The sequence below is a fragment of the Leptosomus discolor genome, chromosome 4, assembly GCF_034619465.1.
Source record: "Leptosomus discolor isolate bLepDis1 chromosome 4, bLepDis1.hap2, whole genome shotgun sequence".
NCBI lineage: Eukaryota > Metazoa > Chordata > Aves > Leptosomiformes > Leptosomidae > Leptosomus > Leptosomus discolor.
Window position 1 is genome coordinate 73,432,197 of NC_141394.1, and position 72,089 is coordinate 73,504,285.

At 38.6% G+C, this 72,089-nt stretch overlaps 1 protein-coding gene across 3 annotated transcripts; it reads right to left on the reverse strand.

Annotated features, from left to right (window-relative positions):
- Window positions 1-4,165: 4,165 nt before the first annotated feature.
- FAM193A (family with sequence similarity 193 member A) lies at window positions 4,166-50,655 on the reverse strand. Of its 3 annotated transcripts, none has more exons than XM_009950902.2 (20): window positions 50,554-50,655; window positions 48,004-48,170; window positions 47,570-47,737; window positions 43,665-43,899; window positions 40,240-40,364; window positions 35,686-35,830; window positions 30,786-30,863; window positions 29,080-29,192; window positions 28,685-28,927; window positions 26,566-26,719; window positions 26,288-26,467; window positions 23,163-23,414; window positions 20,191-20,389; window positions 18,620-18,892; window positions 17,994-18,276; window positions 15,539-15,725; window positions 13,441-13,671; window positions 10,717-11,560; window positions 7,771-7,852; window positions 4,166-5,022 (listed from the first exon to the last, which is right to left on the reverse strand). In XM_009950902.2, the coding sequence occupies exons 1-20, from the start codon at window positions 50,638-50,640 to the stop codon at window positions 4,929-4,931; spliced, it is 4,140 nt and encodes a 1,379-aa protein (XP_009949204.2). In that variant the 5' UTR covers window positions 50,641-50,655; the 3' UTR covers window positions 4,166-4,928. The 3 variants fall into 3 exon arrangements, with proteins under 3 accessions (XP_009949204.2, XP_009949203.2, XP_086321048.1); XM_009950901.2 differs by having other exon boundaries at window positions 50,551-50,655; XM_086464922.1 differs by lacking the exons at window positions 30,786-30,863; window positions 48,004-48,170; window positions 50,554-50,655 and having other exon boundaries at window positions 47,570-47,623.
- Between the last annotated feature and the right edge of the window lie 21,434 nt (window positions 50,656-72,089).

Sequence of the window (72,089 nt, forward strand, 5' to 3'; positions counted from 1 at the left end):
AGAGGTGAGTCTCTGGGCGATTTCTAGAAAGAACTGTCCAGTAGTTCCCTCTTGACCATTGCATCCATGCAGATCTGTGGATTGCTGTTCTGCAACATAGACATACTGGAAGGAAAATTTAAGTTAAACAAACATTCAGACTACACACAGTCTGCTCTCCTGGCATCTCTGCCTAAAGAGCAGCTAATGACAATAAAACTACATATTTCTGATCAAATAATATCTGGTGAAGCAGCAATGTTAAAGGTTATGTCCCTGTGACTGAAGTGTGAAAACATGTTTCAAGCCATCCTAAAATGAGACATTCAAACTAGTAGAAGGCTTAAAAAAAAATCACTGAGAAAAACATATTAAAGAAAAAAACCCACAATCAATATATACCTTCTCCCCTTTGGTTTTGTGTCTTCTACAGAGATAGAACTTGGACACCATCCATTTTAAAACACCATTCATTTTAAAACACCATTTGTACGTCTCATCTTTACAAGCAAACCAGCAAAAACGCAAGAGTACAGTTAGACATAGGTTTACCTGGCATGTTTTTCAACAGCTTATGTCAATCCAGAGTGTGTCAGTAGGTAGTTTCTTCCACATATCTAAGCACTAAGCTGGGAGAGGCCCAACTGCACAGCTAAAAGCAGCAGCAAAGCTGAGACTAAACACACAGACCTGTGAAGGACAGAAATGAGACCCAAAGTTATTGTTACTCCTTTGTTCAGTGCAGAGAACAGAAGAGAAGAGAAAAACATCCTCCTTTCAACAGCAGTTCACTTACATCAGCTGCCTGCAGCAGCAGTACAAGATACAACATTTTTATGATTATTTAACATTTTCAGTTAATGACGAATGGGGTAACAGAAGACAGACAACTTGTTGGCAATTAGCAAGGCATTTAAAATTTAGAAAACTGGAATATTTTTTTTTTTTTAAAAAGTTCTTTCTGGCGGATAGGAAGAGGGAGGGAAACATCCTGAATCAACACTTCTGCGACCATTTCAGAGAACCCCCTACCAAAGATTTCAGTCTTCAGATTTCCTGGAGTTTTAAATACTGAAAAAGAGCCAAAGACAACAAAGATCCTACACATCGAATCTTGCTCAGATGTATGTAACAACATAGCAAGCAGAGGTTTGGGTTTTTTTTTTTTTTTAGAATAGCTTCTACAATTACAAATTGCAGACCTTCACTTGTATTGGGAGATGCGTGAAATTGTGAATATTAATGTAAACATTTACTCCAGTAACCATTAATTTCTCCATCATGATACCACAGGATCCACACTAAAGTAAGGTAAGCTAATCTTTCACCAAATCAGAAAGCAACCTGCAAAGCCTTTTTGAGCAGCAGCAAGCACACCAAACACCTACGCGCTCAAGAGTCATTATGTGAAATAATTTTTAACACCTCAATCTTCTTCTCGGGCTATGGCGAGATCAGTGTTGCCAGTATGCTGAACCTCAGCTACAGTTTTAAGCACCAATGATGCCACACCAAAAAAGCATGCTGAAGGCTTCTGAACTCTCAGTTACGTTACCTCGGAGAGAAGCAATAGCGAATGCCAAGCAGAGATGAAACATCCTAGTGTAAAAGCAGTCTTAAGAGCATCCAGTACCAATGCTGTTTGAGATACAAACATTTTGTGCAATCATACCCTTTTCCATTAAGGAAATGCCTGAAAAAGTACCACAACTCTCAGATTCAGCAGCACTGATATCAGCAGACAGGCCTAAAATAGATATGCCACCAGTCAACTCCAGAGCTTAGACACTCATCTTTCATGCAGGTCAAGATGAGTAAGGGATAGGGGGACAAGTTACAGTACTGTCAGAGTAGCCCAATCTCAAATGTTGACTTTTTCCCCCTTCCAACCATCATGAAGAACACAAATTTACTCAGTCATGTATTACTTACAGAGACCTCCTCTATTCAAAGTTACCTGTGAACGTATTTTATCTGGATTGAATCTGAACTACACAAATACCACTGTAGAACATTTGTGCTTCCAATGGGAGGTTATAGTGTTGCACCTGAACAGACTTCACATAGCTACTTACTTAGGCATTAAGAAACATGCTCATATTTCAGCAAATCCTTAATAAAACCATTTAATGAACGGAGTAACAGTAACTAACTCATCTGCCCAAGGCCACAAAAGTGATAGAATTGAAGCCAGTACTTTCTAATCTCCTCGTTGCCAGACTGGTCCAAGCTTACCTTCATTTAATTATGAATTTAGAAAAAAATATGACTTGCCTTTAAGTTCTCATCAAGGCACAACAACAGCAGAGTCATGGAGATTCATTCTTCATGCTTTCTATGTACTGCACGGAATCATGTCAGTCGTACTAATATACCATGATGGAGCACGAGACAAGTATCTTTGAAGGCTGTTACAAATACATACATATATCCCTCAAATGCAAAAGGACTTCTTCTGTTGTCTTAACCCAGGATTTCAAAATTACATCACATTCACGTATCACTGTTTGAACAGCTTTGTTAGTAGACAATAAAGCTGACTTTCTTCCCCATTTACTAGTAAAAACAAATGCTATGAAATGCGTTTTCCAGTACTACTAGAAATCTCAGTACTTTCAAAGCATTCCTACTCTAGAGAAGCTGGTATCCACACCAATATTTGCCCATATGACATTGACTTTCCATCCCATGCCTCAATTTGTTGAGATCACCGACATAAAATTACTAGCGATGACATACGCTGCCACCTTGTGTTACAGTGTAGAACTGAAAAAGCCTGAAAAGTTGGATTTCACACAAATATCCAGCTTCAGCTGCTTCAACAACTTTTTCTTTTTTCCCCACAGCCACTGTCCCACACGAGAACTTTCTCCACTTTTACATAGCTCATATCTAACTCGAGCTGCAGCAGAGGCAAGCCTCCATAATCCCAGGAAACAAAGTTCATTCTTCTCTACTGATGCAGATATTTTCAGCAGCACATAGTTTTGCAGAGACAGTTGGTGCCACGTGGCATAGATACTACCTTTAAGGTTTGAGATACTATTCCTCCAGCACAAGCAAATAAATAGATATGCTATAACACTGCACTGGCAAAAAATGTAAGGGTAAGCTATATTTAATCCCTTCCATAACCTGAAACTGAAGAAGAGTAACAGAAGTTGTCCCCTTTACGTCCCTGGACTATCCTTTGAGAACAGGTATTGTGTCATTCCCTCCTCTACTAGAGGAGACTGAGGGCTCCTTTACCTGCAATGGCTCGGTACAAGCTGAACAACTATATTCTGCACCAGCAGCACACACTGGGACAGGAGTTCCAGGACCAATAAGAGGGATATGAAGCTGTAGACATCTCAGTGGTCTGTAGCCAGCCCAATCCTCCTGCTACATCTGGGCCTCACAGCGGACATGGAAGCAATCATCCATTAAACCTTCTAAAGTCCAAAGCTAAGTGTAATTACGCAAAACAGTCTCAAGCCCAGTGGGTGTATCACAAAAAAATATGTGTTAACAAGCCGAAGCAAGAAAGACGTGGAATGGTTCTGGAAAAGGACATTAGTGGGCTTTGAAGCTATACTGTCCTTTTAAACACGTGCTGAGTGGAAGTCCCATTTTCTTCAAAAAAAAGACGACTTAATTTGGGTAAGCACAGTCACCTGGAAGCAGTGTTGTCTCTAATCTGAACAAATAGCACCGTATCAGAAAAACTAAGTGCAATATCTTTACACAGATCAAAATCCTAAATTATCAGTTTTCTTCCAGACTGGGCAATACTATACAACCTGTAAAACATCACTATATTGTTAACTATTTATATGATAGTAGCAATGAACCTACCTACTTTATTTCTGCACTGACGTTAAACTGGAAATTTTTGTATTACCTTGTTTCTCACAAATTATCTACTGAAGTAGAACCATTACAGTAATTCACAGAATTCACAAACTTAATTCCAGTATTCAGCAGGAGTCTTCCCCGCTCTAGCAGATAGCATTTTTTTCCCCATTAGGTGAGCTGGCAAACAAGGAATATTATAAAGTTAAGTAGCACTCAGTGACCGATTTTGACACAAGATGAAATTCAGTTTAGAACACCATTATTTTTTTGGTAGGTTTCTTTCTTCCCTTTCCCCACCCAAGCAGAAAAAAGCAAGACACAAGTCTTCTGCCATACTAATGTATTCCATCTTTCAAAAAGAAAGACATGATTTTAATATTACTTAACAATATGTTAAAAAAGTAGCCAGTTAGGCTTCAGTGTTAATACAATTATACACTCTATAACAGATTTGATAGTGTGAGTACTGTTCTTTTTTTAAATTTTCTCATTCTGCAAGTATTCTTACACAAGCTGGCTACAAGTCAGAAAAAAAAAATCAAAACACAAATAGCGTAACTTGTACACTCTTAAACAGTAGATTGTGAAAGAACTGAGGAAATACTTGTCCCATAAGAGCCTCTTTTTCATGAAGTCACGTCAGGAGAATTCTGGAGCAGATGAAAGCACAACTGACTAGGTCCATTCCTTTGTCAGGAGTCAGAATGACAAAACATAGCTAGATGCAGAAGTGACAGGAGCCACTGCAGATGATGCAAACTAGTATTTTGGCCTCCACCCAAGCCTAAGCAATTTAAAGTCTTTGAGGCCAAGGCATTCAGAAGGAGATGGAAAAGAGCTATTGTTCCAACTCCAACGGCATACAGCTACAATCAAGTAAGTCTCACTCACAGACTACAAGCACACAAGCTAACAAATTCAGGTAGAAAGTGGCAATTTTTCAGTCCGCAAGAATTATCAGGCCAAAGGGTTCAGTGCAGATCCACACAGCACTGGGGACAAGGCAAGGCAGCACTGGCTCAAGACCAGATAAGCTCTCAGCACAGCAGGACAGATAAGTGGAGTTGTCGTTCATTGATTCCTGCAGGGTTCCCTCCCCATATTGTGTCATTTCAATGTGCAGCAAAGGTGGTTTTTTTCAAGCTAAAATTGGACCAGTTGATGGAAAGTCTCTGCCTTGTCTGTCTGGCAGAATCCAAGCAAAATCTGAAAAGAAAAATGTGGTAAAGTGAAACCAATACACTTAAAATCAAACCACAGGTGTTATTCTCTTCAAGAGCAGCTCTCATTCAGAAAGACAAAACCTCTTAAAAACATCATAACCCCCCCCCCCCAAATAAATCACTTGTCGATCACTCAAATACATCACAAACGATGTATTAAACACCATTGCATTATCAAGAGCAAGTGAATAAAGCAGCAGAGAATACCCTCTATTTAGCAGCACAGAAGCTAGGTGAATGTTAAGTAGAAACAGAGATGACATTGCTGTATTTACCAAAAACCTTGTAACAGTAAGAATGAGTAGTAGGTAATGGGTAAAGCAGAAGCACCAATGGCACGGGACACTGCTGCTTCTCTGCTGAATACAGCAAAGTTATGTTTGAGACAAAGACCTAGGGAAAGGAGGTTTGTTTATAATACAGACAAGTAGCCCACATGCCTGGAAAAAGCACCTTTAGGACAAAAATCCACTTATTTTCACTGACCGGAGTTTACGGGTGAACTTTTGAAAAAGGTTGCAATGTGTAGGCATTTCAGTGACAGTTAATTAATGCTGAAGAACTTCACTGAGGCAACGTGTAGCTTAAGCTAAAGGCTGCATGACAGCACCAAGGTAGTGCATACCCCTGTCTGGAAGGCGATGCAGCTTAACTGAAAACCAAAAAAGGGAAGCAGACAGAGCGAAATAGGAAAGGTGCAGTGGAAGGTTAGAACACCTAGACTTATTTTGTTCTTTCTATGCTGAAGTTAGAAGTAGCTTGCAAAATGAATTCTAAAGTCAAGGTGTAATTAAAAGTATTAATCTATTATGCCACTACAAAGCAAGAAGAAAAGATGAAGAATTAACAAGCTGTGAGTAAAAAGCATGAATTCAGGAGGCCTGTGCAGCTCATTGCCATGGAGAGTTACTGAAACAGGCAACGTTGCTAGCCTTCTAAGTATTATGTCGGAACTTAGCAAGGGATAGAAAACATGTATTAAAGGTGCTTTCATGACATTGAAGAGCTGTTTTTCTCCCCTAGAACAGCATCTATAGGGGCTTTTCAGACATCTTTTCTAAACAGGTATACATTAAAAAAATTGAACAGTTCCTAACAGATAACAGTAAAGGAGTAGATTACACCAATTATTGAATTAATTACAAAACAGTACAGTTAGAAGTGTTAATTCTTCATTTGGAATCATGTTTGACAAGTTTTTCTCCAAACTTCATCTGCGCTTCTACAAATCTAAGACGCTGCTTCATTCATCCTATTGAAAGCAGAGAATTGGTGAAAAGAACTTCTCTGTTTTCTTGTTACAGATACTCCAAACTTGAATGAAGCCAAGAATATTCCATGAAACCCAGAACAAAGGCTTATGCTATACCAACACTAGCACTAATACATGCCACATTTCACCTATAAAACCTACACTTCAGTTCAAAAAAAATCCTTTAATTGGCACCACTCAAAAAATTAATTTTTAAGACTAGAGAGTATGTGCTTCTGAAAATTTCATCATCCAGTACATTGCAACTTCATAATAATCAGACATATGCATTTTGTATAGTACTTATAAGCAGAGAAGTACTTATAACACAGAGAAGCAGTTGCATTCCGTCCTTTGCAAGACCCAGATAGACATTACATCCCAGGCACATGGAATATGAAAATGATATAAATTTAGAAAAGAACTTGAAATCCATACTGAAAACCCTTTCTTAAAAAAACCCCACCCTCTAAACAAATGGCTTCAGTTGTTTTGTGAAATATTACTGTTGATTCCTAAATTATTCAACTGCGGGAAACTGATTTATTTGTAACATCTCAGATCTGGCTATCATGATAAAAGGCTTACTAGATGTATCCATGGGAAACTAGCACACCCAACCACCATTAAAGAATACAAATTTGAATAGATTTCAGTATTATGGAAGAAAATGTGCTACATTATTTAAAGATGAGCTGTCTGCTCATATTTGAGGAAACTGAAGGTAACTAATGTGATGCATAAATCCCAAAAGCAACCAAAATGCACAGAAGAGTTTCACAAGCATAGGTTCATATTATTCTTTTACTGTCACTGCACTAGTGCAGGCATCCCCTCTCTATGGTTGGCATAAGCCAATATAATATCCCAGTTATACCATGTCTACTTCTTGTACAGTATAAAACTCCAATCTAACAGCTCCTATAAATAAGGAAGAAAACATAATGAACAAACATTTTTGAAGCATCTGTTCTGAAATTTAAAATGTAAAGTTTTATTTGTTCAACACTTAACACCTAACATAGCATTTTTTGTATTTTGTTTTAAAATCACTATTCAGTATTTGGTCTGTGTGGATAATAAAAGAAATACTCATGTAAACTTTGCTTATAGAAAAAAAAATGGTAACCGAGGACATTCTGAAAGCCATGATGAGAACCTGGGGGACACATAGATGATTCTGGCACTTATTTCTGTATTTGTGCTCCTCAGCTATGATCTGTGCCCATAGCTCTCCAGCTTTGGTGACTGTTCTAGTATTCAGAATGTCAGCTGTAACAGAATTTGCTATGTTACAACACAGGCTTTTCTGCTAGGAATTAGTTATTAAGTTGCGGGTTGGTTTGGGTTTTTTTATTTGTTTGGGTTTTTTTTTTGTTGTGGGTTTTTTTTTTAGTTTTTGTGGGGGGTTTTGTTTTTTAAACACAGCACATGGGAAGAAGCACAACAGCTTTATGCGTAGGGATTACAGCACTTCACCTTTTAAAATACTCCACTTCTCGCTCTGTTTCATCCATTTCCACGCTGTCTAGATCAATGTCTTTGGGTAGAAACACATCATCTACAAAGGAAAAAAGGATGACACTATGTTAGATTCCTTGGGGAGCAGGGAAGGAGAGAGGAAGAAGATTGAAGAAGCTGCATTAAAGATGTTTTTGGAGAACTGCCTGAACTTTGTACACTACTCATTATTCGTGTTTAGGCTGAATTAATACAAACTTGTAATTAAAAAGACACTTCTTAAATCCCCTATATTAGTACCTCTGCTCAGCCTTTAAGGAGTTACACTGATAACAAGGAAGAGATGAATCAACAGTAAATTTACTGATCGTACAGGTTACAGAAGATGCCTTAGATCTGAAATACACATGAGAAAGGTTCATTGAGCCCTAGAATTTGACCAGATAGCTAATGAATAGCGTTCAACTGTCTGAAATTTGTTAGCCTTATTACTAAAAAGGCAGCTTGAGAAAAATTTTTGAAAAATGGTATTTATAAAGAAGATTGCTTCAAGAATTCTTGGTTTCTAGAGCCACCATACTCCCTCTGGGGCATGATCATCAGGCTGTGTCTGCAAGAGTCTGTCATGCTATCTACAATTAGGGATTTTTCTTTTTTAAAAAGATTTTTTAACATATTTAATGTAGCCTGAATTTAGGCCTTGGCTACAGCAACGAAGTCTTTAAAGCCTGTTGGTATATTGTAGTGTCTCTGTACGGTTGTCTTTCCTACTTCAAAAAAAAAACGCTTCAGAAAGTGTAAAATTTTTTAGAAAGCATTTTGAGCATTTTCCTCTTGAAGGCTCTTTTCTTACTACATATATACTTCAATCTTATTTCTGAAGCAGCTTCAGAACACATTCCAAAAAGGGAGAGACAAAGAAACTAACCAAAAACACCTAGTACACGTCAGGATTCTTTAGAATCCTTGAAATTACGAGAAGAAACGACTCTTTTCTAAACGTATTCCTGGTAGCTTAGAAGTTGCACATCTTTGCCACGCAATTTACTTCTGAAAAACTAGAAAGCCCAATGAACATAGGGCTTCCCTATACCCCTAGTTTTCTTCAGCCTCTTCATAACAAGGAGTTAAAATACTCTGCCAGAATAAATTTAGAGATCACATCAAAAGCAATAACGTTCACTGCTTTAACATTTCATTTTGAAACTCAGTTAAAAAAACCCCTAACTTTGTTACCCTCATTTCATTTTCTTTCAACTACCCTAGTTCTAATTCTTTCTTCCTTATTTCAATTTTTGTGCTTTTGCTAATTTGGTACATCAGCCCTATGCCTTTAAGAAATTGCAACTAAACAAAAATTTGTATATTACAGAGTCTTTCTTTTAGTTCTGCAGTCAGAACACACATAACAGTGATCCAGTCCCAACTCTTCAGAGAGCAGCACAACTATCCGTAAGTTCAGAAACATGTCCCTATGTTTTTTCACATTTAAACATTTGTTTTCAGAAATTGTAACTATACTTGATGTAAGCAGCAGAAAACAATGGCGAGGGGCAGAGAGCAGGAAAAAATGCAGGAAGCTACCTGCATTCTCCTACAGTAAACACCCTCCACCACCACCACCATTCCTTTCAATAATTTCTCCCTTAAATGTCTCCGGTCTTCTCTTTCTGCTCCTAATTCTAGAGTTTTGTCTTGCTTCAATGACTGGAGTACACACTGCTTGGTAAATTAAAACAACACCCAAGCACACCACAACACAGTATGCACAAGCACTACAGTATCAGAGAAAAGGGTTCAAGGCTCTATTGCGGCTCGTTTGACATGGAATGGAAACACTGAACACAAGAAGAGTTAAAAAGACAGACTGGTGGGCTGACTCAACGCAACCATGAAACCACAAAAAAAAAGGTGGGCTCTAAACCTAGTACTTGCAACAACCAGGAATTCGGGTTATATTTCTGTAACAAAACTTAATAAACACAAGTATTCTGAAACACTGGCTGAGACTGACAAAGGACTAAGGTCTCACATCTCCATGTGCTTATCAGACACAACAGCAACATTAAGTCATCCTGTTGAACAGACATTTAGTTTATGCACCATTACCACTCAGCTACCGGGTGATCCCAGGGGAATGACCGGGTGCTCTGAGGAGATAGATGTCCGTACTGCAAAACTGCCATCCCAACTGGCAGTCCCAGCAGGGACCAAGCACTTACAGGAATAAACTAGTGAAGAAAATTATGCAATTGCAACATGTTCGAGTCATCTCAATCTTCTGTGGTTTTACTATTTCTATCAGATAAATAATTAAAAAACCCCTCTGTTTACTAGCAGAAATTTAAAATTAATGTGGAAAAAACACTCAATATTATAAACTAATTAACATCCCACTAAATTTTCACTCTGGTAAATAAAAAATAGAAAATCAGGTTTTGTATTTACTTACCTGTTAATGTAATTAATACATAAAAGAAATTATTTCCACTGAGGAAATGCATATTTATGCATGACTGATCATTCTTTAGCTGCAAAATCCCCTTATTTTCCTTGCTCAAAGAGTAAGATCAACTTTAGACTATGCTCTTAATGCTGTATGAGAAACAACCTTGCTTTTAATGAAGTTCAAAATGGATTTCAGCATACTATTGAATTACTTCAAATATTTATTTTAAGCAAGATAGGCTTTACAGCAGAGGCTGGCTTTCTCAACTGACAAAATCCCCATACAAAACCAGGAGCATATGCTAGTTTATTCATTCTTTAAAGCATCCTACACCTCTTTACTGAAACTATATGCATTTCCTAATTGTCATAATTAAAATGCCTTGAGTTTTCCTGACACGAGTTTTTCAGTTTTTCTCATTTACATCACAAGAATTACTGAAGATTTCAAACTTCTGGACTTAAATGGTAACAATATAAATCAATCCAAGTTATTCAACTTTCATATATACTTACCAATTGAATTGTTGACTTTGTCCCCTTTTTTCTTCTTGTTTTTCTTGTTCTTGCCTTTTGGTTGAGGAGAATCTGCAAGTATTAGCTTATTATTTTGTTGCTGTTCACTTGGTGAAGGGGATTCACTCGTTACAGGTGCTTTCTCTTCCTTTACGTGGTTCAACTGTTTTTTATTGTTATTGTTTAATTTCTTCTCCTCTTTTTTAGGTTCTGCAAGTGGTGGGAGTTCTGCTGCTTTTGCTTTGGATTCTATTTGGTTTCTGGTTTTAGTCTGAATCTCAGCTGCTTTGGGGGATTCAACAGGCTTTTTCACTTGATCAGCACACGGTTTGTTTATCTGCTTTAGTTTCTGTTTGCTGTTTCCTTCTTTATGTTGATGCATAATATCAAGCAGAAAAGAGAGGGGCTCATGCTGCTTTACACTCCCCTCTTTCTGATACAGCAGCTTTGAGTCTCTAGTGTTTACAGGATTGGATAGTTCACAGCCTGTCTCTGAAACCGGCCTCTGTTCTGTATGATTCACGTGTCTTGACAGGGAACTGGAGGAGGTTTCTATCTTTTCTGATTGCTCAAGTGTACCATTCTGAATGTCTTCGGGTGTGTTTGGGACAGATTCCTTCACTGCCTGACAGTTTCGAGTAAGCATGTCCACCTTCTGACAGTCTTTACTCGTCCGTTCTTTCTTCTTTTTCTTTACAGCCCGCAACTGCTGAAGTTCTTGAAGCCGCTGTAATTCTTGTTTAAGCCTCTCTTCCTCTTCTTCCTCGCGGCGCCTCTGTTCCTCAAGCAACTGGTGATGCTCCCTCTCCCTGGCTTCTGCTTCAAGTCGAGCTTTTTCTTCAAGCTACAAAATAACACCAGATTTATTGAAAGTGGAAATATATATTTCAGAAATCAGAGTTTTAGGGATTATTACTATTTTCCTCTATGAATGTTATGAATCCTAGGATGCTAACATATGAACATACTTAATCCAGAGGTCCATGCAGCAAGCAAATGACTACTCACACAAAAGCTGTCCTTAAGTTACATTAAAATCCTTTCTATTTTTCTATGTTTCTGTAACGTATTTAACTGTTGTTAATATCAACTGTCAATTTTCTCTTTGCTACTGCTAAGCCTAACTCCATATCAAAGTCTTCTACAACCCCAAAAACCTGCTGGAAACAAAACATTCACCTTCATTCTCAACCTGCGTGTATTACTTAATGTAACTCAAGTTTGTGGCATGTTGCATCATTTACCTGTTCTGTTGCTATGGCAGCAGAGTTGCTCTGTTTCAGTGTTCGTGAGCATTAGGAAGAGCAATCATTAAAAACATTTTGCAGCAAAACGCTAAGCACATTAAAGTTACATTAGAAGTTGTCAAAAATAATGAGGATGGTAAAGTTTCCTGTCAGCTATAAGTTCATTAACCTTGCCAAACAAAGACACAAAGGATTTTTTCCAGCCATTACTGCAAATATCTAAAACTTCGCTGCGCAGCACTGATCTTGCATCACGAGCAAACTAAAAGAAAGATGTACGCTAAGAACAATCATGTCCCTTAATTTTCTTGCACATTTAAAAATGCCTGTATAGGATTAATTTTTCACAGTTAAAGAAGTCATGCAAAAAAACCTACGAGTCTCTTCTACTTCTTACGCTCAAACTCCATTGCAAGAGCAGAGTGACTTTTGCATTGTGAATTTTGCAAAGTGAATTTTATTTATAAATAACTCACTAAGCCCTCAAGTCGCTGAATAGTACTACAACATGAACATAAAGAGTACAACTTGTGAACATCAGGTCTTCGAAACCCATGGACACATTTAAAGAATGAAGAATTAGTGCCAGCAAGAAAATCCATAAGTGAGAAATATTTACAGTACAGTCACACAATGCGCTTACCAGAATTCAAAAAACATTCAACCACCAATCTCATTGCACCTTGAACTTTATACCTCAGGGTGATACTTGCAGTAAGAAAATCCAATTTCCTACTTGTTCAACTTCCCAAAAAAAAAAAAAAAAAATCTATTTCCTCTATTAACTTAGCAAATAGTTTTAAAAAAATAATTTCACTGTTACACATTGGAGTTTTTAGAAATGTTTTTGCCAAACTCCATTTGAAAGAAACCAGTAATTTTTTGTTCCCTGTCCCCTTCTCTGCAGCTTGCCACTTCACTCTGGCTTGGGATAGCCCCTCGTGTCATCACGTGGCACACCACTTAACCTCTTTCAATCAGGACAGCAAGGTGCACAGTGCAGTTGTTCTAAAAATACCAAACCTCGACTTCTCCTCTCTAATGAAAGCACTGACCTTATGTTTCCTGGCTTCCTACAGAGCTACTTTATCATAACCATTATCCTAATACAAAAACCCACGTAGTTTTCTAACTTCTCCCACTTTAAATTGTCAATTCTACAAAACAATCAAATCCTAACATTTCTGACACTTAGAAATAGCTTTCTAAAGTGTGGGAAATTCCAATATAAAGGTGACTTGCAATAAAACACATGACAATGACATGGTGAGCAATCTTCCCAGTCTACTACGTAACTCCTCAGGCAGCATCGGAATAGGTAAGCTAGCTGTGTATATACAAGGAGGGAGTGTACCACAAACTACACAGAAACTACAATTAAACCATTATTATAAAGTCAGTGTTCAGTGGTATACTTACAGAGAGTGCACAGAATCAAAAACATGAGGTATAGGATAAACATACTTTTAGGTCTTACCTTTCTTTGCTTATGTCTGGCTCGTTTGGCTGCCCGAGAACTGCTTACTGGTTTGGTTTCAGAGCTGTTTATAAATTGTAGCAAGTCTTCCACTTTTCGATGGTCTACAACACTTTCCCTTTCAGAGATCTGATCTGGTTTCTTGGGCTGTTCCTCTTTCCTTTTTGTTAGACGTAAACGGAGCTTTTCCCGCATCTCTGCATAATTTCTACTGGTTGGTGCAGCTGGAGGCTGAAGGACAGGAGACAAAAATTTGATGGCTAAACGTAAAAATTTCACAGACTTAATACTTTTGAGATATTGAAATTTTAGAGGCCTTCAAACAACCTGGAAGGTCCAAACTTGAATAACAAACTCCTTTTTGCTTGTATGTGTACCTAAAGGTGTATTTAACAGGCAGCAGACCTGTCAGACTTGGTGCTAGCTTGTGAACTGTATTTTCCAACTGAAAGGATGACCAATCTTGTGAAGGAATGTACAAGTGAGAAGACAAAGAAACACCTTTAAAAGCAGGAAAAGAGATTTCCATGTTCCCTTGTGATTGGTATACCACATTTGAAAATTTAAAAGGAGCAGACATTTGCTGCTGTTTCCATTTTCTATGAAGTCTGTTTCAGAGTTTGGGCTACATGGGGTTCTGGGCTGTAACTGTGAAGGCTTGATTACCCTGTACCGAAGCGTGCCAGCATACCCTCCAGCAGAGTCGCATCAATAACTTGTTAACACTGCTGCAAGCAGAATCCTTGCATCACGTTTCATATCTGTATTCCCATCCACTGCTCCTGCCTCTCAGCTCCTCATTCCTCCTCCCCTCCTGCTGCCTTACCCCCTCCCCTCCTGCACCAGATCTGGTGCCCATCTGTTTGGAGCTACACCAGTTCAACTCATTAAACCAGCAAAACAAAGCTTATTAGCTTAAAAATCCTGTAGCGTTCTGCCACTTCAGCAAAATGAGTAACTTACTGTGCAATCAGATGACTATCAAAGACAGATCAATCATGGACATGGTGGGAATAGGCAAACAGGATCCCTTCCCTGCCCCTTTCAGCCACAGGGCAGGGGCTTCAACTCATTTCAAGCAGTAAGATGAAACTGCATCCAGTCAAATACATGGCCAATAAACTGAGCTTCTACTTCGAATGGAAAAAAAATGCCAGAGACTCAAATTCTACTATTTAACTGACTATTAAAACAGACTACACACAGATTTAAAAATGAGGCCAGCCGGAAAATGAATTTTAATTCAAGAGAAGTTTAAAGTGGCAACAGCTTTTCGCATTTCATTTCTGCAAATGCGAAGATATGATCACAAGAGTTAATGTCATATCAGTAGCACATCTAGTGAATTAAAGAAGCTCCAAACAAAGTGTTAAGTATTAAAATAAAGAACATAAGGGAAAAGATTTTCTGTAACCTCCACGGTTTAGAACTTCATTTCTTCAAAACACCCTTTAAATACAAACAGAAGTCAGTGCCTATCAAAATGCACCAGTAAAGAAAATGGTTTGCAATATCAGAAACAGGAAAAACGCAGTTTGGGTTTTCCTTTGATAAAAGTGTAATTTAAACTTACACTGCTTAAGTTCTAGGTAAGAATAGTTTGGGTTTTCCCTTTTTTTTTTAAAAAAAAATCAAGTTAAAGTGAACACTTTTGAGGATTGCTGTTTTTACAGATGGGAGAATGACTCAAATTGCCATTAACCTTTTAAGAAATAGCATATATTAAGCATCCTTTTACCCAAACTCATTGCATTATTTATAAATTACACAGATGAGTGCATGAATTTTGTAAAGTTATTTAAATGGTTCAATCTCCATTTGTAGTTTCAGTCAAACATGGTACCTATTATCCAAGTCAGTTGCTTCCTAAATCTTTTAGTCATTTTCATTGCTCTTGAATTACTTTCAACTAGAAAAGTTTGTTTCAATTCTTCACTTCAAAGAGGAAAATTACTTTCTAACCATGCTCCTTTTACTACTTCTCTTGAGTGAGCTCCAATGCCACCCCCTTAGTTGCAGACTGATAAATCACATGCAATCAACAATGAGCAAGTGACAAAAAAAGCAAATAAAAACAATTTAAAATCCACCAACTTACTCCTCCGTGGCCGAAGAACTCACAGTAACAGCAGTCACAGTATTTTCCTTCCTTCTGATTTGTGGATGTTGAGGTACTGGAGCTATGTTCTGAACAGCTGTCTTCATCTTGGCTCTCCTCTCCATCATACTGTTGATGATCATATGTGTTACTGTTCTCACAGCGATGGCCCTCACAATCAGGATCACTGTGTTAAATTAAAAAAAAAAGGTTATAAAAACTCTAGATTATAATAAATACGGTGTTGGAAAAAAATCATATGCAGTTATAGGTACATCTACCAGGAACAATGACTCTCACACTGGGATATCAGCCACCAGCGAGGCATTGAATCCTAAAGCCTTCATCCAGTAGCTTGCCAATGGAGATGCTCAAAACAGAGCAGCAAGATAAGATGATACATGGGAAACTGATTTATAAAAATTCATTTAGTGACTCACTGAATAAGCAGCTTAGAGAATACGTTTTGGAACTGTTCTTCCTGCCTTTAAACAGGTAAAATAGTTTCAGAAATAGTGATTCTAGCTTTTTAAAAGGGAATGGTTTTGAAACTGCAGCCAATCTCATCACTTGTGGTCTGAAGAAAGCTGTGCAGTTGCAAAGTACTGAACGTATTTCTAAAATCCCCTGGGTTTAGATAGATTTTCAAGCTCTTGACTACAATAACAAAATTAAAGTTCAGCTAAACCCAAAATGCTCCCATTGCCCTGTTTGCACCTTTATTTTCAACGGGAAATACTAGCATGCCTCTCCAATACGCAGGCACATAGCAGTTTATTCCCTCCAGAGCTCTGGACAGCTGTGCACCCAACATATCTACTGTCCAGTTCTTGTAAAATCAACATGATCTGACTTCAAGAGTATTTTAAAAAAATCCACTTGTCTATCATTAGTATTTCCTCACTCTTATGTTAGAAAGGTGAAAGCAGGCCATAATCTGTCCTATCTGGAAAATACACGTATATGTGAAACTTCTTTCTAACGTTCCTTCCTGACCCCGCCCCCTGCCTGGCCCTGCAAGTTTTTCAAGGATTAGTGACCAGGGCAGAATGAAAAATTGTTCAACTTTAGTATCCTAGTCAGGGAAAAAGCATGCAAAACTGTTGTACTTAACAGGAGATTCTGCTAATAAGTGCAAACATCCCGACTAGTCAGTCTGGGCAGCCCTCGTATCACTGTTTCTTGCCTGTTGAGAGTCAGTTACAGCGCCCAGCAGCACGGTGGGATAGCATGTGCTAGGGGTAACAGATACAATTCCATAGAAATCAAGGCTTCATTAGCTCTGTTGCTCAGTCACTAGATTGAAAGGCTAGAGCATGAAGCATTTTTTCCCATTTCAGCACATCTGATTCATGTAGACTGCAATAACTGTTTCTGGGTTCTCTCCCAGTTCATCCCTTACTAATTAAAATTACTTCATGTTAGCACCTGGAGATGATGATAAAAGTTGGATTTCTGTTGCATTAAACATCCTGTATTAAATTCTCTCCCTGCACTAGGTAAGGAAGTTTCTTTACAAAATCACCATAATTTCTTGAGCATGAAAGAACAGTTACTTATTTTGTGATATCATCAATAAAACCAGTGGAAAACAGAAATAAGGGACATATTCAGTAGCACTTCAGGTATGAAGTTATCTAACTGCCTAAATCCCACATCATCTTCCAAAAACTACTGCAGTAGCCAGGAGACTACATTCATAGCAAACATGACCACAGCCCTACAGGTCACAGAGTACTTAGAGCAATGACCCAACAGCCTTTGTTACGCCTGCATCTCCAGACATATCAAAGAGTTAGCACCATCATCAATCTGCCACAATACATAATGCTACCAGAAGACATCTCCACCAAACTCCTCCCAACCTCCAAGACCTTTGAAAACCTTTGGAAATCAGAACATCCTTCCACACTACAACCACTGTCTAAATGGTGGGTGGCACCGATACCCAAGAAATCTTAAGTGTAGTCAGGAAAATGCGTTACTGCATGGCAGGTTTCAAAACCGTGTATGACCTTTTTATAGTTTGAGCTAAATCTGCCTACAAACTCAGGTTTTCACAACTTTCCCGTCCTGCTTGCCACACAATGCTAAAATGACAGGAAACAGATACATTATACAACAGGTTTGTGTCTCAGCCGCAGCAATCGCTACTAGCAATAACAGAGTAAGAAAGAATAGAACTTGACTTTTTTACCCCAGATAATATTCCTAGAAGTAGGCGAACATTTATTTTTAAGCCTCTAAACTCAGTAACTAGATTCTGCAACGGAAATCTTATTTTTAAAGTCTCACACCAAGATACGTACTAAGTATCTGAACTCGGTCCCATTTGTTGAGTGTACAGACAGCTCTTCTTTCACACTACAACCATTGGCAAAGGAGAAGAGGTATCTGTACTTTAACTCCCCTTCTTATTGTAAAAAAAGAATGACAACAATAACAACAAACTTACCTGCAGACACTTGGTGGGGCACTTACAGAGCTGTCTGTGGTTGAAGTAGGAGGTGCAACTGTGGTAGGACAAAGACCTGAATGAGGATCCACAAATCCAGGGGCTGTTGCAGCAGTTTTGGGAAAAGAAGGAGCAGCAAGATTTGGAAGATGTGGTGTAGAGGCTGGAGACAGTGCAGCAGGAGACAGGGAAGGAAGGGATGCTAAACTAGTAGGACTATTTCGTGGTGCAACTGGTGCAGAATGTCTATGGTCCTCTTTATTAATATTGTGGAACACTTCACCTAAATTTGGGAAAAAAGAAACCACTTAAAATTAAAAAGAATTAACAAGTCTCCGTTAACTACCCAAACAAGTACACAGAGTGCTAGATGTCCTCAGCTTCTGTAAAAATCAGCAGTATTTCAACACCTTTCTATTAGCAGTTCCAAACCCTAACATCAACGTCTTTTACAAAGTTCTTTAATCCAGGAGCACAGAGTCTGTAATTCAAGAGTAAGAAGAGCAGCAAATAACAAAAACCCTCAAGATACATAATATTACTAAAATAAACACATACGAATCTTTATGGTTAGCTAAATGTACTGAGGTCAGTTACTGAGCTGTATGTGAATTACAAATCCTTACCTATTGATGAAGGTCTCTTCGATGATACTTTGAACTGGTTGCTGCTTGACTGCACCGTAGTTGCTGTGCAGGAGACAGAAGAAGTGGCAGAAGAGGTTGCCATGACAACTTTATTAGCTTCCATAAAGGCATCCTGGAAATTGTACAGACATTTCTTCTTTGCAGCATTTTTTTTCTCTTTGCTGTCAGTAACTGCTGTTGCTTCATTGCTAGATGTAGTAGGAAGCGCTTCAGGTCTTATTTCTGAGAGTGCTGGTGCTAATATATCACTCCCTTCAATTGAAACACACAGAGTAATTAAAAATCACAGAATCCTGGAATTATCTTCATGGCATTTAGAATTCAATAATTTAGATACAGACAGGCAAGGATACATTATTAACGTTAGCTTGGTAGGATAAGCGAAGGGATCCTTCTTTCCCCTCCCTCCCCAAATAATACAGCTGTAACAAAAAGCACTAAGTAGTCTTGGAGCAGAAGTCACAAACCATAAAGTTACAGTTCTTATTTTAAGAATACTGTTAAGTGTATACTAGTAGCAATATAGCAAATTGCTATAGTAGCAAGTCGCAAAGGTGCTACAGATACCTTTATTCATTTATAATTTAAAAATTAAAACTGGACACCATATGACACGCTAATTACATAAGCTGCAATATCTGAAGTCCAGCTTAGCCATGCAACAATTATAAGCAGGAACAACATATCCTTCTATCATAAATCTTATCTCTACTTATCGGAAAATCCAGCTAACTACAGTTACACCTTTGTGATAGACCTTCCATACAAGCTTGCCACTAACCATCTGTTTGAACAGCTACCCACAACTATGTTTGTAAATGGATGAGCTATCCTACTGGGGAAGTTTTCTGAGTGTTTTTAAAGCCTTTCCTTTTAAATATCACTGTAGTAGCCTGACACAAGTTAGCAGCAGATCAGTCTGAAAAAAGCTAACACACAAAACTAAGCTTCCTTTTTCATACAAATCAAATAAAATAAAAAAGGCATTTTAATATTTGCTGTGATGTGAATGGAAAGATCTCTCTGCTGTTATTTCTCTTCTACTCTCTTTTACTTTAACCATCAGTATTTCCAAAATCTTCCTGGTTTGTATTAATCTTTTGCTTGATTTATGCCTCTTTTTGAATGACAATGCACTTAGCTCTGTGCATTATAAGAAGTAGGATCTCGTACCATGTTACCAGTGCTCTTACAACCTTCCAGAAAAAGAACAGGCTGTTGTGGCAGAACACCAAAAGTTACTTAAGTTTCCTCTTAATTCCCATTTCTTTGCAACCCAAAACTTGTGAAGACAACACCACCTCTACCATGACCATAGGTGAAAAATAGAGTGCCTTTTTGCCTTTAGCATCCTCTCCCAAATACATAAGAATGTATTTTTCAATTTTCAGCCCCACTAGACTAGAAGTGGCAGCAAGTCTCTGCCAGAATCCTGTCTTATTAAACCAAGATGATGAAACCTACCATTCCTGGAAAAAAAGAAGTGCTACACTCCATTTCAAAACACATGGCTTTTAATTAGTCAGTGTGAAGTAGTAACAAACCCTCACCAGGAATTGTATCAGGCAAAAATGAAGCAGGATTCCAGTTCTTGTCATTCATCATCTCTGATCCCCAAAGACTTATAAATTTAGAGCTATTCCAATCTGGAGTGCTCCCAAAACAGCTTGGATAAATATGATCTTGGAGAGATGCATTGAATACTTGATGCTTGTTTGTATGATTCTGAACTGGAGCTGGTGGTAATGCCTACAAAAATAAAGAGTATTTTCCTCATTAATATTCTGTTTGCTTACACAGTCACTCCAACAGCAATATTCAAATCATAGTGTTTCAATTGTGAAAGGCTTTATAATAAGCAAAATAAACATTATTTCCCAGAATGATAAAAAGACTGGTTTGTTGATTTTTAATGCAGATAATATATCACACAGACTATATGTATATGCATATATTTTATCATCCCAAACATTACTTCTAGATTCAGCTAACTGATGAATAAAAAAAAAAGCATTCTCCAAGAATACTTGGGTTAATATACATTGGTAGGCCTTTATTTTTAATTAGAAACAGTATTTGTACGAACATAGAACTTGTTAGGAATTATTACCTTTCAAAGCCCAAGCTGCCAAAACCAATCCTCTGTGACATGATAATCATTAGCACGTAAGACAATTGTGATAAAGGGATTACAGACACTTCAGTATTGAAAATAAGCACAGTAGAACAAGAAATAAACCACTTACTACCTGAAAACATAATTTTCAAGTTGATGATATTCTTTTGCTTTTTTCATCTGCAAGTATTAACAAGTCCCTGATTTAAAACTTAACAGGCAAGGAATATACCCTTTTATTTTAAGAACCAACTGGGGAAAAAAGTGAACACACCCTTTTTCTTGTGTTAGAGACAAGTTGTTCTAGCTCACCCCATTTCTTCTAGCTGAAATTGTTTATTCACATTCTAAAATGTAACTTTCTCCCAGAGACCTTGCGCAATGCAAGTATTATATTCAATTACTGTCACCTTTAAAAAAGACAAGGAAAAGTGAGTTTGTTCTATCTTTGTACTAGATTTGATGCAATGAAAAGCTACACAGAAGTAGACATATATACTAAAAATATCAGCTGAGTCCAATGACACTTCAGACATGAAAGTCTAAACGCTTATGGCCAAGCAAGCTACTTATATACCCAGTCTCCTTTTTCTATACAAAAGGATTTTCATTATCTGACTAATGGTGAAGGTGGAAGGGGCTGGAATACCCTGCATTAAAGAAAACTCATACATATGGGTACAAAGAAACTTCACAGGACAGAACAGCCTATCCACAACCAACCAAGCCTGATCCAACAGGGCTTATTAGCTCACTCAGTACCAGCTCTGCTGAATTCAGCTGTCTCTTCAAAGGCAAAAGCTCCCTAAAGCTTCACCTTCCACATACGTCTTTCCAGCTCCAGCACAACATAAATACACAGAGCCCAGCTGGTTCAGGTGCTGTGCCAGAGCTAATAGATCTGGCCTGCATTACAAAGCCACTCAGCACTGCAGCCTGCTACTCTGTATGGGGCTTCCGCTGCAGCCTTGACAGCGCTCTGCAGATGTTCCACTACAAGGCCTTCTGAAAGGAAAGACAGCAGAGATCATTGAATGGTTTGGGTTGGAAGGGACATTAAAGATCATCCAGTTCTTCCACCAGACCAGGTTGCTCCAAGCCCCATCCAACCTGGCCTTGAACACTGCCAGGGAGGGGGCAGCCACAGCTTCTCTGGGCAACCTGTGCCAGTGTCTCACCACCCTCACAGGAAAGAATTTCTTCCTAAGATGTGATCTAAATGGTTTCAGCTTAAAACCATTACCCCTCGTCCTATCTCTACACTCCACGATCAACAGTCCCTCCCCACCTTTCCTGTAGCCCCCTTTAAGCACTGGAAGGCCGCTATAAGGTCTCCCCTGATCCTTCTCTTCTCCAGGCTGAACAACCCCAACCCTCTCAGCCTGTCCTCATAGGGGAGGTGCTCCAGCCCCCTCATCATCTCATCAGGGATGGGAGCTTGAGTAGACTGCTATAAGGGACGTAGAAAGAGCTTTGGAAGGATGGCAGAAGGTGGGGTACAATTAGGGGTTTCAGCAGAATGGCAGTGTACTGTTGAGAAACGGCGGGCCCGCACACTGCAGTTATGGAACTGGCGCACTGCAACAGAAATAAGGAAGGGAAACTGATAAAACAGCAAAAAACAAAGGAGATGTTAAGGACTCTAAGAGGAAGTAACAGTTCTCTTGGTGAACTAATCTACTCTTCTTATAACCACAGGATCACTGGACCAGACTAAAGGGAGATGACATGAATATGTACCTAATGACAAACACTTTGCCCCTTTCAGCAGCACCCACCATTCAACTGATTCAAATAGTAGGCGAAACAACACCACATTAATAGTAATTCTTTCGACTCACACTTCTGAAAAGCTGTCAGCTGGTCCCAATCCTTGTTCCACATCTTTCTCTTAATACTTACCAGATTAGAATTTTGCAGAACCCGCAAAAAAGCCAGTTCTCTCAAAGCACAAAGAAACTTACAAATAGACTCCTATGCCTCAATTTTTTTTAAAAAAAGATTAAAATCACTAACATTTTAAACTAGAAACCTCAGTATATTATTGCCAAAAATGGAATATGGATTTTTGACCTTCAATATATATGAAGACTTAATCGGTTCTATTACACTGACTAAAGTCCCATCACTGTTTCCACCATTCAAGACTCATTTCACACATGCTTCCTAATCACAGCTAAGAAAATCATTAATCTTCCTGACAAAATCTACCCTTAAGCCCTGCTGTATGACAGTTCTGAATCTGTCCTAATCCCCACCCCTCACTACTCCCTCCAAAAGGGCTACTATAGACCACAACTTAAAGCAACTTTCATGGTTTCATTGACATTCAGTCATGCTGGTTTATACAGGTGTACAGTACTTGTCCCCCGATGAGAATGCATTCACTTCCTTTGTCAGGCCTACCTTATTGTGTGTGAAGGGAGAAGCTGTATACAAGGTGGGATGGATAAGTGGACGAGGCAGATGAGGAATTGTATGCAATGGTATATGTCCATGGATGTGAGGATAAAGATGAAGTGCAGGATGTGCAGGTTTTTCAGGATTCATAAACTGGTGGCCAGCAGGCAGGCGTCCAGTTGCAAGTGCAGAGGCTGTTAGACCTGAGGCTTCTTGTTTGCAAACGTGACATTCACAAGCATTTGGACCTTGGTCAGCCTGTAAGAAAAAAAGAACCAAAACATTTCAATCTACTCAGACAGTAAAATCAGCTATTTCCCTCACCCTTTTTTTCTTGCTCATCATCAATATTATTTTATTTGCATAGATCAATTAGTATTTTCAGAGCACCCACAGAATTCTTTCATCCAATACCAATGGAAAAACCTTGTAGCGAAGTAAAAGCACTAGTGGAGGATCTTCATCTTAGTTAAGAAAATAATGCCCTAAAAATCGACAGCATTTCATAGTATACAGACATTTAATGTCAACTGTCAGTGACAACAAGGAAGATCCTGACACAAATACTCAAGAACAGACAGGAAAAGGAACCTTGACAGCCTTTGATTATTACTAGACAACTAATTATCCCATTATTTAAAAAAAAAAAATCAAATTGGACTATTATTTTCCACAATTTTCCCAGCATATGGAAAAACAGTATGTGTGGAAAGTAGTAACAGGTGTTGATTAGCTGATAAAGCTGGAAGTAGTCCTGAGCTGCATTAGTCAGAGCACTGCCAGCATGTCAAGGGAAGTGATCTTTCCACTCTGCTGAGACACACCTGGAGTGCTGGGTCCAGTTCTAGGCTCCCCAGCACAAGACACATGGACATACTGCAGTGAGTCCAGTGAAGGACCACAAAGCTAGTTTAGGCCTTGGAGCATCCCAGTCCTCTCAGTGGAATCCCATGAAAGGACAAGAGGAAATGGGCAGAGACTGAAATACAGGACTCAAAGCGTATGTTTGCGAGAGTGGCTGAACACCGGAGTTACCCACGGCAGTTCTAAAGCCTCCCTCCTTGGCGATACTCAAAACTGAACTGGACACAGTTCTGACCAACTTTCTCCAGATGTCCTTGCTTTGAGAAGGAGGCCTGAACTAGACTATCTGCAGATGTCCCTTCCAAACTCAACTATTCTGTGATTATGTGAAGCAGACATTTCTCATTAAATATTTCATAATTGCATCAACCATGAGAAATCCATGCCTTATCAGAACCTTTTACTGATCTCAAGCTATCTGTTGTCTCAAAAGGATTCAAGACTTGGGAAGAAAAGCAGCCCAAGAAAGAGCAGCTCCATTTCCCTCTCTCAGCTGAGTACTTTCTCTGTCATCTGACATTTTGCTGGAAGATAATTTTCCCAGAAGCAACACCAGGAATGCTTCCCAATTGCTATTTTTCCCAGCAGTGTGGCAGTACACATTTTTCCAAAAAGCAACATTAGCTAACTTAGCTTTCTAGAAAATAATTGACAAGTGGTATTCTTCTTAAATATGCCTTCCTTTCAGAAACAAGTAAAACTCTCCATAATCACTTAAAAGCCCTTGACACGAGGTATATTTTAACAACCAAAGATTTCATAAACAAAATACGACTGAATTATAATTAGGTGTATAAGGAAGAAAAAATAAATTTATTAAAAAAATAGCATTAAAGAAACCAATACTAATCTACTAACAAATGAAAATGCAAAAAAAGATGTCAAACAGTATGATGAGATTAAAAATGCAATTCTGACAAACCTTTGGGTATGAGCATGAAACCAAAGAGAAATAAAGATACTGAATAAATGAGCAATCCCAACAGATAACGCCAAAAACTCTCAAATGCACACGACATGTACCAGTGAAATCAATCACTTGAATGCAGTGTTACAAGGTAGATACTCAGCTCCGATCAGAAAATCAGGCTAAAAAAAGAGATAAAATCAGTAAGAGCTCCTCAGAATAATTCTGAGAAAATTCTTTTTCCTCAAAGAAAACAAAACGCAGAAAGGTTAAAATCTGCCTTTTTATCTTGCATTTTAGTTTCCTTCCCTAAGGCAAGCAGACTTATATAATCTCATTTGGTGTTCCACAACAAATGCTGAATCTGTTAACCAGTTTCAAACTAGTTTGACAGAGGTCTCAGCCCATGTAAGTCTACACCATTGGTCAGCCATACACAGAAAAAAATTCTCACCACACTTGCTTGAAAGAAAAGTAGCTTAATACTCTTCAACACATGAGAAAAAACTTCCAGTGGAAGGCCTTGCAAACATCCTAACCACAGGGGAACATCCAATGGGTGTTCCCACCTCACTCTTATCTAAGCTCTCAAAGGTGCCCCCCCCGATGTGGATTCTTTTGTACAACAAGCAATAAAAGCAACTGGTATGTTTTCTCTCAAAGCAGCGAGCCCGTGTTGTAGCTGCAGGGTAACCCAGATTAAAAGCCACACAGTCACAAAGACAAGTCCATCGAATGCTTTGCTGCTCAGCTGTTAAACCAACCACCACCACCTGCTGAGCAGATACACTACGCATGGTTCTCTGGGTCGTTTCATGGCCTTACAGTAAAGAGCTTAATAATCTTGAACCATTAAAAAAAAAAAAACTAACACCAAGACCCATGCCATAACTCATGCAATGGATTTAACTATGCAAGGTTGAAACAGGCAAAGCCAAAGTTAGTCCTCAGATATAATATTAACAAGGGCTCGTTATCTAAGTACTTGCATCATTCCCCCCCGCCTCAACTAATTTCAAACAACTTAACGTTAATATTTTATCAAAGACCAAGCTCAAACTTGCAAGCAGAAATGCTTCTTAGTTTCTGCTTCTCATTCATACAGGCAGCAATACACTTTTTCCCCTTTTACTAAAGCCACCTTCAATGTAACTAACATATTTCAGGTTTTGACTAAAGGAAGATAATAGTCATGACAATATACAATCAGCTGAAATGTAATTTAGATATCACGCCTACCTACTGATAAATTAATATATTAGAAGTTAAATATTTAATTGAAGATGTAAATGTATTATCATTCAAGCAGACAGATTCCAAAAATTGGTTTACTAAAAGGGTTGCTTCTAGATTACTATACCTGCTGACTGGGGTAAGAAGGTGGTGGACTATCCATTTTTGCTTCATCTTTCCTTAATGCCCTTTTTCCTAGAGACATTTCCTCCTTTTGAGTCCCTGGTGGTTCACCACTGCTCTCCCCATCTGCTTCTTCATCATCTGCCTCTGAGGAACTGCTGCTAGTACTGCTCACCTGAGGAGACTGGACAACATTAACTCATTAACACAGGGGTGAAGGGCAGGCCTTTCTCCAGGGAGCACATCCAACTGCCAGAAAAAGATACACTGTAAATGCTGTACCTCATCCTTCAACGCCATGTTTTCACCTCCGCCGTTTAGCTCACTGTGAATTCCATTCATGTTGGCTACCACCTCTGCATCGTCATAATTATTCAGTGGGTAGATATCAGCAAATTTTGCTGATAATGGTGCAACATCTTCATCATCGCTACCACTGAGAGGAAAAGACGCTTATATAAATCACAGTGCTCGGTAACCTCACTTACTGTGAAATCAAGTAGAACACCAAAAAGAAATGAAGTTGAGGGCATCCCTTGTGCAAATGTTCCAATTAGGAGTCAAAAGATTCCCTTGCAAGTTGTTTAACTGAACTTATTCTTTCAAGCAAGTAAAATCAAGCAACCTGCCACGTAATCCTACTGAACGCGGCAGTGGCATGTCTAAACGACAGACTGGATCGAAAATAAGATTCTCTGCTACTTTTGTGCAAAATATTTTTCCACCACTGTTTTGTGATGAAGAATCTATGAAATTCATGACTACAGGATATGGAGGACCTTTAATTTTATGAAAAAAACCTTATGCCAATGACTTCCTTTACAGGAATTGTGAAGTGGAAAAAAAGCACAACATAAACTTCAAGTTTTTCCATACATTATATGTCAGTAAGTAGGGAACACTGAATACATCACAGTAACTCTTAAATTTTGCAACAGCAATTAGTTCCTAGACAACACCACATCTACGTGCTTTTCAGAAGCCGCTCTAAAATACTTAATGGAAATTTTTTCCATACAGACAGCTAGTAAAAGAACGTGCACATTTAATTACCCGCTCCAGGGAAGCGTTGCACAGATTGGTTAGCTCGTGTTTCTACAGCAATCCAGAGCTCTTAAAAGAGCTCTTAAACTGTGCACTTCATCTTTTTGCATTCCATGAGATACTGTGCCAAAATTTAATTACATGATGGCACTATTAGGGGTATTTCAAATGTTCAATGAGGAAATAAAACACAGCAGATACTATGAGACATAAAATGGCCCTTCCCCAAGAAGCAGTGGTACTTCCCTAAAAATAGACTTCTCACAGTAAATAATACTTGGATTCACTGAACTAGCTGCTGAAGAAACAAATTGAACAGTTTTGGACATTTCAGCACCAAAACTAACTACAGTTTACAAAAATTGCAAACCACACATTTAAGAATATGCAGCTAAACTTCTCACCACATAATCTGTTTTCAAGCACTCCCCAAATGGGTTCAGAAACTAAAGTCCTGTTATGGAAGATTAAACCATTGAAGGCAGTAGATACAAAGGTAAAGGTTTAGGTTTAAAGGAAATGGAACTTAGTGAAGTGATATTCATCAGAAACATCCCACACATCTGCACTTTCCTTGTTCATCACACCACATCAACACAGAACGCTCACGCCAATTTCCTGGACTGACAACAGGTATTTAATTAGTGTTCCCACCAATATTGGAAGTCAGGTTTTTTAAAATATTCCTTCAGAATATCACATGACAGAGGAGACTGCTCCTTAGCTGTCCCCTAACCACACACAGAAGCCAGCCGACCAAGCAGTTTTAACCCCTCAGGATTATGGAAGGGGCAGAAGTCTACCCTTAGACTAATGCCTCAAATCTGACAGTTACTGTGATCTGAATAAAAGAAAGAGGGTGGCAGATACTTCTGATAGGGGCAGTAATTTTTTATGCAAGACTAGATAACACAACTTCAATAACCCTAAAAGCCTCCTAATGAACAGTTTTTTTGGAACCAAACTGATTCATATGAAATGACCATCCCTCAAAGAAAAGATCATCAGTTCCCTCTCTCAGTCTAAGAAAAAGTGACATTTCAAAGTGATGCTCTAACGTAGATCAGTATCTGATGTCCTTGTAATCTCAAAGCTGGAAAGTACATACTACACACACTTCTAGCAACACTGTTAAATCAAGGTCTACAGAAATTAAAGACCTTCACAGGATTTGATTTTTTTTTAAATTTATGTTTGCACAACATACAGCACTGGAGTTGTGGTCTGCTGAGTACAGTACCATTAATAAATAATTTTCTGAGGCAAAACTAGCAATACGTAATGATAGTCAGCCAATGCAACTTGCCTGCTTAAGTTCAATTCACTACAAAATTTGAAAACAGAAAAAAGAACTTACAAAGTTGGTGCAGAACCATTATCTGCGAGGATCAATCTGGGATGTTGCTGAATTGTAATAGGGGAGCTGGAACCTGATCCTGAACTTGCTGAAGACATACTGGGTGGGCGGATCTCAGATAGATAATCCGGAGCAGAATCAATTTGTAGTGGTAACTGGTTAATGTGGATATCATCCGTTATAGGAGAATCCATGATGCCACATGTTAAAATGTGTGAAAGGCTGCAGTCATCACAAGTACATCTGTTCAAGAATTAAGATTACAAATATTTATGACCTTGTGTAAGTAGCATTCATTTGAAGTAACCACACTTTGTTTCACTAATGTACTTGCTTTTTCCTCAAAGAAAAAATTATTGATTTATTATGATTTCATATTAAAAACATCAGCTTACCTCCTTCTATAATTACAGTTGGGACAGTCAGGCATGCTCAAACGCGATGACAGCATGTGTCTCATTGTGTCGGTGAAGTTGTTCTCCCCAGCTAGTGCCTTCTTGTTATTAAGCTGAAGTAAATTACAAAGGCAGTGTTTTAGTAGTGCAAGTCGTTCCATTAACAATTCAATGGCACATCATGATTAATAAATTACATAATCAAAAACGGTTCTTTGGGCAAAATATTTTAAAAGCAGAGTAATTCAGAATAATTTCATGAAAGTGGTGTTTTGATCATGATTGAAAAAAGGAAGAAGTTCAAAGTTATGAACAACAAACATTTGGCATTGAAACTCTCCAAAGAAAGTATGTTTCTACTATGAAACAGTGAAGTGGCCAAGTCCATCTCCTTGATTCATTTGTATGTGCATCTTGCTTGGTATTTCTGCTGACACACTCTGAACTTGAGCAGTTCTTGTCTTGTTTCATAGCACGCACAAAAGGACACTGCTGACAACTGAAGAGAGAATGCAAACTCATCCTTAGCTTGCAAAAAAGAATTAGGACTAATTCTGCAGCCACAATGAGGTAGATTCAAGGAATGAAGTAGCTGCCCGAAACAGGACTTGACTGCATCAGTGAAAAAACACAGTCCAAAACCTCCACATAGCAGAGGCCTAATCCTGAAAGCACCTAATTTCATTAGATACCTACGAACCTTAGGTTAAACAAGGATGTGCCTAAGCTTCCATTTCTATGGATGCCCAGATCTGATCCTTACCTAAGCAGCCACAGGCTTACAGCTCACTTAAGCCCAATTAGGATCAAGGAAAAAAGAGGATTCTTCTTCAAGTCCTCTGAGGAGCCCTGTATACCACATGTTCTAAAGACATGGTTAACACAGGCTTATGTTCCTTATAGGAAAAAGTACTTACTGATGACTGCTTTGAGACATTGCCAATTTAAGCTTAAGTTTAAGTTTATTAAAATGTACTTTCATACTCTCTCTTTCTTTGGCTCATGACTAGCATTTCTTTCTGCACAGTGGTACAGGATCGGAGAGGGTCCCCATCCAGTCTTGACTCTTGTACTCTTGTGGAAAGCACGATAGATAATTGGAACACTTCCAAATTACAGAAGAGAGTACTGACTTAACCAACAGATAATTTTATAATATAGGAACTACTACTGGCCCCTCTCTGGCTACAGGTTAAAAAAGGCAGACAGTTCTGCTCAGCCTTTTCCCCACAAAACAGATGTAAGAGTGATCTTGAGAGTCATTAACAGATGCAATCATCTGCCCTGCTACCATGGCTCTTGCTCCCCAGCTCTGCACACACAAGGGAATTTGTTAAACTCTTGAACGCAACATTCCCAATCACGTACATCAAGGCAGCTCCACGCTCAATGTATTGGCTGTTTTGGATCCCACTCTAAGGCATCAAAAGTTGCCCTTTTATTGTATAAAGAATTTTTACACCTGGTATTTAATCCTAAATCTATGGTGCTTACGTTTTTACTTGTTGTAACTGACATTATATACTATCACATACTCTTCTTGGATCTTGCTTTTCTGTACTTTAGCTGATGAAATCGCATGCCTGGCAGAGTTGCAGAATTAGATCACATAGAACTAGTACAATATACTACACTCATAAGTTTGCATCTTACAAATGTACATGAAGCATTAGTATAACTTAGTATGGTATAAAAAAAAATCCTACCTGCTCTTCAATAAAACGCCTCTGTTTAAAAAATTCCCAGTCTTCCTTTAGCATGCGTTGTTTTGTTTTCATTGCCATCTAAAACAGAATTTAAGGAAAACTCATTGTTTTAATCATAGAAAACCTACACTGTTGTCAGTTGGTCTATCAGTTTCACTAAACCTAGCTTGCTTATTTTGAAAGTACTTACATAGTCAATATGAAGTGTGGTTTTTTTGCTAATAATTTAATTTGAGTCACCTAAACATAAGATTTTATACTGGTTTACCCTGTTTTTCAGTTGGATTCTTCCACTGTTATTCCTCACGTTACTATTTCTTTTCATTATATATTATTAGCATTTTCAATAAAATGTGATTGGCATTAAATCCTCAACATCTCAGATCCACTAAAATCTATTAAAATCTAGAGATACAGGACTTTCGGCAAGGCCTCAACACAGGCTCAAGTACAAACTCTGATGTACCACATGTTGAACTGACCACGCAATCAAAGAGTCAAAAAAAAAAAAAATTAGAAGTAGTGACCTAGACTAACACTATTTACCACTCTTATTCCTCAATGTATTTCATGCCCATGATTTATCTAAGGTTTGAAAAATATTTAATAATTACTTGTCTCTGAATCACATCACCATTAATGCATTCACAGTCTGTAACTTTTTGTACAGAAATGATATTTTCTGATTTATTAAATAAATGCACTCTGACAGAACACCAAAGCTTCCATGAATTTAACACAGCAAAACACAAGAAGAAAGCTTCTCCTGTTGCACCTTACATTTTAACACCATTGCTTCATCAGTGAGGAAAACCAACTATTGGGGTTATCTTTCACAGTTCTTTAGGATCTTATAGAATATAACAAATTGCTTCATAAAGATAAGTTAGTGAGCCAAAGTCCAGTAGGTTATACCACTAGTAATCTTTTTTTTTTTTTTTTTTTACTACAAAAGCATGCCTCCAGAAATTCACACTTCATCCAAAGTCTAAAATCTTACTATTAACCTAAGTGTACTATTGCTATTACCACTATTTAACCTGGAAAAATGAAATTCTAAGCTGGGGATTTGAAACAGTATTAAGTGGTAAAGTTTTGCCTAATGAATTTCTGAAACAATCAGCAGCATGTAATTCTAATTACTACTGTGGATTTTCATTTCCCTTGCTCCAGTGAGGTTACATTAACACCAAAAAATGAGTTTATCATGTGCATGTGTCTTAAAAAAAAAATAGTATGCATGTTTGAGTCACTGGTACCATTTCTTAGACACACTAAAAGGTACTGCAGAGCCTGCAGCCGAGAACATTGGAAATTTCTTCCTGGCTGTACTATCAGTTTCTGAGGACCCTTGAGCTATACTTGAACACAGCAACACTCACTGGTTTACGTGCCCTGCCACCTAGCTGAATCCTCGCCATCAGAGACAGGCACCTGCATTCACTATACATTATAAGAGAAGACTTCAATGCCAAAGAATGACATTTAAAACAGCCAGTGCATTAACTGGGAGCTGCCGACTCAAGCCTGCCAAGAAACTGTCAAAGAAAACAGCACGGCTTAAGTCTTGGTACTCTTGAGTATTAACAGGAACAGGGGCTGAGGCTAAAGTTTTCCTACTTCCAACTTCGCAGCCTTTCCAACGCCCCATGTCCGCAAGTACCTTAATTTATTAATTCCATAAATAATAGGAAATCATTTCTCTCCCCTCTTTCTTTTCCCCAACGATTATTTATTTCAGCAGAGCAAAGCAGCTGCAATACAAACCACATGATTCATACCCAAGAATTCTGCTAGGGAGTAAGAGATAAATTCAAATGATATCAGAAGGAAAAATTAACACTTCAGCCTTGCACACCTGCAATGAATATGCTACCACTGCTGCCTAATGGAAAAGAGAAGTCATTACCACCCTCTCCCTTCCTCCCTGTTTATTTGAGGCTAAGAACTATTTGAAATCCAGCAGACAAGACATGGTAAAGTGAGAGAGGCAGGTGAACAAGTATTTTTCCATTCTGAAACAGATTTAATATGAAACGAAGCCAGCAGTTTGGTCAGAACTGACACATACCACTAGATCACCTGTGAGAACTCCCATATTCATACACACATCATAGGATGCTTGTTGCTTCCAAATTTTAAAAACTGTATCAAACGTGAAAAGCGCATCTGAGCACCCCAAATTCCACCTCTGAACCTAATCTATTTTCCTAGCCTGTTTCCCTAGAAATAATAAAAATAATTCCTCTTATCACAAACTTTCAGCACCCAAAAATAATCAGTATTTCAATTATTCATACCGCTGCCACAAAGACAAAGAACAGTTAAGCCTGTACAATGCTATTTTTCTATTACGTTGACCAGGACTAAGAAAAACAAAAAACCCATACACATGGACATGTGAGAGCAAGAAACTCTCTCTGGGCTCTTGCAGAGCTGGGTAAAGGCACTCCTGTGTTCCTTTCTTCTGTGGGACTCAGCATTAACAAAAAGGAAACACTTTCACACAAAGTACATGACTAGCCATTACTTATGGAAATGATCCAGATATATTTAGAACCTCCAGTTAAATGTAGTCTAAATTTGGTAAGAAAAACAGGATCTGGACGTATAGGCTGCATACATTTAAACTCTCCTGTATTCCAGATACCCTAAGCATCTTCCTCAGACTTTAATATGTGATGAATACAGGTGCTGATACAAACAAATCCTTATTCTAAATTTTATTACAGCGTACACACATCATATAGTAGTGTATTGGGTTACATGTCTGTGCATGAAATAGCTATCTTACACAATCTTAAAAAGAAAAAAAAAAGTAGTATTTATATTGCTTGCAAAAGCTATTCACTTTTTTCCCCAAGAACAAGTAACGTAACATACCCTAGTGGAGGGTCCCTTAACTACCTCTGCTGATGCCCTGTCACTATACTATGGGTACGCCACTATACTACGGGTATAGTTCCACAGTAGATAAATCAGGACCATTCTTAAGTTTTCCTCTGTTGTAGTCTGTGTTCTAACCTTTGATACATCAGCAGTAAAACCTCACAATTTTGTTAAGCCAAGAGGCAGCAAATAATGAATGTGCATTCACTGTTAAGATCTACAGTTTCCATAGTAGCCAGGCTTTCTGATTTCTACCTTGTTAACAAAAATATTACTGTAAAATCAGGTAAGATGGTTATACTGAATGATGTAGTTTTGATCAAGAGAGTATAACCACAGGTTATCACCAACATGGGGTTTAAGGTGCAATTGTGAAAATATTTTTCACTACATACAAATACCAATACAAATATCAGTATCTCCTTTAAAATAGGATGGTTTAAATTTTAGAATTGTTTCCCCTACACACACCCCTTGCAGGGTTTTTTTTGGTCACTAGGAAATAAGAAGTCATCATATTAAGTTTCCCCAAATGGGAGAAGGGTTTGTGTTTGCATCAGGATACAGGCTTCACTGAGCAGATTTAAAAAACTGCTGCAAGACAGTACTTGTGGCAGTTGCATGGTCACTTGATAGAAAAATCAGTTAAGAGTTGATTTTGAAGTGCTGCAGATCAACCAGTCCGAAGCCTGATATGAATGTGACTCTACAGGAATTCCATCTTTTGCAGAAAAAAATAAGTGAATGATGAGAAGTGAACTGGGCTCCCTTTCTTCCTGGGGAGGCAGTATCAGACAGCCACGACATCCTGACACCAAGGGGAAAATGACTTCTAGTAGCATCGAATGCGAGATGATGAAATTTTACTGAGCTGCAATCAAATATTTAGGTGCACAAAAGCAGCCAGACTAAGAGAAAACTTCATAACTGATAGCTCACAGATGTGGGCCCCAAATATAGAACAATCTCTGAAAATAAAATTAGCTATGTCCTGTCTCAGTCTTGAAGGTACTGGAATTAATGGTAAAAGTTCACTTAAATCTTCATCACAGGGAACAGCTTCTGAAGGGCATTTACAGCGCACCTCAAGACTTTAAAATACATTTGTTATCTATAGGAGTAACATAGCATTTCTACACCTCGAATTGAATCTCCATATTCCTAATGCTCATCAAATTCAATATACAAGAAAAGTTCTACAGAATTCTGTATCTTCAGTTATTTCAAGACATATTCTTTCTTCCAGCATACTTAAGATTGAACAGTATCCAAAGCCTTATCCTGAGGCGTTTCAAAAAAAATTCAAGTTCTTTGAAGATGAGACAAAAAGCACATGAGCAATTTCGGAAGAGTATAAACAACCACTTGCAAAATAATCAGCTATTTTCCTGAAAATTAAGCCCTCGACAACGTACAAGTCAGCAAAACAACGTGATTCTTTTCTGAAATGTAGCACAAACTCAGAAGAATCAGCTATCAGAAGATACACTTCATTAAAAAAGGATAACTTCAGAGGTCTCAAGTATTTATACAGTGAGACTCTGGAGTTCTGATTTTGACAACTGTACAAAGGTCACCATCACACTATGCAACATGCAAAGCTTTTAAAAGCAACCTCTTCCTATGGATTACACATAGTGCAATTATTATTTTGGAAACCAGGTATTTTTGTGGGGTGGGTGGGGTGTTTTTTTTTTTTCCTTTTCCTAGTGACATCTACTAAAAAGAATGCTACGGGTAATTCACAGGCTAAAGTAATTAAAATATGTTCACAGACCATCTCTAAACAATGGCACAACAATCTGCTTCGACAATTTGAAGATGCTACTTTACAATCACCATTATGTATTGGTATGTTAGTGTTCTATTCTGAAAGACTGACATCAATAAAAAAAAGTTACATTTCAGTGCTTCAAAGCTCTGGACAAAAAAAAATAAAAAATAAAGTCTTCACTTGCTTGCATAGGCTGCTGCCTACATCGTCAGTCAAGACTGTTTACACGATCCTTACCTGTTCATCAACGTAATCATCTATTCTTTTCTGGCATTCAAGCCATGCTTCAGCAACTTGACCCATTTCCTGTTCCAGCTGATGATACCTTTGTAGCAAGGTACTATACATATCTTCACTACAGGAATCGTGTGTTGTTCCAAGCCTAGAAGTTCAAACAGCACTTGTCACAGAAGACACATTTCACTGAAAAAAAATCATGCTTTTAAGTTCTGCCAACTAAAAAAGCGTTGTCAAAGTGCCGTTATTGATACACCTAGGCCTACATAGCTGCTTGTATCCCAAAATTGAGTATTTTTAGTCATTTTTCAAAAAATATCCAACAACCGCTTGTTCCCATGTTCTGTAACTAACAATAGCAAGTATGTGGGAAGTGCAAGATTTCTAGAGCCTCTTTCCCACAAGCAACCAGATGTCAAACCTACTGAGCCGTATTTATTCAAATTTTGTTGCTTGATATATTTATCCTTCCAAATTCTATGGGCTAAATATACACGTTGACTATTTACTAAAGAGCTGCATAGTAAAAATAAAGCCAGAAGCTTGTTAATCAGAACTCTCATGATCAATGCTAAAAAGATTACTAGATTACAAGTTGGAGCTCCAGCTGGGAAAAGTGCTGTAGAACCAAGCAAATGAGATAGTAGATAATGGCATGCAACCGAATTATCACTCAGGTGGCATCAAGTTCAAAATGTGGTTATGCTCTTCGCTGATGACTGTGTCTCTGTAAGGAGCCCCAGAAATAGGAGACAGGTTTACCTCCCTTTCTACTACTAAATTTTTGTACAGCAACTTCCTTTAAAAAAATCCATTAGAGTGCATCATTACAGTGATTCTTAATAAGCAAACTCCTGAAATCTTGACTTTAGAAATAAATTAGAAGACAAAATTCTATCCAATAATGTGCTTAAAGCACATGGAATTGTAATGACCTATAAACTGACACAAATAAACTGAAGCTTTTCAACATTTCTCCTACTCAGTAATTAAGAGGAAACCAGTTGGGAGTTAATTAGGTTGCATGGCGAGTACCAAAAAAACAAAATTCAAGCATCTCAAACCTTGATATTTAAGTCCCATTCCATAAGGGAGGGTTGCTTTAGATTTCTATTGCAACAGGATGCTAATCCAACATAAGAACTACATAGTCCTGCTTCCCATCTGACAAAGAACTGAGCCCTAAATTTTAACATGGCAATTAAGCATAATGAAGAGCTGAGTTAGCATGACTTTGCAAATAATTTCAAGTTTGGTTTATTTTGTTGGTTTTGCCCAGAACCTGCAATCCAACCACTTTAGAAAGGTTCATGAACAATTCTGCACCTTAAAAACTTGGGAAGTCCATGCTTGGTAGAGTATAAAAAGCAGTTTAAAGGGATATGGTGACTTTAGGATACACCACTTCCTCGCTACCGGTGCAAACACTGTCAATTCCTGTTACTATATCAAGATTTGCTCTTTTTTTTGAAGCCTGCATTTCTGGTATTACGCAATTACGTGAAATTCTGATCCCTACTGTACAGAAGTCAAGAATTTGTTCTTGTAACTGCTGCTGAGTGGTACTATTCTTTCAAACACTAGTTGTGCACAAAATCTTTTTAAAATACGCATTCAAACTACAAGCAAAAGTATGTCATTTTAAAAGATTTAAATAGCAATGCAACAGAATTTACACTTTCAATTTTTATTGTGACTCACGAGTAGAGGTTAACATGCTACTAGTAAATACACTTTCACCCCCCAAGGCTAGTATAAAGCAACGATCTAGGCAATATTTCAGTCCTGTAAACAGATGTGGAATATATTCCTGGACTGCAGTAAAAAAAGGTAATAAAAAGCATCACACACACATAAAACTTAACAAGAATTGCTCACTTCACAGTAATTGAATCTTCCAAGGCATACCTGTTGACATAGATCCTACTCTGTATGCCTGTCTAACTTGATTTGGAACCCAGACATTTTTGATCAACAGCATTTAACTGAAGCTGTGCATATACCCTGAACACTGTCCCATCCCATACAGGGAAAGCAAAAAGGTCAGAAGAGCCCCAGGTATCAGTCAGTTACCTTATTACCAAACCCCAATGAAGCAGTCCGTTGAATGCAGGAGACGTGTCAGTGGTTGCATGTAATCAAAAGCATCTTAAGCCAATGAAGATATTTGACCTCCAAGAAATCTTTCTTATAGACACCTTCATCTGGAAGTACTGGTCACTCACCTATGAAAGGACTGAATTTCCTTAAATACTGATTATAAAATACAGCCTTATCAAGGGCTGTATATCTGATCTAGAAGCCCTCCTGATTAATTAACTCTTGATAAGCATACGGACAGCTCTTACAGCTGGTCTGCAGTTTGTACAACTGAGTGCGCTTCCTAAACAAACCAGAGGTGTTGACTAGGTAGTAAAACAAGATACAATACATGAAGACCCTGGTAGTTTACCCTGAGTAGATAACCAGTCCTATGAAATACTGACACAGCTGATCTACCAGCTAGTAACCTCCATCCCCTCAAGACTGCTATATTTAAGCCTTCCTAAGTAAAAATCTTTTCCAGTCTGACATCTGATAAGCATCCTTGGAACTAAACACAGCATATGAACTATATATTTTGAAAAAGCCAGAAATACACAAAAGATTTAGTGAATTAAATAAGGGATGAGAGAAAGGGCGAACACCCAAAATTTAAGTGAAACCGAGATGCCAAAATGTTGCTTCATATTTCTTCTTCAGGAAGAGAAAACAAGGAGGCCAATACTCTTTTGTAAAGAAACTGTGGCAACACCTTCTCTACTGCACGCAAATGATTCTCTACTGACCAAATGATCAGGGGACTAGGCTGATCCCTGCTTCTCCATGCGAGGCCTCTCTGATGGAAGGTTCCTCTACCAATTCCGAACAGAAGGCAGATTACCCTCCAGAAAAATTTCTTAGGGAAGGCTACCTAATTCTCATACTTCAAGACCCAGAGAATTCAGCAGTAAAATCCTGGGACCCCGTGAAAACAGACGTAATTATGTTTACCAAAGAAGAACAAGACATAAGCTATATAAACTAGAAACCATGGAACAAGGAAGCTTGTACTGAACCTCTTCTTTCAAAAACACTCATGTGACTCAATCTAAGCAAAACCATAGTTTATGTGAAACACCCTTAAAACTACCTAGTGAACACAGATGTACTGGAAAAGAAATTCCTGCAGGAAGAGATTCTGACTTCATCATATTTAAGCCTTGAACGAGCTGTCACTACAGTGAAGTTCTTTAGAAAAACACCTTCTGTTGCTCAGACTTTAACTGCAGTGGCACTTGAGAACAACAGGTAAATGAAAATAATCCAATGCTTTCTTTAAGAAATGACCATAAGCTTCACTAAGACCATCCTCAGCTCTGCAGATGAACGCAACAAACAGTCTTGATACAGCCCAGATTGCTGGAGTGAGATGCAGAGAAGCTTTGTCAGAAAGCATGGAGGTGACTGAGGGATATTGCCAGTGACAGTGGTACTGGCAAGTCAAACACAGATCACTGGAAAAATGTGTGATTGACCCACATGCTATTCAATATAGCAACAGAAGTACTGCCTGGTGAGGGAAAGAAAAAAAAAAAAAGGAAGGAAATGAAAGAAACAGGCTTTTAGTACCAACTCAGTTTCACATAAACCAATTACATGAATTATTCTGAGGGACTTCAGACTTCTTGCTGAGCCTAGTGACAATTAAGCTATCTTGCTTTTTCTTGCTTTCCTTTCTAACACGTACTAGCAGAAGAACTCATCAGAAATTTCTTTGTTCACTGTGAGCAACACGTTTTATGACAGACTTAATCAAACAGCTCTTGCACCACCAAAAACACCCAAGACAATACCTTTAAAACACATGTCCACAGAGCATAAATATCTCTTCATTAAAAACAAGATTGAGACGTCAACACAAACCACCCATGACTGTACTTTAAAAGTGTTCAGATTGAAAGAGTAAAATTTCTATGAATATATACATCTTCCCTAAAAAACCCAAACACTTTGCAGGTTCACAAGTTACAAGCAGAGCAACCTTGCTAACAAAATATGCATTTTAAAGCCCCCCAAAAAGCAACATGCCATTAGACCTCCAAGTACATAGCAAGGGAGTTTGTATCCTTTGCTTTCTCCAATGAAAAGATAGCTTAAAACTCCACATTAAGTTGTTTGTGCACTGTGGGAAGCATGAAGGCACTGAGGCTTTAATTCACTTGTAGAGCTGTGAAGACAATAGCAGTGCCTGATGACAAGTGAAAACAGTACTATTCAGCCACATCATCAGCATTTTCATAGGATGCTGTCATTTTATTAGGTAACCTGTAAGTAAGCAGATTAGGGTAATTCTTCTGACAAGCAAGTTAAGACAGCAGCCTGCTTAATCAACAATACTGTTTTCAAGACAGATCAGAGATTTTTACCTATTAAATTGTAGAAGCAGCAGAAAATTATTATTTTTTAAAATGCTGTGGTTGCAAACGGGTTTTCATTTCTCTTTTAAACTACAAAAGACAAGTTAAACTCTACCTTAGCTGTGACACCAATGTTGGCAAGCTGTTCTGCAAGAGCGGCTCAGAAAATACCAGATTTTCAAACAGATGCTTATTGTGCAATTCCCATGTTACCTGAAATTTCTTCAAATGTTCATTTTCCTATAACAAAAAAACACCAGAAATAAGCCAGGGTTAGAAAAAAACAACAAAAATTCTGTCTGAGGCAAGCTTTTTTTTTTTTTTTTTACATCCAGTTTCCCACCTACAGGCTGGATTATCCAGCTCAGATCTTATCCAGTTTTAATGCCCAGAAACTCAGAATTTAAGTAATTCTTTAATGACTTAAATAACCATAGCTTCATCCCTTGTTTTTCTAAATTGTCATGGATTAGAAAAAATGTCATTGAAAGCTTCCATTCATTTTTGCACTGAAAGATGCATTTCATGATCTGAACCAGTTATTCTCAGGTTTTCTTATCAAACAATTGCCCATCTCTGATTATTTTTCAGTTCTTTGAACTCACCTAGTAACAGACACATATATGATGGCAAGGTATAATCTTTACTCAAAACTGACATGAATCAAGTAAACAGCTCTCTCCAAGCACAGCTTCAAAACCAAAGTTTTCTAAATAGACAAGAAACCAACAGCTTCTCTAGAAAACAGAATGTTTTTCTGTTTGAGGTTATTTAACACATAATTTTATGTAACATCAAGACCTAAAATTTAAATCTATTATTATCAAAACATAAGAATCAAAGACAGGTATAACATTTTTTCAAGTATGTTTTCCCACATATAGACAGCAGCACCCAGGTTTTCTATACCAGGACTCCCACACACAGCAAAATTAAATGCAAGTGTTCACACTATCAGATCAACAAGTGAGCCCTGTGCAGTATAACCTCGAGTACACAGAAATACCAGAATATCCTGGAATTTCAAAGTTTTGTTAAGCACAGCAGATTAAAAAACAAATCCAGATTTATATCAGACCTAAACACAAGAGTATCAGTATTCAAAAAAAGAATCAAGTTTGGAGTTTTATTATTATTTAAGAAGGGTGGGAGGATATTCTTTTTCCCTCAAGTTGCACAAGACACATGCACCCTTTCACTTTGAATAGTGTCTTCAAAATGTTTAAAATTGCTATAAATCACTAATAATTTTTCAAGGGTCACCCCTGAGAAACGTTGATTTCCTAAGCAATTTCCTTACTACGCTGTGAACGAACCAGTCAACACTTATCTACAAAATCTCGCATATCAGATTGCACAGATGAGCATATTTCTCACAAAGAAATACCAGGTAAGTTTTCCCTTCTAGTCCAGTATATATACTGCATACTTGAGGGCTCTTCTGTACTGACCACAGTCTTTCCAGCTTGCTCTCAGTATAATCTGTCACTCTCTGGTAGGGCACAAGGCTTTAGTTCCTGCTCTTGAACTTGGCTAGTTAGCTGGATTCCTTTGAAAGGAAGGACAACTGTTCATCATTTCATTGAGAAATTAGTTCCTCACAGGTGGAGGTTAGAGGCACTATATGCCTTTGTACAGCATGCTACACAAACAGGTTTTACTGTTCGCGGTTTTTATATGTTTTTTCCTACTTAAAAGAGGAAGGTTGCACCAAGTTTTGAGATCTTGACTGCCTTTTACGTATTCTAGCTGAAGTGATTCCTTCCTCCATAGTGCACTGGTATCTTGAAACAAAATCACAACGCACACTGAAAAGGGTAATGACTCTACTACCTGTACTGAAAGCTGTGACATACTATTCCATTTAATAAATCTAAGAAATTTATGACAAGAGACAGTATCCTACATTCTCACATTTCAGTTTCAGAATGTCACAGCTTAGTAGAAAGAAGTTTTCTGTACTTAGTGGGCTGCAGAAGGAAAAGGACAAGAAAAGTCTGGAGTATTTTGTGTTTTCCTACACTTTTTTTTTTGTTGTTGTTTCTTTTTACAAGACAACAGGATTTTTATTTAACTTTGAATTTTGTCAGAAAAGGGGTAGATAATCGAGTTCAAGTATCTTCTTTCTCTTTATGGCCACTACCTCAACCTATTCTAGCTGGGAAGTTTTCATGACTAGTAGCTCACAATAATAACCATGGGGAAAAAAATAATTAAAATATTATTTTCTGATCAGTTACGTAATTCTGGCACTAACGGGCTCATTGTTGGCGAATCTACTTTGAGAAAGCTAACATTTGTACTGTAATCTGTCCACTTTTCAGCTGAACAAATGTCTAAATTCCAATGCAAATTGACCTGAAGAGTAATCTTCTCTCAAGCACCTTGTTAGAGACTTCATGACTATTAAAAGCAGCCAATAAACTGGAGAGGGCAGTGACCTCACATCTGTATCTAAGTGATAAAACCGGGGAAGACAACACAGACAATAGCACATATAGAGCACTGACAACAAAAAAAAGCATCAGATATGCTCAAGTTTCTTAATAGAAACATCTTCCTGCTTTGCCAATTCAATGTTACCAACAGCCTTACCTCAGTAATGACACTCTGCTTCCCCACCATTTTATATCCTTCCCACCAATGGCCATCATAGTCTTGTTATTGCCTATTCTTTTTCTCTATATGCATAGACAGTCATTTTCAGCTAACTGGCAATAAACCCCAAATTCACCAGTTTATCCACTTTTTTTTTTGCTTGCACAAAGTTTACACAAGAGAAGGGATGCACAGGGTAAGGATATTAACAAAGGATGTACAGGAAAGGATTACTAACAAAACAGGACTAAGAACCTTCTCAGCCCTTAATCAAATAGAATTACAGAATTTGTTTACTGTATTACTAACTCATGATGGACAGTTACTCAAGAAGAGATTTTTAAGGCTATTATTTATTTTCTACTTGACAATATAATCCCAAGTCTAACATCACAATCTGTTGACAAAACAAGCATTTAAAAAAGAACGAGAACTTTAGAAATAATAAATAACACAGCAAATTAATTCTGATGCAAGAGATCATCTTTTCAAGTAGCCATTCTTGCTTACAAGGGAAAAGAAAAATTGAACATTGAAACAATTTAAGTTAGTGATACACATAAAAGTTTGTGTTCTTTAAATGCAGTTGTCAAGAGACCATTAAAGATTAATAGAGAAGTGTTCCACACGCTTTCAAAGGCATTATGTAAAATTTAGTAGACCTGCTTAAAGATCAGTTTCAGAGTAAGTGCCACGAACGGCATCCCACCTTTTCTTTACAAACAAGATAATTTTGTCAATTAGCTGTAAGAGTTTCCTAATCTACATTTCTGAAGAATTAAATTTGCATTTGCAGAATCTCCCTGTCTCCAAGCATGCACAAACAAACAAAACAAATCTTATAATTTACAAGCCACAGAAGACACCTGAAAGAGCCCAGAACAGCTCTGCTAGCATTACCTCTAGCAAGTACAAGCATATAGGTTATTTTTTCAGTCTTACCAGAGTAACTAGAAAGGCGCTGATTGTACATGCTGCCTGACAGAGTGCACTGTATTCTTCAAGTAGTAGTGAGATGAACTGATGTGCCTGTGGTGGCCCCTGTATTGCTAATGTTGATGCAACTTTAGATCCCAGTGACAAGTGTCTGAGCAGACGAACCTTCATTTCAAGAACATATTCTCTAGCTTGCTGTTCCAATCGTTGGTAAAGCTGATACGGATCTCTTTCACAAAGCCTATATTTTTAGAATATTAGTGACCAAAAAAGAGAAAAGCATGTAATCAACAATTTTCACTTTCCTAGAAATGTTTACCAGTTACCATCATCATCATCAAAAAGAAACAATGGCTAGGGTTTATTACAGGACTACCTTAAATCTGGGAGAACACAGTCCAGTTCCCCGCTTTCACATTGGGGAACTGAGCTCCTATGTAGCTTCAGGACTAGGATGCTTGCACACCCGAGGAACAAATTAATTTAGGACCTCAGCATTTCACTTCAACTTGTGAGCTAAAACACCCCTAAACTTGACTCAATTTGCATACAACCCTACGGACACCCAGACTGTTCAGACAAGTTTCTTCACAACTTCTCCATGTTGTTACATACAGCCCTAATAGATGTCCCAGTTGGAACAGGCAGTCCCAGGCCCGATTAATATTGTGTAGAAGGACAGGCATTTATTTCAAGTCTTTGAAGGAGTTTGACCTGTTCAGAAGAGAGAACAGGTCTAAATACATACTAAGCAAACTGGACCTGGTGACTGCTTTGGGGGACCCTTTTCTTGTTGAGGTGAACTGAAAAAAGACATCTCTCATCAAGCTTTGAAGACACTCATTCATGAAAACTCCTCACCTTCACTGAGATTTTCTTACCCCAAGTGGCAGATCTTCTGTACAAGGCTATTTTTTTTGCACGTTTTAATAAAGCTGCGCCACCACATAGCAGAGGAGTGGGACTCACAAAGTCACAAAGAACATCCTTCATGGAACATGACTTAGGGCACTCTACTGTGGTAGTGCCTAACTGCAATTATTACAAATGACTGGTGTATTTTATTACTTCACTTTTTTAAAGCTAGAATAGTGACCAGAATTTGGGACTCATTTGTCCCCGGGAAGCACACTAACATTGAAGCTCCAGAACCATATTGCCCTCCATGCACTCAATTCAGCCACCCAATACCTGCAAGACTTGTCACTGTTAAGACACAGCTTCAAAGAGCATCAAGGCTTCCTGCTAAGGACAACGTACAGCTGACTAAGTCTGATACTCTCCCGGAAGCAAGACATGGGTTTGAACCACCTCACACAGAAGAAAACTGAACACGACGGCTGCTTTGAAGCACTTTAGAGCAAAATCGTACTATTTAAAGTCCTGTGCATGGAGTTTAAGCACTTGTCTCAGTTTTTTTTACAGCGCAGGGAGGTGGGGAAGAAGAAAGGGATTAGGTAAGTACTTAAGAGTTAGACAAATAAAAGTCTGCTGCTATCTAGTCCCTGCTCTTCCCTCATCACTCAAAGCACAGTACTATCATATTGCCATGAAGTGCTCCAACATACAATAGGGACAGTACTTGGCACCACTACCTACTTTCAAGTAAGAAGACCAGATAGCCTGTTTCTTGCCAGCTGTGTCTAACACAGCTGAGTATAGAATGAGGAATTTCTGCTTTTTAAACACAGATTTACTTGGCCACAGCATGACCTTTGGCATGCTACCTACATGGTTTGTTCGGGGTTTTTTTGGTTTGTTTCGCTTTTACACTTTCAATACTTACATCGACTAGCTTTGTTAAAAAATTTTGCATGACATGAGCACCACAGACTGGACACACTGGTGTGTGTGTTCAAACACAGTATCCTAATTTTATTTCAAACTTTGGAGAACTTAAGAAACTCAAGAAAAAAATACTCATATTGATATTTAAGGTTTCCTTCTTTGAGATCCAGTTTCTGCCTTTGCATTTTAATAATCTCTCTCAAAAGTGAAAAACAGTTCTAGAGAAATCAAAGTTCCCAAATACATAAGAAAGGTACACAGTATGTGTTCCAGTTTCCAAAATTTTTCCATTAAAGAGAGACTGCATTAAAAAAAAAAATCAACCCCCATTTTAGCTGTGATTCAGTTTTAATTACCTACACACTATGCAACATTTAAGCGTCTTTGATTTCAAAGCCTATGTTGCATATTTTGATCGCTTAAATAAACAAAGTGTGACTAATAGGCATACTATATTACTCTACATTTACACAACTCATGTTCAAACCAAACACTCAGCTTTTATATAACAGAAGTGCAATAAGCTTATTTAAGCACCTGTTAAGGCTGATTCAGGAGTATAGTCATATAAAGAGCAATGCTAGGTTGCTATAATCTTTCAAAAGCTTCTTCACCTCACCAGAATTTAGCTTCAACTAGAAACTCCACATCACTACAGTTTGTCAGACTAGTCAGACCTTAGTATATTTAGTTCGTACAGAACCAAGGAGAGCAACTATTCCTTGACCACACATTTGGTTAGACGGAAACCAAGATGAACCTCCTGGAGCACTTTAAGGACAACCACACTATTCTCAAAAGGAAATAACCCACATCTGACAACCTCATTAAGTACATCTTCAACTTCAGACCTAGAAAAGCTACTATTTCAACTTCTGAAATAAGAAAGAGGTTCTTAGATTCCACCTCATCTAGTGATCAATGGCCAATATTACTTATTTTTTTTCCTTGAAAACTCTCTTCTAGCTGTTACAACTACAGTAAGATGAAAGTACTATTATAATCTGGTTAGTTCAACAAAGTAAGATTTTCATGTGCAGCAACTAAAACTAAACTGTCTTATTAACAATAATCATATCAAGGTCTTTCGAAGAACACGATCCTGGGACCCTTCTGTAAGTGAAGAGTTCCGCACTTGGGTCACAACCACCTCATGCAACGCTACAGGTTTGGGGAAAGAGTGCCTGGAAAGCTGCCCGGCAGAAAAGGACCTGGGGGTGCTGGTCGACAGTCGGCTGAACATGAGCCAGCGGTGTGCCCAGGTGGCCAAGAAGGCCAACAGCCTCCTGACCTGTATCAGAAATGGTGTAGCCAGCAGGACTAGGGCAGTGATCATCCCCTTGTACCCGGCACTGGTGAGGCCGCACCTTGAATCCCCCACTCAGTTTTGGGCCCCTCATGACAAGACAGACATTGAGGTGCTGGAGCGTGTCCAGAGAAGGGCAATGAAGCTGGTGAAGGGCCTGGAGAACACGTCTGATGAAGAGTGGCTGAGAAAGCTGGGGTTGTTTAGCCTGAAGAAGAGGAGGCTGAGGGGAGACCTTATCACTCTTCACAACTACCTGCAAGGAGGTGCGTGTCGGTCTCTTTTTCCAAGTCAAAAGTGATAGGATGAGAGGAAATGGCCTCAAGCTGTTCCAGGGGAGGTTTAGACCGGACATTAGGAAGAACATGTTCACTGAAAGGCTTGTTAAGCACTGGAACAGGCTGCCCAGGGAAGTGGTTGAGTCACCATCCCTGGACGTATTTAAAAGAGGTGTAGATGTGGTGCTTCGGGACACAGTTTAGTGGTGGACCTGGCAGTGCTGGGTTAATGGTTGGACTCTACAATCTTAAAGGTCTGTTCCAACCTAAACAATTCTATTATTCTATAATTATATGTTAATATTCCTGTCACAAACAGCATACACATTTAATAGCTTCCCATGCATTCAATCTAGAATTTAAAAATTCTACATGAAATAGAATAGACTGTTCTGACTTTTCATTCTGGGAAAGAGGCAATCATTCTAAGCAGCCAGACGGTAAACAACATTCTATTAAAAGGCAATATTCCAAACTACCTAAAAACTAATTCTAACAATCCCCTTAGCAATTAATAGATATTTTTCAAAGTGCTATACCTATCCACCAGCTCTTTCATTCCTTCTTTATCTGGTACCAAAGACTGGTCTTGGTCATCTGCCAAGGGGGTCCCAGCTTGACGATATATACACCGAACCATGTATCTTACTTCTGACCAATAATTTTGAAGCTGCTGAGGTTCACGTTCAGGCTCTGCTGAATTTTCTCTGCGAACAATGAAAAAAATAATTACTGTATTTGTACCTCACACAGGTGTATGGATTCCTACCATTGTGAAGATGCTCTTCAGGAAAAACAATGTACATCTGAAAATGCCTAAAATAAAGTATAGAAGTGGATAACAGCTGCCATCCGTAAGTTACTGTTATTGTCAGCCTATTCAAAGAGTTTAACCACACACCAACAAATAAGCCACAACACTGCCCACAGTCTGACTGCAGGCACCGTGCTAGAGTTTGAATTTAGTTCTTACCTGCGCTCATTACAGGCCTCACAGTTGCATGCTATGTCTGAAGGAGAGGAATTGCTAAGATCTGCAGCAGGCACTGTCTGTGCACCAACAGTTATTCTTCCTCCTCCTACAGATTCCTGCTGTGATCCACTGTTTCCAAGAGGCATGTGCAAAAGGAAATCTTGGCTCTGAATGGAAAAAACACAGGTAGCCTTCAGTTTGTAAGGTAAGAGTCTGAAATGTTAATAGGTAGGCAAATATTAAAGTGGCAATTCTTAGTGCTGAATATATTTGGGGAGGACACTCAACCAGGCACAAACAATTTACCTTCAAAAAGCTTAATAAGTGCAAGATATGGACTGAGAAAACCAATGACATAAACATAGTTTCATTTCCAGTAAGCAAAATACATTGGTTATAATTATCATCTTTATGTACTCCAGCATAAACAATGAACTAAGCTAAAGGAAGGCTTGCATCATCCATGATTAATCATAAACTAGTAATATCTCTTCAGTCTTTATTTGACAGTATGGTTGACTTCTGTATTTCAATAATCCCTTCTAGCAAAAAGCATAAAATCTCCTTGTTTATAACAGCCAGACATACTACTTCATAGTAATGGATGTTAGAAAGCTGCTGTCACTGGGAATGGATGCTATGTCCTGTGTACAGTGCTGCTCAGTACTAGCAGATGACACAAACCTCTCTTCCAAGCAAGGCTGCTGGTATTTTGGTCTCCAGTTTCTCTCCCTTCTCCATGCTCCAGCCCCATTACATACCACACTTCCCTCCTGCACCCTCCCCAGGTTGCTACCAGCTTCCTGTGGCACCAGGCAGAGACCCCTCGCACATTAGGAGCGTAACTGAAGGGGTTTTGTTCGTGCTTCACCCCAGATCCTGGAACAGGATGCAGACACAGGTCAAAACGAACCTGCATGCATTTGTGGCCAACAGCAAGACCACCTCCTGGGGAGGATGCTGAGGCAAACCAAGCTAGGTAACAAGAGCAACAGCAACCTGAACACAGCATCTATAGTAAAACCACTTCGACTCTGGCTTGCAGTGACCAGTAACAGATTTTTTTTTTTTTTAGCTCATTTTGGTTTGGCGCCCCCCCCCCCCCCCCCCCCCCAGCTGGTTGCTCTAATTTCACTAGCCACCTAACACATTTAGTTGTTTTTCCAAGCCAAGCTTCCCAACTTGAAAAATCCTTTTGCTGTTTGCTTTCAAAAATTCCTCTTTAAAAAAGGAAACAATTGCCAAATCAAAAAGTACTGAAGATTTTTATTTTACCTGGAGTATCTATAACTTAACAAGATGTTTAGGAAGCAAATCCTGCCTTCCTTGCACTTGTAGAACACTTATTTTCTTTACCAGTTCATTAAACAGAGCTTAAATATGTAAAAAATTTTGACTCAGTTGAATAACATGCTTCAGTCTTGCTGTGCTTTGAACTCTCTAGGACGCGCATGCCATCAGACTACCAGTATAATTCCCTTAGATGCCATCTCCTTTAATTAGTTTTACTAACCCTTGCTAATAGCAAGAATATCAGCATACACTAGTTGTATACAAGTGATATACTCTTAAATTTTCCTTACGAAAAACTACGTTAACTGGGCTTTCAACATGAGTTTAACAACATATGCTATACAAAGATAACCTTCCTTCACACTGATTTGTTCACTGAAATAAAAATCTATAAGTGCCTATGGGCATGTGCACAGTATGTTAGCTCTCTACAAGATGTCAGCTGGAATCTATAATGCTTCCAATTATTGGAAGTGTGGCTTCCCAGATGAGTTGTGAAGATTTCATTCTGCAGTATAACGTCACAGTTTACTTCTAATGGGGTTTGGCTGGACCTGTCAATCAATTTTTTGCATCTTTCCGCTACACTGAGTGCAGCTCTTAAGTGAGGTTGAATTCTCATTTGAAAAGATATTTTAACACTTAATTTAGAAAATAATCACAACTTGAAATATTAGCACCATGTATTAAATCAGTGTTTGGAGTACTACAACAAAGAATACTAAATTGTTATGTGCATACTATATAAAGTCGTGCTTCTTCATTAAAAAATATACAGGAAAGAAAAGACAACAGAAGTGAGACATGCAGGAAGGTGGCAGTGCAATTGTAGTGACTTAAGAACACTGCTCAAGAACAAGGAAAATTCAGATAGCTTACCTCACAAAGGGGGGAAAGGACACATAATCAGACAGACAACAGAAAAAAGTGTAATGATTAAAGTTGTACTGGTAAGAGGAGAAGAAACAGAATTTAAGTAAAGGTGAAAAGGGCAAAGTATGAGATCCAATAAATTGAAAGGGCAAAAAACCAGCAAGAAAATAATCCAAGAATTTGATTCAAGACTCAGAATCAGAACTCCTCCTTTTTGGAACAACTTGCCTGTTCAGTTTAGCTCATAGGAAAACCAACTCAAAATCCTCTAAAAAATACTTCCTAAGTGTTCACAGTTCAAGTGGTTCCAAAGCACAAAGTAGCATTCAGACTATAACAACGTCTCTTCTTAGTTGACCGAACTGAAGTACTTCAACTTACCACAAGAGATTGCTCTATTGTAGCATGCCTTTCCTCCTTTTCGACTGTTCGCCGACAGTCTGGACACACCCACAGTGGAAGGTGTAGCATACTGTTTGCTTTTGGAGATGTGGAAAGTGCCGTTTTGCTAGAATTTTTTATTCCGCTCTCTGAAAGCGAAGCATCTTTTCGTTCACTTCTACAAAGAAGACAATGCTCGCCAGTTGTATATGGTGCCCTTTGGCCCAAGCCAAAGGTAAACGGTGTCTACAAACAAATGTTTTGATAGAGAACTGATTAGTCACAGAATATGTACCAGAAAAATACCTTATCCTGGTATTTCAAAAAAATAAAAATATTTTAACAGTCATTATTAAATGGGGAATATTTCAAGTGTCCCAAGATCACAGCAGTCTTAATAACCATCTGGCAAACAATTCTGATTATGAATACACTCCCATTTAAAAAGCAATGTTTCCAGAAAGCATGGACTACAGCCTTCCCCTCTAAAATAATTCATCTTGGATGCAATAATCCAGCAAGTAGAAAGGGATAGTAAAACTCCCTTGACTGCTGTCAGTCTTACAGATAAAGAGAAGAACAAGCTCTTGGAAATTCTGTGTCACCTCCTTTTTTAATACGAACTGAAACAAAGACACTTTCAGCTAAGCTTGTTACAAAATAAAGGCTTAACTCAGTTTTAACAAAACTGATCAGTAGTGTCTTAAAATCCACTATCAGCTATTGAATAAAGCAGACTTGGTAACTTCTGAGGACAGAGGCAGTTCAAAACCTAATTTCTCTTCCAAGACGCTCCTGTGCATGAAATTATGCTTCAGCCATGAAATGTTGATTACTCACCAAGACTGATACTCAAAAACATGTCAAACAGCACAAGACAAAGAGAACCCAGCTTTACAAGACATAAGCAAAGTTGTAATGAATGGAACAAAACATCTCATAATGGCAGAATCACAGATTTGTCTGATCATATTACAGCTACTAGCCCTGCCTTAATTAGCATATCTTCTATGTAAGCCTCAAAACAGTTAAATTCTTTCTCTAAGTAAAGGCAAATTTAAATAAGTCATTCAAGCATCCCTCTAGATACTGCTCCAACTTCAATACTAACAAAAACACTGCTTTAAAGATGTTATCAGGCTGAACTGCACAAGCACAGGTGAAAATGGCAAAGGACTGGTTCAAGCTATAACACAATTCTCTAACCCTATTCTTGTCTTTGCAGCAACAAGAAATCCATTCCCTATTGCTGACATCTAAAGAAAAACAGCACAGCTTTAAAAACTCTGATTTTTGTGTTCTTTGCATTTATAAAACTGACAGACTCAGCAATATGGAAAAAAAAGTGAGAATTCTAGATCTAAAAAAAAATACACTGATCTCCACAAGTATCTCCTTATCTTTGAGAAGTTCATGAGTAATTTAAGTTAACAGATGTACTAAGAACAGCTAATCTCTTTACTCATTGATGCCGCTTGAAGAATTCCCAACTAAGCACTAAGGCAAAAAAACCCCACAACTTCTCCAGGTGTCTACTGCAGGTTTTCAGAAAACATTCTCTGCCCCCTGAAAGGCTGGGACCAACCATCCCCTCATTGGCTCTACGAACAAACAGATTTCTCAAGTTAGAAATTCCTCTTGGCTGACCTGTGTTCAACTCTGATCTTATTAATGCCTAAAACCCTGCATGCAGGAGGCCATGGCTGCTCATCCCCTCAGCCCTGAAAGATTCCTTGTTAAAATAAACTTTTTTGAAGACAGATTAAATCTCTGTTGGAATGATGATGTCATCTTTATAGTGATTGCAGGCAAATCCTTACAAATGTCATCTGCAGGACATCTTCTAACAAGTAGGAAAAGCAGAGGACAAAAAAAGTAAAAGTTCCAAAGTTAAGACAACCTGACACTTACTTTTTTGCAAAGTTAATGGTCATGGTAAAGATATCCCAGCCATGCTGCATGGAATTCTAGAAGTGAAGTCTTATGTGTATAATTCGTTTCAAATTGCACCACGATCACTATAAAAGCCATGGCAAATACAGTAGGAATAAAAATCTTAATTCTGGACAACCAACAGACTCAGCAAAACCCTAATGATCTCCCAACCGGGCCCGTATTTACGACAGATTTGAAGTTCAAAGGAAAGCACTTGGTTCCTAGAGCACAATGCAAATCAACTGCTTAGAACGTAAATGTCTAAGCAGTTTATTTCTAACAAAATTGACAGTTAGAACCTTGACCATAAGCATCTCAGATTCCAATTATACTCCCTCAGATTCATACTAAAATGAAGATATGAATTGCAGTTTCTTGTTTATTTAAAAGATGATGAATGCAGTGAATGTTCATGTTACCATTTCAACAGCAGCAGTAAACTCTCCCTGGATTGGGTAAGCTTGGAATTAGGTCACACATACATTTGCATGTGTCTTCAGTGTAATCAGAGCAAAGCATACATTTTGAGAAAAGCAAGACATTTTTCCACTAGCCAAGCTTCAAAAAAACGTGTGATGCATCTCTGCAAGAAAACACCCAGTCTCACTTCCTCTCTGAAACATGTTCAGATACAACATTCAAAAATGAAAGCTGGAAGTAGGACAAGCCAGAACAGAAATAACTGCCTCTCTGCTATGTATTTAGATTTATTTCCAAGAATAACTTTATTACCATAGAACTGCATAGCTTTTTTTTCCCCTTACATCTATGTCCAATTTTAAGCTTATTATAACAATAACATTTTACTTCAGAAATAGTAGCTTTCACTGCTTTTTAAAGCTTGAATGGTGAAGTCATCAGAAACTGACTTCAGTTAGCCAAGTCCCAATCTCAAACAGAAATCTTTTTCAAGAGTTTTCTCTAGTACATTTAATACTGTTTAACACCTTCTCCCATTAGTAAATAATTCTGCTATCATATACACCCACAAAATTTGGCTGCACATACCTGAGAAACACCTGTGAACTCTGATCCAACAGAAGTGTCTGTAAACTGTGTACCATTTAGCGAAACCTGGAAAAAAATTAATAGCACATCGGTTACAATAGCACGAAAATAATGAAAGAAAACCTTCCCCTGCATCTGATGGTTGATAAAACAGCTCTTGAAACTTGAATGACTGTTCAACTACAGAGATTGAAAGCCTCTTGTCTTTCACAATAAAAGTTTTACAGATGCAAAAGTTTACAATTTATGTATTTTAAACTTTTGCACTACAACTGTTTTATTAGCAACTCTTGAGATGAAAGAATTGATACAGGAAAAAAGGAAAGTCATAAGCAAAACAACATTTTTCCTTCTGTCTTTGATTGTTTGCATTTAGCTTTTAAACTTCCATTGTGAATTGAGACAATTACCACAGATTCTTGCCTTTGAAAGTTGAACACAATACTGCTTCGAAAAATATGCAGCGTTAACCAGGAAGACTCTTCCACAGCAAGCGTCCAAACAGCATTCAGCTATTCTGCCGCAGCAGTCTTCCTCCTGCCTCAGGTTATAATTCATACAGAAACCTCTCAGAGATTTTTTTTCTGTACCTTGTTTCTCCCGAAGTGTTAAAGAGACTACACCAGATATCAATGAAGTGCCTTTCACAAGCCCCAAGTGTTTTCGTAGAGCATTATTTGAGGACACTAAAACAAGAGTGACGTTAAGACAGCACACATTGTCACTGACTTGACTATGAAGAGCCCTAGATCACACTGACTTGAAGAAAAGGCATTTGACTTTAAAAAAAATAAAATAAAATGGGAGAGGGGAAATAAAGTCAGTCAATTACTTTATTCTTTATTTTCCCTCTTCTTGAGCACTGGTTTATCTCTTGAATTTCAGATATGATTTACCTCATGCCTCTGTTCCACTTCTCACATGTTTTTGCTAATCTCTTTTGCCCTCCAGTTCTCCATCTACTATTGCCTGATATTAATATTTCTAAGACTACTCTAAAGACTGCAATAACACCCAGCCTGTGTAACATAGGAATGCCCACATCTTGTGTGTTGGATTTACAGAGTTCAGAAAATATTTTTACCCTGCTACCAAACCAGAAACTCTAACTGGAGCCTCCTCCAGTACAAAGAAGCGTCCTTCAGTTTTACACCTCCACAGGATTAGACACTGCTCAATTTACAGAGCCAGTGAGATTATTACAAAGCCCTTGTCTTCAGCCAGACTTTTCAAAGGCAAAGCAGAGGATAAAGCACAATCTCCAAATCATTGCTAGAGAAGATACAAGTACGAAACCATGCAACTTCACTTACGTACTCTATGCCAACTGTCAAGAGTACATATTTAAGAAAAAACCCTCACACACAAGTCAAGCATCTCAGATTTAAAATCACGGGATCAAAAACGCTGAGGTGGAACAAGCTCTCTATTTTTATTCATCCACTTTCCAAAAAATGGAAAAAAGAAAAGGTCTTTTGAACTGAAGAAAGTCTTCTTCAACAAGGAAACAAATCCTCCAGTACTGGAGGTCCACTGGTTATTGGCATGCACATGCATTCAAGAATAAAGCAACCAGTAAAAAAGTTTAGAATGAAATCATTATCTGCAACTCTTTTTTTGGTGAAAACTCAAAATCCCCCAAGTTTATCCAAAAACATTACCTATTCATTAGGCGAGTATGTTTACCTGGTTTACATTCAAGACAGTGATAACAAGAAGTGCTTGAGCTGTCACATGTAAACATGCAGATGTTGAGTGACCAAGCTGAAGACAGCCAGAAACGTTGCAAAAGCAAAGACAAAACCAGTGGGAGGTTTCTGTTATCCACTAAATGTCACAGGATGCCAAGACAAAATCCTGAACATCAGGAGCGACTGCTTCATGGAACAAGTTGTCACGCTACTAACAGAACAAAAGGCGTCTCTTGATCCTAAGGACTGTGCAGAATTTAGTTCAAAACATTAGTGTAAGACCCCCAGAATTTACCGGTGACTTAAATATCTGCAGAAGGAACAAACACCAAGGAATTTAAAGAAAGGAATTGAGAAACAGGAGGAAACTTAAAGAGAATCACCAAACATTAAGTGCCTGTAGGCAATGAGGTTTAAGACATTATATGCGAGGCTTAGAGCAAATATAAAAAAAAAAAAAGGACTTAGTGGGGGTGAATAACGACATGACAGGCAAGGGAAGGAGAAGGCTGAATAGCATATTAGAGAAAATATTAGAAGAATCTTGTAGAAGTTGTCCAAATGAGGCTCAAACAATAGCAAGCTAAAAACAGACAGAGAAAAAAATACAATGAGACAGTCTCGCAAATAATTTAAAGAACTGAGGAAAAAAAGTATAAGAACTGCAGCTAAATCCTTTTTCAAGGGACATAAGGAGCAAGGAGCAGTAGGTAGCCTGTCAGAACCTGTAAGGCTAAAGTAAGTAAACAGATGCATTGAAAAAAATGCTCAACCAAGCTAAGGTCATGGCAGAAACACCAGATTTAGTTCTCACATCTTGATGTTCACTAGGGAGGACTTTAAAGATATGCTCCCAGTGAAAGGCTTCTTCACAGATGATGCATTAGAGGATCTGTTTCAAAGCAGAGCACTGCTAGAAAAAGAAGTACAGAGCAAACTGACAACTCAAAAATTAGCAAGCCACCAAGAGCAGATGACATTCAGCCAGGAGTCCTTAAAGCAGCTCAAGGACGCTGTAAGTTGCACTAATAATTTCAGTATATTAATGCTTGCTTTGACTTCACCAGTACTAGAGGAGAAGATTATTGTTTTCCCCCCATATTTATTTATTAAGCTTTCAAAGCAGATCTAGCAAACTGCAGTTATCCAAAGTCTGTAGCATGAAAGTGCTTGACATGACAAAGTTAACTAATAGCACTAAATTGTTCATGTTACTAGAGAGACTGGAGAATGGCAGAAGGACCTTACAAGATCTAGTTACTGGGCCATATGTTGACAGATAGAATTCTGTGTGCAGAGATTTAAAGTAGAAGTGACAAGCTCGACAGCTGTCACTTCTGGACAATCCTAACTTTTTTTTTTTTTTTTTAATTAAAGGAAGCTTATTTTACAGTCCTGAGTATCCTTTTTAATTATTTTAAATTTTTGTGTTTTAAAAACCTATTTTGTGAAGATAAGTGCCAGAAGGAAGGCTGACATGGATTAGGAACATAGGATTCCACATGCACTCTTCACCATAATGGAAAGTGAGGAAAAAAACCACAACCCCCTTACTGTTCTTTCTGTAAGTGTTATTTACAATGGAAAAGATATACGGAATTACTGTTTTTCTTCCTGCTGTCACACTAACTCACTGTCTCTAAAATGTTAATTTTCTGGAGAATAAGGAATACACCATCTTGGCGGTGTATAATTTGTACCAGAAAGTATGAAGAAAGTGAGAATCACAGCTTAAACAATACTCCTTGATTTAACCTGAATGACCTTGAAGAATCACTTGAGCTACTAGAACATAAGCACACAAAGACTGCCGTAATTTGTGCCAATAGCCTGTCACGATCAAAATGAGACCTTTGGTGGGCTCAGTGACATATTACTAGACAATACCCCTCCATCTTTCTCGCAGTTGATGCCCAGTGAAGTCACACAAACATCATGAAAGTGAGAGTGATGTAATGTCTCAGGAAAAGAAAAGCAAAGGAAGAAAATTAAGATTTGACTCATCATCACTGAACCCTAAACAATTCAACAGAAATGTGATGCTCAAAAACAACACAGAATTTCATCAAATTTCTCCTTCAGGAAAACAGCTAGAAAATATTGCACCGATTTTCTTAGGCACATTAGGAAAGATATAGACTGGAAAAAAAACCCCACAATATTACCTAGAAGTGATTAGGGCTACACTTGATTCTACAGGGTCCTAATATAACAAAGGTATTCCACACTACTTCAATTAATGCCCTTATTTTTATTTAGGGAGCTGAAAAAATAAGTTTGTTGAAACAACACATTTTTTTGTAAGCATCTGAGTACCACTGAAGAAAGGTACTGCACTTAACCCTGGCTACCCCCTCAAAACCCATCAAGATGTCTTATCTATGCTGCTTGCTCTCCTACCTACACTTTTTATGCCAAAACCCATTTGCCACAGCTGTTCTGTGCTAAGCCTTCTCTCAGGCACTTCCAGTCAGCAAGCACACTATGACACTGCTCTGCAGCTTCACATAGCAGCTCTGCCTCGCTTCCCACCGCTGTCTGGGAGGCAGCAGTCTCAAGTCGCACTCGCTGGTGAAGACCTCCCTGCCTACAGCCCGAGTGAAGCTCTGACTTGGGTGCTCTCCAGTCGCAGGCTGAGCTGTTCCTTTCCTCTCCCAGGCATAGCTAAATCGGTCACAGAACTGCTGCTGGCAGATAAGTGACACTTAGAAAATCCTAAGCGATTTTCAGATATGAAGACAGATTTCTTTAGGACTTCTGTTCCAGAGATAGGAAACTATCCGGTTTCAGTAAGTGAAAATTTAGGATGCTTCCTCCCTAACCCAAACTGACTTCAGGATAAGCCATTGTGGACATAAATGCCTGGATGAGGGGAAAGAATTATGATAAATGCACGAGAGACAGGTTCAACAGTAGGTAGCAAACAAAACCTGATGCAGGACATCTCTGGACTGGTAAGACCTGGAAAGGCACACAAGAGGAATATTATTCCACACATGCACCATAGTTCTCCATTCATTTAGTACCAGGCACTGTCAGAGAAGACAGCACGCTGCCAGATCTCTCGCATGGCAAGGTTTTGGGGTTTGTTTGCATTAGACATTGTTCCTGAACATTGTTAGTAGTGACCATAGTCTCTGCTGTAACAATAACTTCTGCAGAAGGCATACTACAGCACTGAAGTAATACTACAATGTAAAACCCAGCACTAAACCATCACCACTTATCCCTTCCTTAACCCTTTTTAAAGGTCATATTATACCTAGTTAACACCTGGTACAGCCCAGTTTTTCCAGAGGAAGAGCACACTGAACCAGACCTACTTGGCAGTGTCATCACTCTTGCCTATGGGATTTCAAGTATTTCAACATTCTTATTATTTTTCATCTGCTGTACTTTAAGAAATCCATGAACATTTTTTAAGGCATTGGAAGTACACATCCAAAAGACTAAGGAAAGTACTGTCTAGTTTCTCACAGAAAAGGTTGTCCTTGCTACACTCTGGACAGACCAGTTCCACGCACCACACGAAAGCAAGAACAAACTCACCCACCAAAATACCATAAGCTCTGCAGGGTATCAACTACTGCAAAACCATAACAAATAAAGCAGAACATTACTATAAAAACCACTGTATTCCACCATTTCTTTACGAAAGTAGTTGTTGTTAAGGGTGGTCTAACGCTGAAAGAAAGAGCCCAGGAAGGTCTTGGAATGAGTGAATGATGACCCAGAACTATATTCAGGAATCCTCTCAGAGAGGATGGCCACATTACTACTGCAGCTACCAGTATGTTTATGGTCAATATCGACATGACCAAGAAATGCATAAGTGGCCTCTGACACAGCGTGCCTGGGCCTGCAGCACTCAGCGAGGGGCAGTTGGGCTGGCCCAAGGTTCCTCTCCATGGTCATGGAAGTCTGACACCAAAGTGGCAGGTGAACAAGAAATTTTTCTAGAAGAAGGTAAAGATAGAAGTCTAGAGATTTCTTGGTTTTCATTGTTAAATAACATCCTCAAATACTACAAGTTTTGCAGTAAGGGGACATGGGCTTTTAGGAAAGCATACTAAAATGGTATTTTAACAAAATGATTAAATGTAAGAGTTTTCTTCCTGGCACTGGAGTACAAAGAAAGCAAAATTAACATGCCCAACAACAGGCAGCAAAATAATCAGCAAAACGCCACACATTTCCAGGATGAGTGTTGCTGTGCCAATGAAGAAACTCAAGTAGCTATCAGACTTTATTACTACCGTTTTAGAGAAAAAAATTCTTTTCACATCAGTTGTACAAAATTTAATTCCAAGGAGCTATTAAGGAGTAGCTTGGAAATTGGTAAATGTTTGATGAGCAACAGTGGAAAGTCTGGAGGTTCCTACTTCCAAATATAGTCACGGTTTAGTGTGATGCAGTAGTGAAGCACCTTTAGGATGAGGGGGACAGGGTATATACGAATCAAGACCACCCAATAGTTTTGCTAGCTATAACGATAAAAGATGAACAAACTACCACAGCATCCCTCCCCAATTTAGAAGCAGGAGTGTTTTGCTTAAGAAATTGACATTATAAACATTAAATTTTTCATGTGATAATCACACATCTCTAGTGACAGTGAACAGAATGCAGTTATACTTACCGACACACACTTGCTTGCCAGGGAGTCTCAGTATTATAGGAGACACACTGACAGAAAAAGTGATTATTGATTAGCTGCAAACATAACCGACAGGGAAAGTTGTGAAGGTTTCCCACACAAAGATCCTTGTTTTTTACTAAGGATGCCAAAGTACCAGATAGAAACCAGAGAAAGCAAAGACAAGGTGATAATAATTAAAATTCAAATATCCATATTAAGGCAGCCAACACTTGATCTGGCCAACTGACTAATTTGGCAGACTATTAATCCACTTTACCGAACACACCATTCTGGGCATTATTGCCCACAAACACCTAAGTTATTCTTTCCAGCCCAGCCTGCACTATTCTAGTGCTGTCCACACTCTTCAGATTGGAAAATTTACCAAGTAAGAAAACATATCCATAAAGAAGTCCAAGGCTTGCCAACGTGACACCCATCTACAAGAAAGGCTGGAAGGTGGATCCAGGGAACTACAGGCCTGTCAGCCTGACCTCGGTATTGGGCAAGATTATGGAGCGCTTCATCTTGGGTGCATTCACACGGCAAGTGCAGGACTTCCAGGGACTCAGGCCCAGCCACAATGGGTTCATGAAGGGCAGGTCCTGTTTGACCAACCTCATCTCCTATGATCAGGTGACCTGCCTAGCGGATGAGGGAAAAGCTGTGGACGTTGTCTACCTGGACTTCAGTAAGGCATTTGACACAGCCTCCCACAGCATCCTCTTGGACAAGCTGGCAGCTCATGGCCGAGACAGGTGTACCCTTCCCTGGGTTAGAAACTGGCTGGATGGCCGAGCCCAGAGAGTCGTGGTGCATGGAGTTAAATCCAGTTGGCGACCGGTCACAAGCGGTGTTCCCCAGGGCTCAGTACTGGGGCCGGTCTTGTTCAATATCTTTATCAACGACCTGGATGACAGGATCGAGTGTACCCTCAGCAAGCTTGTAGATGACACAAAATTAAGCAGGAGTGTCGATCTGCTTGAGGATAGAGAGGCTCCGCAGAGGAATATGGACAGGCTGAGGTCAATTGTATGAGGTTCAACAAGGCCAAGTGCCAGGTCCTGCACTTGGGTCACAACAACCTCAGGCAGCGCTACAGGCTGGGGATGAGTGGCTGGAAAGCTGCCCAGTGGAAAAGGACCTGGGGGTGCTGGTCAACAGGCGGCTGAACATGAGCCAGCATTGTGCCCAGGTGGCTGAGAAGGCCAACAGCATCCTGGCCTGTATCAGAAATAGTGTGGCCAGCAGGAGTAGGGATGTTATCCTGCCCCTGTACTCAGCACTGGTGAGACCACACCTTGAATACTGTGTGCTGTTTTGGGTGCCACAGTATAGTAAAGACATTGAGGTGCTGGAGCGTGTCCAGAGAAGGGCAATGAAGCTGGTGAGGGGTCTGGAAGACACAGCCTATGAGAAGCGCCTGAAGGAACTGGGGTTGTTTAGCCTAGCGAAGAGGAGGCTGAGAGGAGACCTTATTGCTCTCTACAACTACCTAAAAGGAAGCTGTAGTGAGGCTGGTGTTGGTCTCTTCTCCCAAGTAACTGATGACAGGACAAGAGATAATGGCCTCAAGCTGTGCCAGGGGAAATTTAGATCAGATATTAGGAAAAAATTCTTTACTGATAAAGTGGCTGGATATTGGAACAGGCTGCCCAGGGAAGTGATGGAGTCGCCATCTCTGGAGGTGTTCAAAAGACATATAGGCACGGTACTTAGGGACATGGTTTAGTGGTGGGCTTGGTAGTGTTAGGTAATGGTTGGATCTGATGATCTTAAAGGTCTTGTCAAACCAAAATGACTCTATAATTCTTTAAGTCAGTGATGCAAGAAGTCAGTCCCTTGGTACTCCTTAAAAAAGCTACTGGACTACATGCCATTTCAGAGAACCTTTAAATCTCTACGTCAGTTATCAGAGATGTAGAAAAGTGAAGGCTGCAGAAGAACAAGCATTCCAAGGAGCGTCACAACGCTTTTGTGACTCTCTATCCAAAATTTAAAATACAAAATCCAAATATTACTCTCAAATATACATAAACTACCTTTTATATCTGAAATCATTAAGTAGCAGGAGAAAGAGAAGTTGCCAGAAGTTGAACAACAGCCAAGAGCAAAGCGTTAGCGAGAAGCCAGGCAGAGTCTCCAGAAGGCAGAAAGCACTGCACATCAATACAGCTAATGCGTCGACTCAGCCCTTACTTATGCTGGTATCCAACACACAGCACATTTATGTTCAATAGCTACTGTACTTAACAGAAATCATTATCATACCAGAGAGCTGAGTTCAGTATATAACCTCACCATATCGTTCTGAAGTAGAAATAAGCCCAAACTCCACTCGACGGCCAAGGAGCTACGCACGATGTGACTGCACACCCCCCTCCTGGTCACAGAGGATGTCTGCAGAAGCAGGTCTGCTGCCTAACATCATGTTAGCAGTGAGATATATCAACCAACTATGATAACCAACAACACATTACTAAAACTGATTTACGTACAATGTTGTGTATATACATTTAGATAAGGCAGGCTGGAAATCTTGTGACTGTAAAGCACACTAGCCCATCGTGTCATGCTCCTTCCATCATGCTTACCCAGCAGGAATTATGTACTCAAGGGCTAACCACAGGAAATAACCTATGAAGGGGGAAGGAGGAAGAGAGACAATGCTGGCACCAGGAAAACATAATTCATCTAACTTGAGAATTCGTACTTGCTTTGTTTGTAGAGACAAGCAAAAGATAGGAAAAAGCCGAGCAAATAGCACCAGTATTGCGCTCAATTACAAACCCAATTATTTCTTTAAGGAGCTAACAAGGCCATCATCAAGTAGGCCACCCATTTTGCCCTCCGAAAGGTGAAGTACGATATTACTTCATCTTAGGAACAATGTACTAAGATAAACGTATTTAAAGTTTTTTAAGATATATTTGGCAATAGTCATCATATTAATCCAAACTTAGGTATTGACTATCCAAGCATCTCAGAAATTCTTATGAGCAAAATGGTTTCTGTCCCCTTTGACTTGTGCTGTTGCTAAAATATAGTTTGTGAGATCCCAGGTAAATCCCTCTTTAGCCAATATATCATAGTTTTCTTGTTTGTAAATTTTCATCGTTATTCACATAGAATCAACATTATGAGACCTGAATAATTTTAGTGACACTTGTATTGCAATTTTAATCTTTTTAATGTAACAACACTGACTTCCAGTGTTTTCTTTATTAAGTAAAATCACACCATTACAGAATTTGACTAACCTGAAATACAGGTTCTTTGAAGGCTTCCCTTCTTCAACAAATCATATTATTAAAACTTACTATTTGGATTTAAGTAAACATAACACTGTATTTCCATAGCTTAGTAAAAGCTATTCCTAAAATAAATTGTTGATGTCAAACAAGCTGACAAGCTGAGTGTGGGGAGGCTTAATCTAGAAAGCTCAATCTACTGTGCACATAGATAACAAAGCAAATTTACTACGAATGACTCAAAATCCCAACAAAATTATTCCTCTCCCCACACCCCCAAGATCCCAAACCTGATTTGCTTCTTTTCCAGCAGTGAAATCCCTTACGATCTTTGATATTAAGTCAAAACATAGAAGGAGTTTTCAACAGAAACTGAAATTATTTCAAAGGAAATGCTTTTTCCAGTTGAAGCCTGCATCATAACAGATGTTCAATGTAGGTAGAGGAATTATAAAAAGTGTAAGTAGTAGGCATATACTGGAATTGTTCAGAAAGAACAATACTTTCCAGTTTAGCAAGAGTTAAGAGTGAGGTTGGGGGTGGATAAGAAGGCTGTCCCCATCCCACCCATTTTGGGAGATACCCTAAAACAGAACCAAGCTGACAAGCCTCTACTACCTCCTGCTAAAACTCAAGTCTAAGTTACTTGGCCAACAAGACCCTGTGCCAAAGAATTTTTACAAGATGTAACTATTCTATTTACAGGCTCATCACAGGGGCAGGGGGAGGAGGGCGGTAAAGTGACCTGTACACAGCCCTGTTTTTCAACATAAGGTATAGTATCGGTAGTTGGAGAAAGTTAAAGGCATTTCCCCCCCAAGGTTTGGAAAAGCACTGGTCATGCACTGTTAGCATCTGCTGGATCAAGTACATAGATAACTTGAAAAAGTCAATGTAAAAAGTGTAAGTAATCAAGGTTTTGTTTTGTTTTGTCTTCAGTATGACCAGACATACATAAAAGCCTCAAAAATAAAGCAAGGAAGAAGGAAATCAGACAGCACTGAACAAGGCAGAAAAGGAGGAAAATAAATAAATAAATAAATAAATAAATCAGTCTTCCTTCTACTTCCAGCTCTTTAAGGACTGAGGTCCTCAGAAAATAGGTAAAAGAACACTTCTGGTGGATTTACACAGAGCTGATGATTTACCTGCTGCTGTTTTTTTTTTAATTTGGGTCCTCAGAGCAGAGACATAACAATTCTACTCTAGCACAGTAATCACAATAGACTAAAGTCTAAACAGCTACTTAAATTCAAACCCACAAGCCCATCAAACCTTGATTTGACAAAAAGCTATACTCAGAAACACAGACATCTTAAATTGAATGAGCTACAGCTCAAATAAAGGTGCCTGAAACTATTCTGGTAAAGTTTTTTTCAGTAGTACCTCAAAAAGACAACTTTGTAGTACTTTCAAGAGAATGCAGATACTGTTACTCTGTAATAAGTTTTAAGGAGCAACATCTATATTCTGTGCCCTTTCTCCCACACATTCTTCAATAGCACAGTCAATTTTTCTTTTAGCTGAATCAATCCAAAATACATCCTTCAGGAAATGAGCACCTGTTAAGAAATCGGGAGGTCACAGGTTATAGTGCCACAATATGAAAATGGTACCACATACTGAAAAGCTGTGATCTCTACAGGAACTAGGAAGCATTCATAAACCAAAATTAAAAAGATAAAACTCCGATCTGTATCCCATTATCAAGACAGAATGATGTACAATCGGTTCACTTTTTAAGTGGAAGTTAAAGCAAGGTTATGCTCAAACAAGAGGTTTTTCATCCATTTTGTTTTACTAAACAGGGACAAATAACTTCCTTGGACATTAATTTGAATGATGTAAACTTAAACTATTCATTCCATGAAACTTACAGATAGGTATATTCATTCCTACCTCAACCAACGCAATAAAATCCCACACTTTTTTTTTTAAAAAAAAAAAGTCTGACATGACAACTAACCACTATCAAGTAATATCCTAAGGAAAAAAAAAAAAGAAATACATGGTTGCTTTGTAGAATGAAGTGTCTAGACCCTACCAGAACTCCTGCTGTGCTCTGTGGACACTCTTAAATTGAATTCTACCATTAAAAACAAACCCATGTAAGCTGCACTTAAGAAAAATACCTAAGCACTGCCTGGCACATGATCTCACGAAATTTGTATTAACAAAGGCCAAAGACCTTCCTGAATTAATTCCTGTTTGGGTGCTTTTTCCAGAAGATATGATCTAGTCTAATTCCTATTTAAAGACTGCAAGTAGCAAATCATCTAAAACAGAATTCACATGAGCTCAGAATCAATTAGCAAATTTACTTATTTTTGTATACTTTCCATCATCACTTTTCTTCTGTTATGTATTCAGATGCTTTTATCTGATGAGCCATTTATCACTTATCTTTTGAGAGAAACTGGGAAGAATTAGAAAACAGGCCCTTGGAAGTCAGGAACACAGACAATTAGCATGATCCTTCCTACTAGGTAGCCACAAGAACCGGTATTCAGGAAGGAATTCCCACCAGATACCAAATAACCTCCCTACTCCTCTGTTTTATGCCATTGTGAATAGATTCAAGGACCAACCTAGTCTATTTTTTTATATATATATACAAGATACTGTGCAGCTAGGCCCAGGCCATGAGCACAGCCACCCCAAAGGTCAATCTATCTGGGTAAGTCACGTGAAATTTGGAACACTTGCATGAATCCTGTTTGTTTGCAGCATATGAACATTTCCTCAATCAGCTGAGATCTCTTATCCCTTTCCAAGTCATTATATCCTCTGGACGCTTTATCAAAAAAATTTCACATTTTCTTCCAAGCCAACACAAAAAGGTTAACAGCATTAGCACAGTTCCCTGTAACCCACTAGCAATATACCCATGTACAATTAGTAACTGAAAGCTTTCCAGGATGAAAAGCTGGAAGATCCACGCTATTTGGGAACAAAAGTACTCCTATTGCATTCAAAAGCTAACAAGCTGCAGTCACCCTTACTTTTGCAAAAGCAGTAAACACTACCTGCAGTGCTATGTCAGCCCTGAAGACAAAACTCCCCAGCTGTCCCCACGGCCCTGCATACGTTCGTTCTCAAGGAAGACGTATGCTTCCAAGCAACCGTTATTAATGCCATAGTGAACCTGCACTGACTGAAGTCTCTAGTGGTTAATTGCCTTCCAACAGGGAAGGATCACTACAGGTGAAAGCAACAGATCCCTGATGTCATGAAAAGTGGCTATGCTTGCAAGCCCCATCTTGTCATTTTGTCTTCCTAGGAATCTCAAACCATCTGTCTCATCTTACAAAAAACTGAAAGTATCAGAATAATAACTTATACCATGCTTAAATCTATAAACACATACTAGAAAAAGATATATCATCTACCATACTGAAATTCACACTGTACTGCAATAAGTGAGAGATACTGCCCTTGGGGGAAAAAAGTTAATAAAAATAGAAGCCTAAAGCTGCGCTTTTATGCAACTGTCAAACTTCACTTTGTAAACTACAGCGTCACTATTTGTACAAATGGGCAGCCTCAGCTGATGAGCCATTTCCTCAGAGTATCATAAATACAGAATATTCACTTCAAGAACAAAACATTAACTTGGGTCATTAAAAAAATGATAATTAAAATAATCTACATTTAAGCTTAAGGGAGGGAGGAAGTTAAAATGGGATTTAGCATAGAAATATTACGGCTTAGCGTACTAACACAATGACACTTCAGCAAAGAAATGCTGAAGAGAGAAGAATCAAAGCCCTATGTTTTGAAGTACAAAACGAAATACAAATCAGAAAGCTGCAAACCATGACATAAGCTTGTGCTCATCTTTTTTGTAATTATCTTCATTCTTCTCGAAGAAAAATGTTTTTAAATAGAACAAAACCCAACAAATAACAACAAGTATGAGGCACTCAGCTCTTAAATTGTGTGTAACCAAGAAACTACAGCATGCCTACACTTGTGCAACCAATTACTTTGCTAAATAAGACCACTTACTCAGATTAAAGCCAGCAGGAATTAATATCCTTATCTTCTTTGTATTTTACATTGCACTGATCTGAGGTACTACATGTAAATTGAAAAATATGTTATTATAAATTGGTTATTTTTTAAGAAGTATCACTGTGCACATGCATATTTAACAATTTGTACTGATAATTCTGTAACTTCCTACCTTTCATCTTATTCAAATAATTATTCATACTTTACATTTCCAACTGCCAGTATTTTTCAATTCACAGCTCCAAATCAAGAAATTACATATCTTAAGGGAACTTAAAAAAAAAAGTTGGAGACACTGACAAGTGTCTCGTGATGTATTTGCAACTGAATATCCTCTCTGAGTTAATTCTCTATCAAGATCTGGAAGCAAATGGGGAGAAGGATTTGGTCATACCAACGGCTTATGCTCATCCCTAAGACTGTGAAAAGGAAACATGACTCCAAGATGCATCACGCTGTTTTCGAGAGGCACTGGAGAGTATTAGTGCTGCTTCACAGCCCTCTGGAGGAGATCTCATTTGGTCAACCACTTCCAAGAAACGACTAACTGGAATAGACACGGTGACAGCCAAACAGGGTCATCAGCAAGAGGCCTGGTTCGTTTAGCTTAGCAATGAAGTTCTCTCTGTGAAGGCACTGGGGGTGGGTGGAAGACAAGAATTAAACTGAGGACAGGGAAAGCACAGTAACATGTCCTGGGATACACTCAAACCAAAGTGAAAGACTATCAGTCACAGCATGAAGGATGTGAAGCAGAACTGAAGATAGGGACAGGGAAGATGTATTTCAAACGAAGTTGAATCAGTTACTGAAAGGCATTTTATGGTATTTCTACAGAGAGGCAGCATCAAAAAAGCCTGCCCAGATGCCTTCATATTTTTATCATCATTCACATGAAAAAAGCTTTGTAGTTGCCCAAATATATTCGCAACTCAACTGTAATGTATGAGCTGCCTTTGTCTTCCGGGTGGTTTTTTTTTTTTTTCTTACATTCTATTTGTGGCAGGGTAGACGAAGAGAAATTTGCCTACAGTCATTTTTATAAGGCTGTTATATATCATTTAACACTGCACTTAAAACGCTAAATTGTTCTGCTTTTTAAGTCTTGTGTAAAAGTATGGACAATTTGCAAAGTAAAGCAAACTTGAAAACCTGAAACCAAATTAAAATCAAATTTAATATTAAGCCATAAGGGAAGAAGGAAGAAATCATGTCTTTTACTGGTTGAACTATAGTAATTAATTATATTTAAAGAGTTTTTGCACAGTGCTAAATGCTATTCCCTAGTTGACAGTGAAATGGCAGCAGGTATACAAAATAACAGAATCAATTTAAGCGCAGACAAGCTCAGACTTGAGTGAAGACAGACTTGGGTCTAATACCCAGATGTACTGCCACCAAGAACACAGGCTCTCCAAGGGGAAAAGAGAGGGAAGGAGATTTTGTTTTAATTACACACATCACAAATTCTTTAGGAGCAGATATCCCACATGCAATACTTTCCTCCTTTGTAGCCAAATATGACACAGCAGAACAGAGCCAATCCACCTCCTACCAGGATTTTGCCTTTCCTGTACTAGAAAAGTGTTCAATGTTTTTTCAGCAATTATGCAGCCACATGTGCTACCCAAAAAAAAAAATACCAGAAGCAAATAATGAAGATGATTCAAGCATTTTCTTTCCCCAGTACAACAGCCAAAAGCTTTCTGAACAGGTAGTTAAAATGCCCTAAAACTCTCTCAACCAGCCCTGACAGGTAATAACCATGCATATACATTTTTTCCCTAGTAGAGAGTTGTTAGAGATTTAATCTGCTGTTTATACTGTAATACTGAACAGAAATATGTAAAAGTAACAGGATTATGCAAAACAAAAAAAAACACCAAAATGTGCCAGCACTTTCCCTATGAACAGTAAGAAGCATTCATCCAAAGGCAAGTTTAAGATGCATAAGACAACATTTAGGAATTAATTACTTGACTATGTACCTTTGATGATACAACTGTAGATGCTCTACTCCAGGAATTATGTTACAAGAAAATGACCTCACCTAGCAACTGGTAAAGGGTTAAACACACTCACTCTTGACAGCAGAATCTCCTAAAATATTAAGTGAAGCCACACATGGGAGAGGGCATGTTCAGAACAATCCACCAAATACCATTTCTAAAACTAGCCATGTTTTTCCCATAACAGAGAAACAGAACTGTCAGGCAAATTGCATACACTGCAGTTGGACATGACACAAACAATACAAAGCAGAGAAATAATTCTCCAGTTCTAAGCCCCTTCAATTCTGCAAAAACCAGCATCAGTAAGAAGTGGAGTCCTAATTTAACAGCTAGACTAAAGAGCAAACGGCAAAATTACAGGAGAAGATGCAGCCTGTAAGCTTCAACATTAGAACTGCATCCAAAGGTTACGTTTCTAACAAATCACTACAAAATTAATAAAATTAATCACTACAAAATTAATAAAGCCACAAGTTAAGCTAATATCCATAGCAGATTACTTCGGTCCTTGCACTTCATTATCCCCAAACTGCCCAGCTCTAGATGTCCACCGTACATGCATACATCACATCATGTATTAAATTTCTTACAGCCACATGAAATGCACTACTGAAACATAACACACGGTGTGCTTCAACAACCACTATGGGAGGGACCAGAAATATACTGAATTAACTGAGGAAATATGTAAAGCTTGAAGTCCTTTCACCCAAGCATCTGATTTACTGCTGCAACTTCAGAAGGGGAGATCGGAGAGTCCAGGGGAATTTATTCAGCTACCCCTCACCAAAAGGCAGGGGCGCGAATAGCAAGAAGCCAATCATGATGCCAACACACAAAACCAGAACAAAAAAGGGAAGTGGCATCTCCTCTCATCTCAAATGTTCCCTGACACAAAGATGTAAAGGTTACATACAGATAACGAGCCAAACCCAAGTCCTGGACTGAATTTGTAGGAACAGTTGCTTGTATTTCCTATACTGAGGAAGATCACAAGGAAAACATCCAGTGCAGTAAATTCTTCATTACAGATTGTCTTAGAAAGTAGTTTGGGAAATTTGTGTGGGGGTCTTGTTTTTGGCAGGTAGGACGTTAAGGAGAAGCAGGAGGCAGTCTTTAAGGTAATCTATAGACTGTCAAAGACAAAGGGAGCTAAACAGCTCTATCGGAGAAAAAAATCATACAGAACAAGCTGTCAGCTGGCCCTATCTGGGGCTGCATACTGCTCCAGTTCTCTGCCTCCTTCAGACCCAAGAAAACAAAACTAGCTGTCTGGAGCAACTCCTAAGAGTAGCAGAAATCACATATATCAGGCCTAATCAACAGGCAGATGTGCACCACCTTGAAGGTGTCGCAGAAAGCTGTTTGATGTTCATTCACACCAACTACTGTTCACGGCTGCTTATCCACATGGGTACTAGTTATATTGACGACAATGACCAAGGATGAGTAAGAAGCTCCCAATCAGCCCTCCACATCCTAACCCTGTCAGGAACAAACTCATCCTGCAGACAACCTCATGTGTTTGAAAATGGTATTAGCGGACAGCTTTGGCTTCTCTGATCATGTGATGAAGTTTCACATGCTGGTAGGTGAGAACGTAGAAGGTTTCAAGGAATTAACACACAAAAGAAGCTCTTCCTGCTTGTTAACTTGACTGAAGAATATTTTACATTAGGATCATGAGCAAAACATCAAGAGTCTAAAGACGATATAGACCAGGGCAACCTGAACAAGAGCCTAAAAGTAAGAACAATTAGTTATCCAAACAAAGTTCCTAAGAAACAAGCAACCAATCCACTGGAGTTATGCATACTAATGTACAAAGCATAAGAAAAGGAGCTAGAATTCTTTGAATGTGATCAAGACTATGATCTACTCCGTAAGAGTCCATTCCCAGCTGGAAAACTAACAGAAAGGGGATACAGTCAGTTCATAGGGAAAAAAACCTCCAAACTGACCAAACCAAAAAAAATATGAGCAACTAAACCCAAACAAATGCAAGTGCCCAGGAGTGCTATGCGCTGTATCTAGAGGATGTAAGCATCACAAATGCAGAGAGGGGTACCTTGGAAACCTACAAATAATAAAAAGAGGAAAGCACACTAATGCTATCAAGCTGCAAGCTTAGTGGTGGACAGACAGATGATACCTTTTTTGAACAGGTCGAAGAGTTAAGAAAAGCATAGGACTTGTTACAAGGAGATACTAAGAACCTAGGCATCTACTGCGAATGGAACATAGCAGAACTCCAGCAAGAGTTCAAGGAACTTCCCTTTTTTAAAACATAGAAAGCAACCAGAGACTCTTCCTCCAGCTGTAGCCAGCAAGAAAGTAGTAGTTGATGGCAAACAATGACCGACAGTTTCATTGGAAGTGAACCATCAAGTCAATGGTTACTGAAGAGGGAAGGGAAGGAAGAGTAGCAAGAGACAGATTTAATACCACTAAACAGCAGCTCACAGAGGGCAAGTCTAAGGCGAGGAAGAGCTAATTCTAAAATGACACAATAGATACAAACAAATTCAAGAAAACCAAGCACAGCAAGAGAATAGAAAACACAGCAAAAGAATAATGACTCAGAAAAAGCACACAGAAAGGGAATAACAAGTATAAAAGGCTAAAGGCACAAAATGAAATAATTACCACAAAATAGCTTGAGGCTACTAAGAAATCTATCGGTACACTACTACTACTAAGAGAATTTGTCCATTACTGAATGAAGAGGGAAAACAGATTAATGAAGAACAAGTCCTCACTAATGAGATCAACTACAAGCAGGTGACTAGCACAATTAGCACAAACAAATGGGTAAAAATACCCACACAGAGTCGGTCTATTATTGGAAATAGCCATACTTAGATTACCCTCCCCCCCCAAGTTGGCTACATCTGATAATATTCAGCCAAGCTGCTCAGGAAACCTTCTGAGCCATCTCAAAAATCAATAATCCTGTCTTTGAAAACTCATGGAGGATGCCTGACCTATC

Bases quoted from the DNA above. Each gene is read 5' to 3' on its own strand.
- FAM193A (XM_009950901.2), bottom strand. From the start codon at position 50,640: ATGCTACACCTTCCACTGTGGGTGTGTCCAGACTGTCGGCGAACAGTC. The intron at 20,390-23,162 runs GTAGGCCTGACA...TTATTTTTGTAG, and splicing joins CTCCCTTCACACACAATAAG to GCATTACCACCAGCTCCAGT. The intron at 18,893-20,190 runs GTGAGGGTTTGT...TTTCAATTGAAG, and splicing joins TTTGCCTGATACAATTCCTG to GGAGTGATATATTAGCACCA.